This window comes from Trichosurus vulpecula, chromosome 8, assembly GCF_011100635.1.
Source record: "Trichosurus vulpecula isolate mTriVul1 chromosome 8, mTriVul1.pri, whole genome shotgun sequence".
Classification (NCBI taxonomy): Eukaryota; Metazoa; Chordata; class Mammalia; order Diprotodontia; family Phalangeridae; genus Trichosurus; species Trichosurus vulpecula.
In genome coordinates this window covers 25108620-25180708 of record NC_050580.1, presented here as the reverse complement: position 1 = coordinate 25180708, position 72089 = coordinate 25108620, and the positions used below count along the sequence as shown (strand labels likewise).

At 42.9% G+C, this 72089-nt stretch overlaps 1 protein-coding gene across 2 annotated transcripts; it reads right to left on the bottom strand.

Annotated features, from left to right (window-relative positions):
- Positions 1–17018: 17018 nt before the first annotated feature.
- On the bottom strand, positions 17019–51596 carry ZNF365 (zinc finger protein 365). Of its 2 annotated transcripts, XM_036735709.1 has the most exons (5): positions 51491–51596; positions 45895–46629; positions 28046–28226; positions 22974–23011; positions 17019–21155 (listed from the first exon to the last, which is right to left on the bottom strand). In XM_036735709.1, exons 2-5 carry the CDS (start codon positions 46614–46616, stop codon positions 20894–20896), a joined length of 1203 nt encoding a protein of 400 aa, XP_036591604.1. In that variant the 5' UTR covers positions 46617–46629; positions 51491–51596; the 3' UTR covers positions 17019–20893. The 2 variants fall into 2 exon arrangements, with proteins under 2 accessions (XP_036591604.1, XP_036591605.1); XM_036735710.1 differs by lacking the exon at positions 22974–23011 and having other exon boundaries at positions 20964–21155; positions 51491–51579.
- Positions 51597–72089: the final 20493 nt, after the last annotated feature.

Below are 72089 nucleotides of genomic sequence, written 5' to 3'. Positions count from 1 at the left end.
GTGTTCTTCCCCTTAATGTAGACCCCCGTGATGTACAGGTATCACACAACAGGGTGTTTAACCTATTAAACGTGCTTCTGCAAAACAGTATTCAGTTCAAAAAATTTTCAAATCATCAAGTCAACAAGCATTTATTCATTGCCTACTATGTGCCAGGCACTGTTCTGAGGGCTCATGATGTTCATTTTTCAGTCTTATCTGACTCTCCATGACCTTAATTGGGGTTTTCTTGGCAGAGATGTAGGAGTGGTTTGCCATTTCCTTATCCAGCTCATTTTACAGATGAGGAAACGGAGGTAAACAGGGTTAAGTGACTTGCCCAGGGTCACACAGCTAGTAAGTATCTGAGTCCATATTTGAACTCAGATCCTCCTGACTCTAGGCCCAAGGCTCTATCCACTGCACCACCCAGCTGCTAAGGGCTAGGGGTGCAAAAAAAGGCAAAAGATAGTCCCTTATCTCAAGGAGCTCACAGTGTAATGGTAGAGACAACATGCATGTTGTCTATGTACAAACTATGTAGATGGCATAAGTTGTAGATAATCTCAGAGGAAAGGTACCAACGTTAAGGATGACTGGGAAAGCAGTCCCACAGAAGGTGCCTGAAACTTGAGTATTGACTATGTCCACAGTAACTTTAGTTTCATACCGTGTACTTCACATATGCCCCCTTGCTGACATTCTGTAGGTTTTCTCTTATTTGTAACCCATGGCCCAGAACACCAAGTTAATGAGTTAGGTTCTCAAGGTTGGTTCAGCCTTGGGAGTGGCTCTAACATCATAACTTTGGGGCTTTTTTTATTCTTATCCACTGTTTCCTTTGAGAAATCTAAGAAAAGAGCTTAACTCTAATTTGTGTCTGGGTCACTATAGATGTGAGTAAAAAACATCATCAGCTCCCATGAAAGCACTCAAGGTAGCAAAACATATTAGGTACAGGACAGCCTATACTTCACTACCGAGAAAATGAAGAAAAACTATAAAAGTTTTCACAGTAACATAACACATGGACATGATTCTTCTTAGGTGAATCCCAAAACCCACCTCACCCCTATGGCTTTAGAGAGTCAGCTCTGGTCTCGTAGTGCCACCTTGTGGTTTGGGCTCTCCTTAGAAGGTAAGAACTTGAATTCATTAAAGAGGCAACTCTCCCAACATTCCAGTGAGTGCCACTTCCATCCTAGGGATGCATGTAAATCTCCAGCCCTACTGGTATCACCCTAATAGCTTAAACTTCCTCTAGAAAGTTCACAAGAAAGGCAATCCACTTTCCCACTGGACCTTCATTGTCCAAATAAACTTACAGTACTAGCAAAGGGCAACCTCTAAGTCTTTTTACTCTCCCATATTATGAGTCAGTCCCTTGCTGCTCTTTCACCTCCAAGGACAAGGATAGAATGCTCTTCCCCTCAAAGGCCGACACAGCCTAGGCATCCCTCCTTCTCTTTCTAGAAGTCTGAGTCCTTAAATGCTCCAGGAACTCAGCATTGTCCATGAAACTCCACCCCTCCTGTACACAGGAGTCTAGGTCCCCAACCTCCCACCCCTCAGAAACATGATTCCCCTTCCCTGGAACCACATGATTAAAAACTTAGACAACTGCAATGGGCCTCAGCTGTTGCCTTTTCCAAGGCTTGGAATCAGGAACTCAGGACAAGCCAGGATATGCTGCCACCTCTTGGACAAGAGTCCCTGCTACCATCCTCTCTGGGGCTGGGGAGATAGTGGTCAATTCATCCTTGGAGGGTTATGCCAATGCACTCTAGAGATCAAAGTTTGCTTTTGATCCTCTGGTCTCGGCTCCCACTGGACCTCTCTGAAAAGAAGGAAAGAACCAACTCTATAACTGATCCTCTTTTCTCATAGGCACAGCAAAAAAGTAGAGTTCACGTAGAACATAAGAAGCAAACGGTTTGTTCCCAGTTGAGCCAAAATAGTTGGAGCCAGTCAGATAATCCTGAGTCAATGAGACATTAGCTTCATCAGCCATGATGTGCTGCTGATGGCCATGCCCCAGTGGATGTCCCCAAGACTTCTCCAAGTGACTATCAGTGAGCTTGCCCGTGCCCTCCATTAAAGTCCAACCAAAGTCCAACCAAAGACTAACCAACCAAGACCTCCCCATAAACTCCCTTATTTATTCATTGATGAATAAATTTGCCTGAACTCTCTCTGGCAAAGGAACTGCCAACTTACTGTGTGACTGGGGCAAGTTCTTTTCCCTCTCTGGACCTCCACAAAACAGGAAGGGCCAAACTAGATGACCCTTCTGGCTCTCTAAGTCTACAATTCCATGGCAATAGAAATTCATCAGAGTGCTGTGAATTCACATTTCTATAAAGCTTGAAGGCCCACAAAGTGCTTCATGTACCTAAAACCAGTTGGAAATTCTGAGTGTCTGGTCTACAGAACTGACACCCATACTTACACTAATATAGCCCTCGACATATTGCAAAGTACTCTGTGTACATCTGCCAGTAGCTGATTCTCATAAGTACCTTGTCAGGTAGAGGGTAGTGAATATATTATCATCCCCGTTTTATAGATGATCCAACTGAGGCACGGAGGGGTTAAGTGACTTTCTCAAGGTCACACAGCCACTTGGCAGCAAAGCTGAGATTCAGACCCAGATCTGCTCACTCCAAGCTAAGAGCTTTTCCACAGTGACAAGACACGTGATGTGGATTATGTAACATACCTGATTCAGGTCAAATAAACAGTTCTAAGTAGTTTGGCCAACCTGACAAATGGATTTATTAAGAAAAGTCAATTTTGGTCTTTTTCTCTTCTGTACTTCAGAGGAGATGGCAGCTGGCAGGAACCTCAGAAGAACCGGACACGGCATTAGCGCCTAAATGGGAAAGGACATTTTGTTCATGAGTCTAATAGGATCTATTAATAAGAGCCTATTGTGTGTTTTCTCTCCCGGGATCATTTCTGGCAGGAAAAAAACAAGCAAACAAGGTCTTGCGGACAAAACACTAAAATGTGCTCGTCCAAGCCCTCCACACAGGATGTACGGTAATCATCAGCATTAGGCTGATGTAAGAGCCAAGAGCAGCCAGCATTGAGTGACGCAGACAAAGGGGCCTCGAACAGTAGGATTCAGCTCAAGTAGATTCAAGATGTTGACTGCCATTGTAGGCAACTTTCAGGAACAACAAAAGCGGTAATTTGGTAGGAATGGCAAAGGACACTTACCGAGGGCCCTGTCCTTGAATGGGAATGATTCTGATGAACTATTATCACCAATGACTCTCAGGATAAACAGAGAGCAAAATTGACCTATTAAAGAGCTCCGGTGGTCTGAAATTCCCTGGCTGATTGAGATGAAGAGAGGTCAGGCCTTCAGGGCTGCCTCCTTCATTTGCACAAGGCACATAATTACAGCACCTGACCCCATGAACTGTCTTCCACTGCCCACCTCCAACTCTCCAGTTTTATACTTTGACTTGAATGTAGAAAGTTGGGTGTCTCAAGCTCTCGGAATTTGCTGATTTAAAAAAAAATTAGGACATCTTTTGTTCCTCTGTCCCCTTCATTTCCCAATACGTATCCTGTCCTTCTCCTCTCCAAAGATCTATCCCTTATAACAAAGAATAAGAAAGGGGGAGAGGAGGCAGTTTGCTAAAACAAACCAACTTATCCACCAAGTCTGACAGTGTTCCACACCCATAGTCCCCCACCCCTGGAGCTGTGAGAGTCTATGGGTCTAGAACAGGATAGAGGCTGTACCTGTAATTTAATTCAAATACAGAATGCCCTCTTCCAAGTCAGGTCACAATCTTTTCTGCAAAGGACAGCATTAGAGAGCTGCCTGGGGAATTAGGAGGTTAAGTGAGTCACATAGTCAATATATATTAGAGACTGTGCTGAAGCCAAGGCTTTCTGGCTAAAAAGCCATCTCTGCCCACTATGCCATGGCTGCATCTCTGCATGTGGAAAACTGCTTTGTTTTGGACTTGGCTCACTGGGTGGGTTAATTTTACCAAGCTAATTGAACTCCCTCCCCCTGCCCCATTTCATTCCTCATATTCTGTTCGTGAAGAGGGATACATTGGGAAATACAGCTTGATCCCTGTTATTGCGAATATTGAATCCCCAGAAAGGAGTCATAGTATTTGAATTCATACTGCATATTTCCATTGGGCTGGAACCAATGACCATATTTTATATCATTTTAACTTCAAATAGTGCAAATTCAAACACGTGCGACCACTTGAAGGGATTCATTATTCGTACAAATTGGAGCCTGATGGTATAGGTGATGTAGGAAAAAAGGAGGAAAGAGAAAGGAGGTGAATTTTCTCCTCTCAAGAAGATATTTTTGAAACCTTTTATCCATCCGGATGGGAAGATCACTGGGTTTTGAATCCAGTGATTTGGGGGCCTCTCTATCATCCTCCTTATGACCTGTGCAAGCTATGGCAAGGGTAGAATTGTAGAAAGAGTCCCGACTCTGGAGTCAGAGAAATGGGTTCTAATTCCAAATCTGCTGTTTTCTGTCTGCGATCTTGAGCAAGTCTCCTAGCTCCTCTTGGCATCAGTTACCCCCTCTGTAAAACATGGGAGTTGAGTTAGATCATCTCTGAGAGACCTTCCAGATGCCAATCTAGGATCTTACCTTCCTTTCACCACCCCGGGCCTTGGTTTCCTCAGTTGTAATTTCAGGAGGCTCCAAAAGAATAATCTTTAAGTTATCAACCAGGTCCAAATCCAATGAGAGGCAACATGAATGGATAGAGTGCTAGACCTGGAGGCAAGAGGACCTGGGTTCAAATCCCACCAGTGACACTTACTAGCTGTGTCACCCTAGGAAAGTCATTTAAACTCTGTTTGCCTCTGTTTTCTCAACTGTAAAGATGTTGGTCATAACAGTACCCACCTTCCAGGGTTGTTATAAGGATGAAATTAGATAATAATTATAAAGTTCTTAGCATATTACTTGGCACAAAGTAGGCATTTAAATGCTCATTTCCTTCCTTCCTTCCTTCTTTCCTTTCTTGCTTCCTTCCTACCTTCCTTCCTTCCTTCTACAGTATTCCTTCCCAAGTCTATGAGGCTCAAATGAGATAATCTATACAGAATGTTTTCCAAACTTCAAAACACCATATTGATGGACTGACTAGATGAATGTCAGTTGGTATCTTTTCTGTGATCTTTTGCCCCTTCTCCTGTAATGGGGGCATGGACCTTTGCTGTGGTGACAGGAATGTTGGCAGAGGCCATCAGCTTTGCCCCTTTCTCCCTGTAATGTTTCTAGCATTATCTAGACATTCATCACAGTCCCAAGAAAATTTGAATGACCTGGTTATTCACTGAGGAAGGATGATGGGTGTTGGAATGATCACTGGAAAATGATATCAAATGAAATACCCTCCCCACCTTCTGACAGATAGCCAATGAATTCAAGAAGCCGAAGAGGACATAAAGCTCTGGATATGGACAATGTAAGAATGTTATGAGGTTTCTTTTTTATTTTCAAAAAAAAAAATTATTGGGGTAGGAAGGAGATAAATATTTAAGTGAAAAAATAAATAGAATTTAAAAATAGGAAAAAAAGATGAAATGTTTTATCCCCAGCCTTAAAAAAGATTCAACAGGAGGTAATTCTTTCAATTTGTCCATTAACAAATATTCATTAAGCACCTACTATGTGCAGAGGATCATGCTAAGCTCAGGAGTTACACAGAAAGACAAAAAGTGGTCCCTGAAAGAACTCACATTCTAATGGGGAAGACAATATGAAAATAATAAGGAATGTAGGGTATATACATATAGTAAATGGAAGCCAACCTTGGAGGAGAAGCAGGGGCGGGGGGGAAGGAGAATCAGGAAAAGTCTGCTACATAAGGTTCTATATGAGCTGGGTTTTGAAGGTAGCTAAGGAAAGTAAGAGGCAGAGCGGAAGAGGGAGAGAATTCCAGGTGTGGGGAAATATAGGATAGATGTTATAAAGGGAGAATTCATAAGAAATCATAAGATGGGATGTGTAGGATAAGCGCAAGTGAGAAATCAAGAATAAAACCCAGCTGGGCCTGGGGACCAGGGAGAATGTTGCTGCCCTTGGCAGTAAACTGGTCGTTTGGAAGAGGGGAAGATTTGGGTGGGGGTAGGGACAATGAGCTCTTCTTGGGAGGTACCTATGGGAGCATGTGATTCAAGATATCCAAAGGACAGTTGGAGATGGGTGATGCTCTGGAGGGAGCCTGGGGCCGGATTTCTAGATCAGGGAATCATCTGCATGGAGGTGATGATTGAACTCCCAAGAGCTGATAAAACCAAGTGAAAGCATGGAGTGAAAAGAGAAGATCATCCAAAACAGAGCCGTGAGGGCTCTCTATCTTAGTGGGCACAGCATGGGTGAAGAAGCAGCAAAGAAGGCTGAGAAGGTGGGGGCAGAACCATAGGAGAACCAAGAGAGAGTAGTGCTGTGAAAACTCAGAGAGGAAAGGTGAGCCAGGAAGGAAGGATGATCTACAGTGCCAAATGTTGCGGAGAGGTGAAGGATGAGATATGACAAACATTTACCAAGCACCTATGTGTGTCAGGCACTGAGCTAAGCGCCAGAATACAAATGAGAAAAAGCAAGGCAGCCTCTGCCCTCTTCTTCTTTACAATAAAATGGAGAAAGACTATACATAACAGGTGGCTAAAAGGGTGAGAGTGGGGGCAGATGATCGCGATAGTGGAGTGGAAACCAAGTGGAGGAGCCAGTGGCAAATAAAGGCCTGGCTGAGATTTTGAGCCCTCTGTAAAGGGAACTATGGGAGGAGGTGGGTTTTTTGCCTTGTTTTATTTTGTTTTGCTCCACCTTCCTGCCCTCCAGTTAGAAAGTCAGAAGCTCCAGGGAACTGATGAGGTATGAGTCCCAAAACTGAAGCAATCTCTATGATGATGAGTTTTCTAGTGACTAGATTATTGCAGGGGTTGGAGGGAGAGATGGAGGGGAGGGCATGATGGTGATGGAGATGAAACCTAGCAGAGCAGCCGGTGGCAAATTAACCTTGTACTGTCTGAACAGCAAGGAGGAGGTAAATGGAATTCAGTCATCCAAACTCATCCAGGAGTAAGGACTAGAGATATTCTTTTGAGAAGAAAAAGTCCAAAGTTCTTGTGCCAATTTGAAGGGCTAACATGGCTAGGAATGTGCTGACTAGTCCCAAGGTATGGTGTTCTAGGGAGGGGAGTCTCAATCTCAAAAAGTGGTGATACTACCCCGAAAAAGCAACAGCAGCACTGGTGATAGCAGCAAATCAGGAGGCAGATGGCAACTGTGGACGTGGACATAAGAGAAGGAGCAGCAATCCTCAATGATCATGGACTCAGCCTGTGGGGCAGGCCATCAAACAGTACAACAAAGGGTGGTGTGCTTTGGATAATTGAGGTTATTATCCAGAAGAGCATAACCAAGTAATTGTAAAAAGAATTTTTTTCAGTCTCTGCTACTTGACTAGTACAGCAAATACACAATAAAAGTACATTTGGCCTACTCTTGTATGCAACTATGGCCTGGTGCCATTAAATATTTATTTGCATGGTACCTCTGCTTGGTCTACCATATGCAACGCTGATATGTGATGCATTATGACACTATATGCGTTGTACTATGCTTCTGCATGTGGCTTGTGTATCTAGTCTACTGTTTGCGACTCTAATTTGAATGTTATGTATCGTGAACCTGCATACGGTCTATATATCTGGCATAATTGTCTAAGATTATATTATGCGCAAATCAAAGGATGGCCTGTGCTGGACATGGACACTCTGTATGACTTGTAGGACCTACGCTTTTTTTCTAACGGAGTCGAAGATGTAGTAGGAGTTAGGAGGATTTTAAGGACTCTAAGTTTTACAGATGAACCTGCATGAGTTTCCCAATAAAAAGTCACATTTTTGTTTTGTTGTTAAATCATTTTTCAGTTGTGTCTGACTCTACATGACCCCATTTTGAATTTTCTTGACACAGATACTAGAGTGGTTTGCCATTTTCTCCTCCAGCTTATTTTGCAGATGAGGAACTGAGGCAAACAGAGTTGAGTAACTTGCCCGGGGCACATGGCTAGTAAGTGTCTAAGGCCAGATTTGAACTCATAAAGTTGAGTCTCCCTAACTTCAGGCTTATTGCTCTATGCACTGTACCATCTAGCTGCTCAAACAAAGTCCCATAATTCAATTCAATAAACATTTATTAATCACTGTGCCAGGCATTGTGCTAACTGCTTAGGATACAAATAAGAAAAAGAAAGACAGTTCCTGCCCTCATGGAGTTTGCAATCTAATAGGAGAAGACAACACAAAAAAGGAAGCAGGGGATAAGATACCTGTTTCAGAGGCATGATGATGTTGGTGGTGGAGTCCAAGGAATGCAGCTGGTAGGAAAAGGTGGGCTGTGAGCCCTCCTTAAATGAAGGCTTTAGGAGGAGTTTTTGGCTGCATTCTCCAGCCCTGCAATCAGAGGGGCAGAAGCTACTGAAGGTACTTATGAAGTATGACTACCCAAACTGAGGGGATCTCTGGGATGATGAGTTTCCTGGTGATGAGCTCTTCTTAAGAGCATGAAGGTGGTAGAATTGAATCCAGAGAGTGCGGCTGGTAGAAGACATAGTAAGATTTAGTACCTGGGTGTCCAGGATTTGACACAAGGAGATGAAGATGCTGGAGGAGACATGGTTATCTTGGAGCAGAATTGGATGGAGAGATGTTGAGTCTGGGGAGTCCTGGAATAGCCTTGTGCTGCCAAGGTGAGAGAGCAGAACTGGTGAAGCCTGGCATCAAATGGCATGATGTGCTGCATGGGGGTGACTGCACTTCAGGTACATTTGTAGCATTCTAGGTCCAGAGACTGAACAGGAAGGGAACCTCGGAGTCTGGATCCTTGTGGAAGAAAATGTCAGTGCCCAGTGCCAGAGACAGGCCTGGATTTCACGAGTGCACCTTCCACACTTTGGGTCTAGGCATGAAGCAGGGACTTTGAATTGTTGACTCCTATCTCAGAAAACAAGTTTGCTAAGGACTGATTTACCCCTTCCTCCAGCTCTTTGCTCTGGGATGAGACTTCAGTTCCAAGAGTGGCAATCAGGGTTATTTCTTTACTAATTGTTTTAATCCCAATTCAATGTTCTATTTTTAAATGACATGTTCTTTGCCCCAGCATGCGAGTGAGCTGTTTTGACTGAGTTTATCTGATCTTAGAGCTTCCCAGAATATCTGGCCTGTGGGCTCAAAACAATCGAAGTACACTTAGAGGTAGCTAGGGGGGCGCAGTGGATAGAATGCAAAGCCTGGAGTTGATGGACATGAGTTCAAATCCAGCCTCAGACACTTACTGGCAAGTCATGAAGCCTCTGTTTGCTTCAGGTTCCTCAACTTTAAAATGGGGATAATGATAGCATCTACTTCCCAGAGTTGTTGTGAGGATCAAATAAAATAATACTTGTAAAGCATTTAGCACAGTGCCTAGCACACAGTAGGTGCTATATAAATGCAAGTCATTATTGTTACTATTATTAGCATCTTCCAAATACAACCTTTGTTGAATTAGTCAGTAATCCAGGAGAATGCTACAGTGAGTAGAAACTGGCTTGTACTCCATTAAAAAGAATAAAAGGAAATGAGTTTGAAACAGCAGACATTTCTACTTCTAATTTAGTGTTAAGAAACATTACAGTTTGGAAAATGAAATAATCTTTTCCGGAGAATGGATTAATCATTACCATTTCCACTTCTTTTCTTGGGGATATAAAATATCTTGAATAGAAATAGCAGCCCTTTTCTCAAACACATGTGTCTATCCTAGTGTTTTGCTTTTCAGTCTTAATAATGGCTCCTTTGGGTCAGCTTTATTTGAGATTCATTTATAGATCCACAGACTCCATGAAGGTTGAATTTTTGTGAAGCTTTGTTAACTAACATAGAAAGGATGTCAAAAACTCAAAGTGACTTGAGTGCTAATTAATGAGGGTCACATGCTTGCTCTGGCCAACACAGATGCCTGGAAAACTCTCAGGCTCAGAAGCCCAGAATTAATGAAAGGAAAAAAAACAACAGAAAAACTAAGGAGAGGAAAAATATTATCTCCACCTGCAAGCCTTATGGAGAAAGAGAGACAGAGAGTAGAAAGAAAGAAAGAAAGAAAGAAAGAAAGAAAGAAAGAAAGAAAGAAAGAAAGAAAGAAAGAAGAAAGAAAGAAAGAAAGAAAGAAGGAAAGAAAGAAGGAAGAGAAAGAAAGAAAGAAGGAAGGAAGGAAGGGAAGGTGGGGAGAAAGGAAGGAAGGAAGGAAGAAAGGAAGGAAAGAAGGAAGGAAGGAAGGAAGTGAGGGAAGGAAGGGAAGGAAGGGAAGGAAGAGAAGGAAGGAAGGAAGGAAGGAAGAAAGAAATAAAGAAGGAAAGAAGGAAGGAAGGAAAGAAAGAAAGAAAGAAGAAAGAAAGAAAGAAAGAAAGAAAGAAAGAAAGAAAGAAAGAAGGAAGGAAGGAAGGAAGGAGGAAGGAAGGGAAGGTGGGGAGAAAGGAAGGAAGGAAGAAAGGAAGGAAGGAAGGAAGGAAGAAAGAAAGAAAGGAAGGAAGGAAGGAAGAAAGAAAGAAAGAAAGAAAGAAAGAAAGAAAGAAAGAAAGAAGGAAGGAAGGAAGGAAGAAGGGAGGGAAGGTGGGGAGAAAGGAAGGAAGGAAGGAAGAAAGGAAGAAACAAAGAAACAAAGAAAGAAAGAAAGAAAGAAAGAAAGAAAGAAAGAAAGAAAGGCAGGAAGGAAGGAAAGGAGGAAGGAAGGAGGAAGGAAGGAAGGAGGAAGGGAGGGAAGGTGGGGAGAAAGGCAGCATGGAGGAAGGAAGAGAAAGGAGAAAAAAGAAGGGCAGTCTTTGAATTAACCAGGTTCCTATTATTCAATATTTTTGTAAAAAGCCATTGGGGAATCTAGTTCACCGCATCCACAGCAGTTTCTTTGAATTACATGCTTTTTGAATAGTTCAATTGAGTTTAATGAGGTTTCATGATCCAAACACAGCTTTAATGACTGAAAAGTAGGACAAAACACATAACAGCTTTAATGCAGAAGAAACTTTGTAATATTAAAAGTTATAAGGACCATAGACTACACAAAGGAGAATGTTCCAGCTCGAACAGTAAACACTGTGAAAGGTCCATGACATCACTGATGACGGTACTCTCCTCTGGCTCAGATCACTACCCTTCTGTATGTTGCCATTCTCTGGGACTTTTGTGGATTTCACCCATTATGGCACATAGGATCTGCCCAAGGTGCTGGAGACCTTCCTCTGGCTCTTTTCCTATATCAATGCACTATTCTGGGGGTCCCTCTCTTGTCTCTCATTCTCCCTTTATGAGAAGCTTGCCACTTTTCTCATGCTCGTTCTCAATCATTTGCCTTGAACTACTTCTCGCATTCCCGTTGTTGCTGGTAACATGCTAGACTTTGATTGCAAGGTGAAGGAGAATAGGGTAATTATTAGAAAGGGTCGGAGGATCATCAATTGATAGCTAGAAGATGCTTCAGAGGCCACCTAATTACTGGATCGTAGGGTTAGAGTTGGAGAGCTGGCAGCTGTCCAAGCCTCTGAGTTTAAAGAGAAAGAGCCTGAGCCTCAGGAGAGCTAATGGACCTGCGCAGAATCACTAAGTTCGTCAACATCAGAGACAAGATTTGGGTGCAGGTCCAGCTATTAACCCACATACTGTTCCTTGAGCTTGGCATTCTAGAACTGACTGTCCTCTGTGCCTAGAAAGCTGTCCTTCCTCACCTCAGCCTCCTAGCTTCCCTTCTTTACTTCATTAATCAACCCAAATACCACCCCTTCTGCAAGTTTTCTTTGGTTCCCCTAGCTGCTATTGCCTTCCTCATTCAGATTGCCTCCCATCCCCTCTGCATCTATCTTCTATCTACCTAGTTACTTACATGTTGTGTCTTTCCCTCACTAGAAAGTGAACTCATTGAGGGCAGGGTCTGTCTTTGTCTCTATTTGTATCCCTAGTGCCTAGCAGAGTGTCTGACACCTAGTAGGTACTTAATAAGTTCTTGTTGTCTGCCCAAATGACTCTGATTTCAGAGTCAGGGCTCTTTTAATTGTACTATACTGTCTCTGGAGTCAAAGAGTAAGCTTTGATTCTGTACAAAGTAAAATCTCACCAGGATAAAAATGGCCCAAGACTCTGAGAGTTCAAAGAAATAAACTTGTCTTTCATCCAACCTCCACTGACATCTGTTGTTGATCCCTCTGGGGCCCAGATGAGGGGTAGGATCTTTATTTCTGGTCTTCACAGAATTTCAGAGTTGGAAGGAGCCTCATAGGTCATCTGGTCCAACTGAACCTGAACAGGGATCCCTCTATAATATCTCTGACATAGGTTCATGCAGCCTTCTCTCAAAGATCACTTGTGATAGAGAATCCATTGTATCTCAAGGCAACCTGTCATCCTTTGGGACACTTCAATTGTTGGAAAGTTTGTCTTTTTATTAAGTCTAAATCTGTTTCTGTGACTTTTACTCACTGCTCCTCATTTCTCTCTCTGGAACTAAGCAAATTACATCAAACTAAACTCTTTACAGCGCTAGCAATCTTTAGAATCCTATTTAAAATGCATGCTGCTTGGATCATCACCATCATCACCATCTTCACCATCATCATCATCATCACCATCATCCCTGCTATCTCATTTTTATCTTTTTTTGAAAGAATTCAGACAAAAATGTTGCTAATCTCTATTTTAAAACATTTAATGTTCTGTTGACTATTGTACATGTGGAGAAAAGGACCAGATGACCTCTGAGATCCCTTCCAGCTCTGAAATTCTGTGAAGACCAGAAATAAAGATCACTATTTATAGAGGAGGTTTGTTGCAGTGGACATAGAGCTGGGCTCAATGCTAGGAAGCACTATGTTCGTGTCTTACGTTGGAGTCATACTGGTGGTATGCATGCCCCTGCACTAGTCACCTACCCACTTATGTATTCTAGTACAGGCTGGCCCTGTACTAGACTACTGGAGACATGAAATCCAAGCCTCTAAGCTGCAGTGATAGTGCTGACCTGCTTTGACCAAGGGAGTTTCCCTACCTGGGAGTTCTCTATATCAGAGAAATCAGGACCAGTCCAGCCCCTGCTTCGTTATCCTCTTTCTGTTCAGCAGATTTCAGATAGAAAGGGGCCCAGGACAACAGGATAGGCCACTGTCCTGTTATTGTCCTTTCGAAAGTAATGCCCAGTAAACTATCATGCAAGAAGATAAAATCCATTATTTCTATAATTTAATAAAGTCTGTGATCCTCTTTTCCTAGGTCCAGGTGTTCTCCCTACCTAGAGGCTGTGTAACTCACATGTCAGAACTGTTTCTGAAAAGGGAAGCCTATGAACGCTGATGAAGATAAGGCCGATAGCAACCTGATGTAAACCCAGCAACCAAAAAAGTGGTCTGCTATGTCTGCCCAACCTCAGGGACAACTGGAAAAAGCAGCAGACTTGGGAGTCAGGAGGACCTAGGCCCAAGTCCCAGCTCTGCCCCCCACTAGCTAGGTAAACTGAGGCAAATTGGTCTGCTTGTTCCATACACTTCTATCACTGAGCCTTACTTCTGGCTATGGCCCATGGACTCCTCATCTCTTCCTCTCAGAATCCCAGGTTTTATTCAAGACTTTCCCAAACACCACATTTTCATGAAGCCTTTCTCGACTCCCCACCACCCAGCCCCAAGCTGCTAAGGTACTCCCTTCCCCAACCATTTCCTATTCATTTTGTATAAATTCTTAATATACATATTTTCTGTCCCATTAGACTGTAGATTGATATAGATATAGACAAATAAATAAATAGATGACAGAGATAGATTGTGTGTGAGAGAGACAAAAAGAGGGAGAGGGAGAAAGAGAGAGAGGATAGGCAAACAGATGATAGATAAATAAATAATAGGTAGGCAGATAAAGATGGATAGATAGACAAAAGATAGAGATAGGTTAGAAATAAATAGCTGATAGATAGAAAGAAAGAAAGAAAGAAAGAAAGAAAGAAAGAAAGAAAGAAAGAAAGAAAGAAAGAAGATGCAGGCAAACAGATAATAAATTGATATAGTTAGAGAGGCAAACAGATGATAGATAGACACATAGGTACATATATACATACATACATAGATGCATGAATGGATGGATGGATACATATAGTTAGGCAAACAGATGATAGCTACAGGGAGACAAACAGACATACAGTTATAGAGAGATAGGCAGATAGATGGGTAGATAGATAGAGAACACTCATTAAGTGCTTAACATTTGCCAAGCACTGTGATAATGGAATATAAGCTCCTGTTTTACCATTGTCTTTGTATCTCAGGGCTTGGCACATAGTAGGCACTTTATAGATTCTTATTGATTGTTTCACTGAATTGTAAAATGAGGCTAGTAACGTGTACATCACCACCTAATGGGACTACAAGGAGTAAATCACTTCGTAACCCGTCAAGTGCCATAGAAATGTGAGTTGTTATTCGTCTAATGGCCATCTCTTTGTTAACTTGCTCAGTCTCAACTGTCCCTTGTTAGGACACACAGAATGAATATCTAATAGGATGAACACAGGGAAACTTTATAGCTTTTGTGAATGGCCCAAAACTGCCATCCTAGAATCAGTCTAACCAAAGTCAGAGGGGTTCAACACCCCTGGAATGGAAAATGTTGGAAAACTGGATTTTTTTTCTTTAGCAAGTGCAATTCATAAACGCTATCTAAGACTTGATGAGGGCTAAGTGTGCTCACATCAATTAAATCAGGGACCCCCAAGAAACTAAATCATATAAACGAAAATACTGGTAAGAAGTAACTGATGTCAGATTGAATGTAATAACTAACTTTAGTGTCAGAGGATAGATGATGAAGCACATTTCCCTCACATTGGTGGAAAAGTGGGAGACTATGGCTACAGAATGGTGCTTACGCTGTTAGATATGGTCGCTGTGCAGGTTGATTTTGCTTAGCGGTTTGTTTGTTAATGAGGAAAGAGTCTATGGGAACAGAATCCATTAGGAAGTGATTATGGTGTACAAAGTAAAGGGAATGAATGACACCAAGTGGAGAAGGAAAACATCTCTGAAGGAGGTTTTTACTGAGGACTTTTCGATGCGGACAAGTGATAACTTCACTTGTGCAAATGGCGACCCACCCTCTGCAAGTCTTCTCCATGTCAACTAACGATCCTATTTATCATGTCACCTTCTCTGTGACTTCCTAGATCAAAACTCCCTTCCCTGGCCACCATTCCAGATGTGTGCTGTTAGAATATGATGGATAAGAGTAACAATAACTAATTATTCTAAGAACAACAACAGCAGCATTTATGTAGCACTTCAAGGTTTACAAAGTGCTTTATAAATATCATCTTGTTTTATCCTCATAACTATGCTGGGAGGTAGGTGTTATTTTATGCCCATTTAGCAGCTGGGAAGCTGGGGCTGAGGGGAGGGGGGTTAAGTGGACTTCCCAGGGTTAAAAAGAAAGTCTGAGGTCAGATCTGAAATCATCTTCCTCACTCCAGACCCAGGGCTCTAACCACTGCACCACCTAGTTGCCCAATGTAAGTTCTGTGATGGCAGGGACGGTCTCTCTTGTTATATTTTTGTCCTCAGTCATCAACATAGTGCCAGCCCTTGATGGTTTTTAATTCATTCTTCATCCATAGTTGCACTATAAATTACCCACCCCAAACACTGGAAGTCTTCCACTGGGTCTTTGGTGAGGAGTTCAGAGAATAATGGTCAGCCATGAAAAGATGGTTGAAAGAGACTGGGGCTGCTTATCCTAGAGAAGACAGGACTGAAGATTGAACATGAGAGCTGCCTGCAAGAATGAAGGGCAGTCAATGGAAGAGGGAGTTCTTACTCTGCCTGGATCTAGATGCCAGAACCAGGACCGATGAGACCAATTTAGGCTTGATGTCGGTTTAGACTAGATGACGTCTTCCAGCTCTGAAATTCTGGTTCTGTGGCTTGCTTAGTACAGTCAAAAATCTGGCTGGATTTGACATCCACATTCTTAGTTTAAATCCTACTGGGCCACTTATACCCTAAATCCCCTTGGGTAAGTCACTGTAAGAGGCAAGGGGCTGAAGTAGATGGAATACCATAAGAGAAGTGGAAACCTGTGTTCCAGTCTCAATCAAGATATTAACTAGCTCTGTCACCCTAGGCAAGTCACTTCATTCCTCTGAGACTCAGGTTCTCCATTTGTTTAAAAAAAAGTGGCTCTGAGGTCTAAGGCTATGATCCCATGAACTGATACACAAGGGAATACTAGAAAATAATCAGCACGTCTCCAATAGGGTAGATGAAAACATCTCTAAGAGGTAATTGACCTCAGATTAAATGTAATAACCAATTGTCGTCTCAGAGGACAAATGATCGAGCACACTTCCCTCACATTGTCTGAAAAGTGAGGCTATGGGTACATACATTGTCACATTATGGTCAGTATACCACTTGGTTTTTCTTAGTTGTTTTTTGTTTTAATGAATTGGAGTCTATTAGAAAGTGATCACTGTCTACAAAATGAAAGGCATTTTGAAATAATTCCATAAGTGACAAGATTAGAGCTGAAAAGGACATTAAGTACAAACTTCTCATTTTATGGATGAGGAAACTGAGGCAGAGCCTAAATGACTTGTCCAGGGTCACACAGTAAGAGTCTGAGGTTGGATTAGAAGCTAGGTCTTCTTGACTCCAGGTCTACCATGTTAACTGCCCCTCCGCACTTTCTGGGTCCCACTGCCATTCTTGGGCTAACCATCCTTTATCTCTCACTCTTTGGCAGGACCATGGGAATTTCACATGAGAAGACAATGACCACCAAAAAACACCACCTAAGTTTCAGGACTGTCTCAAGTTTACGGGCATGAGAAATCATAGCTGTTGTGTACTCAACAAATCTCTTATTCATAAAGAGACAATTCTTCGGTGTTACGAGACCCAAGATGATGGTGAACCGTCAACAGTTCAAATTTCAAATACTTCATCCATACACCACCACAGTTACTCAGAAATATAGCTTTATTATTAGAATTTCTCATAGTCTAAAAACATTTTCTTTTAAAACTCTGGTAACAGTATATTCCAACTTCTCTACAACGGACTGGCCCTGCAGTAGGTTGCAAAACAGTATCTTTAAGTAACCTGAACTTAATTAAGACTTTTGTTAAGCATTAAGACTTTGTAATCCAGTTTAAAAAGAAAAAAAAAAGTTCAAGTCTGAACAAATAATAAAAAATAGGTTGATTTGTTCAATACCGAACGTTTTCCACCATGTACCTTTGGTGCCAACTATAAAAAGTACCGACTTTAGCCGCGAATGTCTCCCTTAATATGTACAAACTGGGGCTGGTTACTCAGGGCACAGCCCATAGAGTGACCCCACAGGAGCAAGCCAGGTTTCACATGTCAGGTTTTCTTCCTTGGCTAAATAAAGCAAGAATAGATACATGGCACCCCACATACCTGACATCTGTCCTTTTAGTGGGCTTTGAATTTAGCTGTAATTTGTTATTCTTTTTTATAATGAATGTATAGAAGACACATCAATTATACGTATGTAATATACAAAGTTCAGTTTTGTTTCCCCTGTCTAGTAAGTGTAGAGAGATGAGCACTTTCAGGCTGACCAGAATGAGTTAACCTTTTGATTTGTCGCTGACTCATCCATATAATAATGCCAGGCAGGAATGTAGAGCAAAGGCCAACATGGATTCCTGTCGACTTCACTTGGTCCCTCTGTCCTTGCTCTTAATTTTATTTACCTACCGATTAGTAGTAATTATGAGAGCCGAAGTGTTGGGTAGAGTTCATGAAATGGGTTTTAAGCACAAAGACTCACAATCAAGGGTTAAGGGAATTTTCTAAGTTTCTAATTCCATGTCAGACAGTTGGCTGGGCCCAAGGCCTTTGAGTCAGTACCAAGAGAGAAACAATCAAAAGCACAGACTTAATCTTAGCTTGTAGCCATCTATTGGTTTTTGCTGACTGCCCATCTAGGATTTAGGGGATAGTACACTTTTTCATGGCAAGAATAACCTAAAGATCCTTTAATGCTTAGCATAGGGTGATGAGTATGCCACCTATCCAGACGATAAGCAGAAGCCCATAAGCTAAAATTAAATCTATTCTTTTGACTGCATTTCTTCTGGTACTAATTCCAGTTCCCTGGTCCCACCTTAAGACCCGACTTAGGTTTGAAAAATTCCTTTAACTCCCCTTAAGGCCCTGGTTGTTGGCATAAATCCCTCCAAACCCATTTTTGGGATCCTAGTCTACAAAGCCCCACAGGATATGTATTGGGGCTGGGACAATAATCCCTTCCTCTACTCCAATAATGCTCCCTGACTGTGATGCAAATAAACCTAGAGACAGGAACAAAAAGGATAGGTAAGGCCCACATCCCTGCCTTTAATAAGCATTACTGCCAGCCACAAAAGCACTGCTTGTTTATTGATCTGGCATGCACAGAGTTGCTCACTTCTCTCTACACATGTATGATACTGATATGACATTGTGGTACTTTGGGAGATCACTGTTTATCACCTGGAATGAGGGTTGTTACGTCCTCCAGGCATGTTGAAAGAAAACTGAAGATGTTGGTTGCCATAACTCAAAGGGACACAGAGATAAGTGTTTCTGGCCGCTCAACCTGCAGCAAAGCATTCGTTATGCTTTCATCACGTCATACACACATTACCTGACAGAAAGGAGGGCATGCAATATACTTGAGAGAACTCATTGGATCAGTACAGAAATTCTAAAGTGCAATTAGGTTATGAACAGTAAGAATAAATAGTGTCTGGGGCACAACAGGGCCCCAAATAAATATCTATGTTACTTTACCTTTTTTTTTTTTTACAACATGACTTTCAACCTAAACAGTGACACTCATGGGCACTTTATCCACGGGACTCCTTCACAGACACAACATGAACACCCCACTTCCATAACTTCAGAGGTCAAGGGATGGCAACTTTTCACTATGACAGGTTTGAATACTGCAATGTGTAATGTGCACGAACTAGTTACACCTCTCATTGGACTGCTTTTCCCACTCATTAAATCCTCATTGCCCATTCTCAACTCATGACTAGTCTGGTGCTTATGGCAGTAATCACCAGAGCAAAAGACTCCAACTAATGTTCATTTAGTTAATCATTGTAATTATATAGGTCACTTAAAAATCCCCCCCACACACACACACACATACACACAAAGACACATATCTTCCCCTTCATCCCCCCCTCCCCATGAGTATTTAAAAATAAATTATTCATGGACTTGAGTCATATATACATGGACCGTTGTCTTGTGGACAAGATTGACCTTGATCATAACTCCAGAAGGACATCAGCACTTGTGAGATCTTTGTGAGGTCTGATACTCTTATGAAAAACCATGATGTAAAAACCTTTCTGGAAGCAAGGGATGATCCCGAGGAAGCTTCCAAATGGACACACCCTAGGAGAAATAAAAAGTTACTCTCCAAGGGGCCCCCTAGTGGACTGGAAGGGGCTGGCCTACCCTCATTTAACTTCATTTAACCTCATTACTTCAACAGACAGGCTAATATATTAAGCATATCAAATATTAGGTTCAAGGCAAGATTAGTGGGCATACTAATCATAAGAGTGGGGAGAAGCTCTAAGGAATGAAGAACAAGGCAGCCTGGGAAGAAAGGATATCAGAGAAATTCACATCCATTTACTACGACTGAGGAGCAAGCACTGTCAGCGGAGTATGTGCCACAGGGGGAAAGCCGTGCTGATATTTCTAGCATCTGCAGACCCAGGATACGGCAATACTAAGGATGCCACTGGTCAGTGCAGTCAGGCAGACCCAGGGGCCGAGGATTCCAAGTGTTGATTCAATAGACAATACAACTACAGGTGACTAAGGATGCTAGTAGGAACATGCCGGCAGCAAGAGGCTGTCTGGGAGCAGAATGTACAGCCGTAGTGAAGGACAGAGATGAACCCAAAGTAGGCTCTATATAGGATCATAGGAGCTGGAAGGGATCTAAGCCCAAACCCCAGGGAGAAATGACTTGTCCAAAGTCACACATCTCATAAGAAGCAAGGATGAGATGTGAACCCAGGTTCTAGACCCCAAATCCCTTGCTTGTATCAACAAATCATGCTGCCTTCTAGCAGAATAAAAAATATAACCCTATAACCACATTTTCACTTGAAGAAACTCAACAACAGCAAAACCTCAATGAACCAGAAGGCTCAGGTAAATAGGGGTTCTGGTAAATTGATTTATTCAAATTTATTTTTAAACTGTGAGTCAAGTAGAAATTATAAGACTGTAAGATAATAGATCAAGAGTTGGAAGGAGACTCAAAGGCCATTTAGTCCAACCCTCTTATTTTTACAGATGGAGAAACTGAGGCCCAGGGAAGTTAAGTGACCTGTGTGAAGTCACAAGGTAGTATCCCTTTTTTTGTCCCAATCTTTGTTGTTAGGGAAAAAAAAACTTTATAAAACTCACTTTTATCTTAGTAAGTCAGGGAGTATTGCTGAATAGTCCTCTGATGGCTAAGGCCACTACAGATTATCACTGTATACTTAGAAGAAGGAAAGAATTAGGCAGAATTGTTAAGAGTCATCAAGCATAAATAGAGAGTAGGGGTTGGGGCATTAATATGAGTTTGTTTATTTTAGTGATTTGTCTCTGAAGTGACCTGGTCCTCAGAGGCGGTTAACTTAATGCTCTAGTTAATTGAGGGCTAGTTAACTGAGGTTTTCCTGTTCACACAAAATTAATGCATTAATCATCACAATGTACTATGGGACTGGCCAAGTGGTTCCTTGATCAAGTTCCTTTCCCTTCCCCAAAGCTCAGGACTAGCAGCTCAGAGACCTCTGCCCTCTTCAGATGATGTTCACGATGGCTAGTGGCTTCTTTTTGACCATTTTTGCCTTGACGTTGACTTTCCTGGCTGGGCCCAGAGGCTCTCCTTTCTTCAGAGGTCTCCAGAATTCTCTCGAGGAGTCAGCAAGGTCATGGGCAAACCTAGCTGATTGCGCGCTCCCTCGTTCATCCTTGGCTTTCTTCAGGGAATTCCTTCCCTTTGGGTGGAAGTGGGCCTTGAGGTCGGGGTTGTAGCATGCAAGGTGTGGGCCCCCTCGGCACCTGCAGATCGGAGACAGACACAGTGAGGATCCTGCCTCAGAAAACTTGTAGGGGCTTGCGTTTGGTTTTTCAGAGCCCCTGAATTTAAGCTGCAAAAAGGCAAGGACCATAAGCAGTGAGATAGGCGGTCTAAGTAGAATCAAGGCTATGAAGAATTCAGAGAAACTTGGCAAGACTCACATGAACTGATGGAGAACCACGTAAGCAAGACCAGGACAACAATTTACACAGTGACCACGATAACATAAAGGAAAACAAACACTGAGTAAGTTCAAAAGTCTGATCAGTGCCAGGACCCAGGGCACTGGTGAAGATCTAGCTTCTAGCGGAAAGGGGGAAGGCTGCACAGGCAAGAGAAATGAAGCATACATTGTCAGCGGTGGCTGGCATGCGGATTCGTTTTGTCTGACCAATTAACTTTGCCCAATTTGTTTGTAATTGTTAAACAAAATTGTTTAATTTCTTTATTATAAGGTGTCTTTGTATCTGATCACTGGGAAGTGATAACAATGTAAAACTAAAAGTATCAGTAAAATCCCTAAATAAATAGACAGCTCCCAGAACTTAGTCAAGAACAGGGCACATGCAAAGTCCCTCGAAATTCTCCATAAATAACCTAAGAACTAAGTGGTGCATGTGTATTAGACTACGATGGAGGAGGAAGAGGAGGGTGAGAGTTAACATTTATACAGCATCTTTAGATTTGCAAACTACCTTAAATATTTTGCCTACTGAGACTCGGAAAAGATAAGCCAGTTGTCCACAATCTTACAGCTGATGTGTTAACAGTTAGGACCCAAAGTCCAGTCAGAGTGCTTTTCTCCCTAACCCACACTGCATTTCACAGTAAGAAGGATAATAAGGAGGACACTAAAAGTGTCTGAAGCGGAGAAGTATTTGGACTTGATATCGGAGGATCTGAGTTTGAATCTTGATTCTGCGACTTCCTAGCTGCGTGACCTTGGTCAAGTCCTTTACTTTCTCTGGGCTTCAGTTTCCTCGTCTGCTAGCACCTTCCCTCTGATAATTATTTCCTATTTGTCCTGTATATATCTCGCTTTGTATATGTTTGTCCGCATGTTCTCTCCCCCTAAGATTATAAGCTCCTTGAGGGCACTGTCTTTTGTCTTTTTGTATCTCAAGTACTTAGCACAGTGCCTGACACAGTGCCTGGCGCTTAACGAAAGTTTATTCAGTGAGGAGGTTAGACTATTTGGCCTTTAAGTTTCCCTTGCTTGAGAAGAAATATGTCTAAAGTTCACTTGCCTGACTAATGTACCATCTGCTATTTCTGCTTATCACTTTTCCCGTTTTGGGCCTATATTTAATCATCATAGTAATTAAATGTCCCCAGTGAAGTTTTAAGAAACAAGAAACATGGTGGTAAATTTCTTCTTGACTTCTACAGTACATACACTATGTGATTGTGTCAATTTGGTATTTGTGTATGTCTAATTGCACAGAGTTATAACTAGCTGTTTTGGTGTTTGAAGGCCTTCGAGGCCACTTTTGAGAAAGACATAACAGAAGAGGATGGGAAGCTACAGAATTCACCTGGGTTATGACCACAGGGACAACTTCCTGTTTTAATTCATTAGAACTAGTGCTGATCTCAGCTGTTTCTATGTTGCAAAAGGAATATATGTGCTATAGGAACCCTCTAAATTTCAGCACTCAGGGGCAGAGGTCTGATCATCCCATCCTAGTTATGGCTCTGTGTAGACATATCATTCATGTACTATAAAAAGGATGCAACATGAAACCATGCTGTATTAAAACCTAAATTAAACAATCAAAAACATAAATATAAGTACATACAGGCATTTGGGTTTCCTATTTGAGGCGATGTCTGTAAACTGAAGAAAAACAAATAAGAGAAAAGCATTACTACACAGCTGGGTTGAACAGTTCTTCATTCCTGCCCCCCAAAGGACTCTGTACACATTGCAAGGACTCATTGAGATGGCCACGTGGCTTTCTATGTGGGGGACTGGCCAAAGAATTTCATGGCTGATGCTGTTCTCACCCATGAGTCCAGCCCAATCTCTCCCTCTATGCCATGCATCTTTGCTATGAGACTTATTTCAGAAGGTTATATCATCCCAACTTGTTGGGTAGGTCCCCAACACGGAGAATTCATGGAAGGACATGGACCACAGTTGCACAGGATGAGAGGGCAAAGATGGGTTGCAATCTCCAGTGGTGAAGAAAGTACTCATATTGGTGAAGTCATATATCCATGAAAGAAAACATCAAAATATAGAGGCCCCAAGGATAATTCCTACAAGATGAAAGGCAAATAGAATTTAAAGCAGAGAAAATGCTCTGTTATGTTTCCATGGCTCTGGGCTATCTCTACAGACAATTCACTACCTTTGACACATTCTAAAAGAAACCAGATCACAAGGTTGAGTGTCAGAATTATGGCATTACTGAAAAGAAAGTGTACAAAGACAAAGGGTATGCTTGGGACTTCGGCCATCTCTCATTTAGGTTGTTTTCTGTTCACTTAAATTACACAATAAAACCTCTGCATTTCTGGAGGCAAGGCTCAGAATATCTTTATTTGCAGATGAGACCCATCCTTGGCAGCTCCTGATCCAGCTCACACCAGCCAATGGATGGACACGAGAACACCGGCTTTCAGTCCCCAGCACCCAAGGGTGCTCATTCTCATGAGTATGATCAAGGCGACAAGCACAGGTCTGTCTGTGTCATTCCTCTACTCAGTAAACTCAAGGGGCTCCTTCCTGCACCTAGGATCAAATCACAAATCTTCTGTTGATTAAAGGCCTGCACAACCTGGTCCCTTCGACCTTTCCAGAGTAGATGAACATTAGTACCCCGCTCCACGTACAGTCCTGCCAGATTGGACTCCTGGCAATTCCACACACACAACACTCAGCCTCCTGTCCTGAGGCCTTCGAACAAACCAGACCAAATGACACCCAACAGGGTATTGGTTCTATCACCCCCATGCTTGGCATGTTCTCCTTCCTCTCCTCAACCTTTCAGAATCTTTTGCTTCTTCAAGACTCAGCTCAAACACCACTTTCTGAAGGAGGTCTTTCTTCACAGCTGTTGATGCCGTCCCCTTCAAGGTTACCTTGTACCTACTTAGGACACGTATTTGGTTATGCAGATTTGTGTGTATGTGTGTGTATACACGCATGAACATATATGCAAACGTACATATATGCATGTATATACATGCATGTGTATGAATGTGTGTAGACATATATTGTGTCTATGTGCGTGTATTACTTCAAGGTTACTTTGTATCTATTTAGCATGTCTTTGTGTAGGTTTGTGTGTGTATCCACACATACAAACATATACAAATACACATACATGTGTCTGTGTACATACATACATGTATGTATACGTGTGTAGGCATATATTGTGTTTATATGCATTTATAGACATATACATCACCTATATCTTGTATCATAGGTCTATATTACATGCAGTATACACATGTTTTGCACACATATGCATTATACATGCACATAAACCTACACCTATGTATGCCAAATCCTTATCTGTCTATGTTGTATGTGCATGTCTCCGCACACGTGTTCACATATAAACATACACATGTGTGTACACATGTGCATGTCTGTTTATGTTGTGCATGTGTGTATATACATGCCTGTGCATATGGACACCATAAACACATTACAAAGGAAAAAAGAAACAGTGCATTCCCTCTGGGAGCTTGCAGTCTAACAGGAGAGACAACCTGCACCTTGTTTTCTTTGTATCCCCAGCACCTAAAACATAGTAGGTGCTTAATAAATGCCTGTTGGTGATGGACTGACATTTGTGGTTGTGATCTCAAACCACCCATCTCAGTTACTTCTCTCCACTCAGTATCTTGCACACACCAATCTGTGCAGATCTTGTCTCTCTTATTTGAGCGGAAGTTCCTTGAGGGCAGAGGCCATGTGGGCTCTTCTCTTCCTCCAGCACTTTAGTCACTGCTAATAGATGCTTGTTAATTACTGATTGAAGATGATTATGGGAACCTGGAGCAAAGACCAGGGGCCTGAGGTTCATAGGAGCCGACTCTGAACCTCAGAGAAATAGCCTTGTGATCCTGTTGTGCTCAGATGCTGAGGCCCTCCTTTAGTGAGGTGGGCTGGTCATGGGTAGAGAGTGAAGGATCTCTTAGACAGCTGTGTGAGTTACTGCTATATTCCCACAGTTGAGAGAAATGGAGGCCCGTTCCCAGCATGGGCTCCCTAGGGTAGGCCAAGTCACACAGAATGGGATATGGATGGGTAAGTCATAAACTGCCTCACCAGAGGGGACTCTCCCATCATGAACTCACATGGGAACCTGCCTTTGGCTCCATATGCTCACTTGGCTGACCACTCTTGACACTGCAGGCCAGAATTTCGTTTTGGAAATATACCAGAAGAAGAAAGTTGTATTAATATGGTGGAACATGAATTAGGCAGAATTACTAGAAAGGCAGCTTTCTGACACCCTAGCCATGACTTCATCAGTGTGGACGTTCCTTCCCTAACCAGGGAACTCACTACCTCTCAAAGCAGACCATTCCACTTTTGGCCAGCCATAATTGTTCAGAAGTTTTTCCTGACATCCACCTAAAATCGTCTTTTTCTGTAAGTCCCCGGACCCCACCCTTGCTCTTTGCTCTGCCTTCTGCAGAGTGAGTCTCAACATCCTTCCACATGTCAGTCATTCTACCACTTAGAGCCAGCTATCCTGTCTCTTTAATCTTCTCTTCTCCAGGCTCCATTTCCACCTTCAAACAGATCAATGAATCAATCAACAAGCATTTATTAAGCTCCTACTATGTGCCAGGTACTGAGGATACAGAGATAAAATCACCAGGACCTGTCCTTAAGGAGCTTATATAGGAGGACAACGTGCAAAAACATAAAAGTGTACACAAATACATAGAAAACACAAGGTAATATGAGGGACAGAGGCATTACCAGTTTTGTTTTGTTTTGGTGGGAGGGTATAGATAAAGAAAGACTTCATAACTTCAACTGGTCCTCATATAGCATGAGCTCAGGTCCTTTATCATCTCAGTTGCTCTTATGAGGCTGTTCTGAATGGAAGGTACAGAGTAGGCATTTGATAAATTCTTGAATGGATAAATTAATCAATGAATGAGAATCAGGCCATTGAAAACCCAGATAATCTGATGGCATGTCTCAGACACTAGAGATTTCAGAAGAAATGGTTTCTCTTTTGAAATAGCTTAGAAATGAATAAAAATCCTCATTTCAAACAAAATCAGCCCAGCCATTCCAAAACATTCCATGTGAGCAGATGGGCTATTAGGTCACTCTGCTTTTATAACTCCGCAGCATTTTCAGAGGCAAGGAGAAAATGCCCAAGTAAACATATTACATTTTTAGAACAGCCAGGTGAAAAGAACAAGGGGGCTCAGAGGAGATGCCAGAAAGAAGAGAGAGATGGAAAGACAGAAATGCTCGTTTGCAGAGACTGCAAAACCCTGGAGGACGGATACCAAACCCAGAGGTTTCACTTAAGAGGACTGATGAAAACAACCAAAGGCAGGGTAAGAGTTTTGGCAGCTCGGAGGGAAAAAGACAACATAGATTCTAGAAGGACTTCATGTTGCTCCCAATCTGGATTTTCAACACAGGTCAGGGGAGAGGTTAGATTGGAGAGAAATTAATTTAAAACTCCCAGATACTGGTGTCACTCTGCATGATCTATTGCCAGCCAGCACATGTGGAGAGAAAAGAAAGACATCTTCTGAATGGTTCTGAGTAACGAGGCTCTGATACCTTAGGCCACCATAGGTCATGTTAAGGCAAAATGTGTCTATTTCAAAGGGAGACCGAAGGGGATAAACGTCCAAAGGGGTGATTGGCCAAAGCTGAGTCTACAAAAAAAGTGCTGGGGTAGCCATTCCAAGAAAGAATGCCTCCTGCTTTGCGTGGCTCAGGAAATTTACCTCTTCAGCTGCATGATCATTCACATCCAGCCAGGCTCCAGGACTCCTCAGTGGCCATGGGACACACTCGGCTCATTCCTGCCAACCTCTCTGACCCCTCCCTGTTCCCTGGATTCATCTCAGGTTAGTGTCTGCGGGTTCATCTTGGCTCTTCTGTTAGCTGATAAGCTCCTTGAGAGCAGGGGCCATTTCTTAAACTCTGTGTCTCTTTATTCTCCCCATTCTCAACATCTTATGACCCTGACATGGGCACAGAGCAGGATATCAATGATCACATGCTAATCTCCACTCCAGATGCCCCCTCCTAACCCTGATTTCTCAAGAGTTCTCCTTTTCCAGCCCCACCTCTTGGATCCTCCAACTTCCTCCCAAGGCTTAGTTCAGGTACCATCTCCTCCAAGAAGCTATCTCTGATTTTTCTATTGTTTGTTCTCCTCCCCATCCCCATTACTTGGTATTTATTTTGTCTAGATTTGTATTTATCTAGTTTGCGTACTTATCTGTGTATTCATAGTACACATATTGTTCCTCTAGCTTCTTAAGGGCAAAGATTGCTTTTCATTTTTGTCTTTGTATTGCCCGCACTTAGCATAGTGCCTGGCACACAGTATGTACTTGATAAATGTCATCTTGAATTCTATAAGAATCATCACCAAAGGATAAATCCACTTTTATGTGAAATTGTGGGCCTCTGGGAGAAGCAGGAGTGGAGGATAGAATGGAGGGAAGAACACAAAGAGCTTTACCTCCCCCAAGCACTCTGGGCTAGTAGAGAGGAGTTGAGTGGGTTCTAATAATATGGTCAGAATTGTCCCCATGACACACTGCCGTTCAGTCCAAGAATTCTCATCTGTTTCTTGTCTCCAGTCAAAGGACAGCAGTGAGCTGGGTGAGGGAAGGCAATGAGGATGACCATGAAACTCACCAAGTGCTCGCTGGCCCCCTTGCCATGGCCTGAGACCTGCTGGCTTTGATAATACTCTAACTGCTTCTCAGCTAAATCGACCCGTTGTAAGAGGTTCTCAATGAAATTCTGTAGTCTGGCTTTTCCCTGGACTTCCTTCTCCGCAGCCGCTTCAAGGAAATGGTTGAATGTGACAACTTCTCTAGAAGGCAAAAATGGCAGAACAAAGAATGGAAAAATTTGATAAAATACATACTGCAACGTATACCCCTTGGCCTAGTATTTAAAGTCCATCATAAGTGACTCAAACCTACTTTTCTGCTCTTATTTCTAGTTACTCTTTCTATATACACACATTCACACACACACACACACACACACACACACACACACACACACACACACCCCTTCCAGCCATACTGGACTATTAGCCTGTATGTGACATTTCATTCCTACCTCCACGTCTTTGCACAGGCTGCCTTCTGTACTTAGAATGCAACCCCACCTCAAGGACATAATACAAACTCCTCCACTTGACATTTAAAGGCCTTCACAGTCTGCTTGTAACCTCCCTTCCCAGCCTTATTAGACACCACTCCCCTTGATGCCTTTTTCAGTGCAGCCAAATGGCCCTGTTGCTTTTTCTCACATTCTACCTCTGTTGTTCAGTCATTTTTCAGTGGTGTCCGACTCTTCGTGACCCCATTTGGGGTTTTCTTGGCAAAGATACTGGAGTGGTTTGCTGTTTCTTTTGCCATTTTCCTCTGCCTTCCTCAGTTTACTCACATGTAAAATGTGAGCGTTGGACTAGACTCTGTAATAAGGATCTCCTTCATAAATGAATTAGACTAGATGGCTGTTGACATTCCTTCCAACTTATAAATTCCATGATTCTACAGCCTCTGAGTTCCCATCCAGCTTGTCTGGAATTCCACGATTCTCTTGGACAAGTCGAGTCAAATGAATAAGTCCATTCCCTGACTTGTACTTACGAGGCCAATAATCTCCAAACCCTCATAAATGTCCTCAAAAGGACCCAGTTGTTCTCTCGCCTTCCCTAGTTTTGCTACATGATTTGGAACATAAGGAGATGTCACTACATGACAACTTAATCAAGGTCCATTTTATTACTGGAGATATATCTTTTAATCCTATAATTTTTGTTGCTGCCGAGGTCACCTAAAATAAGAAAATCTGGAACTCAAAATTATGTAGAACCGTGTGTGGTAAACTAAAAATAAAAAAATATTAAAAAAAAAGAAAAGAAAAAAAATAATCAACATAAATCCTCAGAGGCCAAAAAAAAAAAAAATAACACTTAAATATTCACAAAAATACACCTCCCAATTGTAAAGTGTTGTGCCATCCAGCAGAAGGAGTTCCTCACGGTCTCACTCAGGCAATTATCTTTCATCATTATCTTCCTTGAACAGGAAGAAGGATTATCCTTTGAATTTCAACCAACTTTGCAAGGTAGCAAATCCTATACCTGTCTGATCTCCTCAGGCACAATGGCTCAAATCATATACCCGTTGCCTGAGCAGGACTTTTGACAAAAGGAGTAATGAAATATGGGTTGGTTGGAGGGATGAATTATTCCTGGTCCAGCTATTCCGGAGAACAACTATGTCTACAAAAGTCACTGAATTGGGCATACTCTTTGACTCATTGATACCACCACAAGGCCCATACACCAAAGAGATCAAAGAAAAAGGAAAAGGTCATCTTGGACCAAAATATTTAACGCGCCTTTCTTTGTACTGGCAGAGAACTGGAAACTAAGAGGGTGTCCATCAATTGAAAAATGGACGAATAAATTAGGGTATGTGAATGTAATAGAAAATTATTGTACCATAAGAAATTATGAAAAGATAAGTTCAGAGAAACCTGAGGTTTGTATGAACTGATAAAGAATGAAGTAAGCAGAACCAGGAGAACAGTTTATGTGATAACAACGTTGTAAAGACAAACAACTTTGAAAGACTTAAGAACTATGATCAATGCATTATCCATGATTTTAGAAGACCCATGATTAAAAATTCTATCCAATGCCTGACCAAGAGAGAACACACTCAGGCTACAGAAGGAGAAGACATTTTTGGACATGAGTAATGTAGGAATTTGTTTTGTCTGGCTATGAGTATTGGCTATTTTCAGGTTTGTTTTTGTTTTGTTGTTGCTTTTCTTTCCATCTTCCATCTCTATGCCTTGTACCAGCTGGCCCCCATGTCTGGAACGCTCCCCCAACCCCCATCACCCCCATCTATTCAAAATCCTTGGCTTCTTTCATGACTCAGCTCAAATGCTACTTCCTAAGGGGGTTCTTCCCATCCCTTCTGCCACCTCCCACCCCCACCAAAGCCTTCCCCTTTAAAGTTACCATCTCCTATGTGTCTTGCATAAACCTACTGATACACAGTACGTATGATACATATGTTCTTGTTGTTTGTTGTTGAGTTGTTTCAATCATTTCCAACTCTTTGTGACCCCATTTGGGGTTTTCTTGGCAAGGATACTGGAGTGGTTTGCCATTTCCTTCTGAATGCTTATTTTACAGATGAGGAAACAGAGGCAAACAGGGTGAAGTGACTTGCCCAGGATCACACAGCTAGTAAGTGTCTAAGGCAAGATTCGAACTCAAGAAGATGAGTCTTCCTAATTCCAAACCCAGTACTCTATCCACTGTGCCACCTCACTGACCCAAATTTTTTCCTACCTATCCTTCAAAGGCCAACTCAAAGTGCCACACCTCTTCTAGAAAGCCTTGCCTGATTCCTACTTACCTCAGAGACAATTTTCTTCTCTAGATCTCCCACAGCATTTTGATTGGCATGTCTTTATCATGTTAAACCAGGCATTATAGTTTTCATTGGGCAGCTGGGTGGCCCAGTGGATAGAACGCCAGGCCTAGAATCAGGAAGATTCATCTTCCTGAGCTCAAATCTAGCCTCAGACACTAGCTTGTGTGACCCTGGGCAAGTCACTTCACCCTGTTTGCCTCAGTTTCCTCATCTGTAAAATGAGTTGGAGAAGGAAATGGCCAACTACTCCTGTATCTCTGCCAAAAAAACCCCAAATGGGGTCATGAAGGGTCAGACACAAGTGAACAAGGACATGCTATATAAATGCTGGCTATTGTGTTGTTATTATTATGCTGTTTCTCTGCCCCCCCCCAGCACTTAGCACATTGCTCAGCACACAGTAAGTGCTTAATAAATGCTTTTTGGTTGATTGATGGCTCCTGTCATCTTTGATTCCCCAGGGCATGGCTTTCTTTTCAAAGACCCATGCCACATATTTCTCAGCAGTCTGTATCCTTTTGTTTTTCACCTGTAGGCAAACTCTCAGACATACTTAACAATCCACCTTGGGGGTGCTGGCTTGTTCCCTCATCTGTCCCACATAGATCTTCTTTGCTGGCTGCCTCTATGGAGATGCTGAGGGGATAGACCCAACTTTTTCTAGTCATTTCATCTTCTTTCCCTGGTCAACCTTCCTCATTTTCAGGGCTTCCTTATTTATACTGGCTTTCCTTCTTTCACTTGTCTCATTCCACTTCATCCTAGGCCCTGCTTTGAAATATATGGTACCTGGAGGGAGGATGACCTGGGTTCCATCCTACAGAACCTCAATTAGGCAGGAAATGCTTATTCAGGGACCAGTAAGAAACAGTAATGCTGTTCTTGGACACCTGGGAGGGTTTACTCTTTCATTCATTGGTTCAGCTAATTATTCAATCAGTCAGGCACCTGCTGAGCACACAGCTCTGTGCTAGGCACCAGAAGAGGAAGAAGGATGGGTTTAAAGGAGAAAGGATCACACAAACCACCTAGTCCAACCCCATTGTTTGGCAAATGAAGGAAACTGAAGCTTCAGGAGGCTAAATTTCCTGCTCAGGGTCACAAAAGGAGTGATCAGCAGAGCCAGTATACAACCTTGGCTCTGGCAACTCCCTGCTCCTCACCACACTGCCAGGGAAAAAAGGAGGATGTCTGCCTTTGTGCAGATTCAAGTCTAACTGAGGCAGTGGGGGTGGCGCTGGGGGGAGATGAATCACTAGGCAGAATGAGCACTGGACCTAGAGCCCTGGAGCCAAGAGAGACCCAGCTACCAGTCTTGTCTTAGAAGCTTTGTGACGATGGGCCAGTAAGTCAATGTTCACTCTAAACCTCAGTTTCTTCATGAGGATAAAATCCTCGAGAACCTGCCATGCAGGGTTGTTGTATGATTCAAATGAAAGACCATCTGTAAAGTGCTTTTCAAACCTTGAAGCACCATGTAATATCAGTGATATTCAGCCCCACAATCCCACTGGCAAGACCATGCCCTGAAAACATTACAGAGAAGAACCCCAAAGTACTATCTCTTCAAAATCTCCAGAACAATATTGTAAGTAATTATAAAAACAAAAAAAAACTGGAAACAACCAACAACAGGTATATAAATTGTGATACATTAATGGAATAGAAAAGAATGATAAAAGTTGGCCCTCCTAGGTCCTTACTGAGCAGTCCTAGGCAAGTAATTTCATTTTTCTCAACCTCAGTTTCCAACTCTGTAAAATGGGGACAGAGACAATGGTCAGAAGAAAAATAGACTTTTGTGGGACAGCATAAAAAAAGAGAGTGAGAATGATAAACAGGGGAAAATAGTACAGAGGCAAATGTACAATTAGTAATTATAACTGTGAATGTGAATGGGATGAATTCACCCATAAAATAGAAACAGAGAGCAGACTCCAACAATTTGTTGCTTACAAGAAATGTACTTGAAACAGAAAGATACAGACTGAGTTAAAATAAGAGACTGGAGCAAAAGTCCCCAAATTCATCAAAAGGGATGTCTATTCCAAGCATATGAAGTAAAAAAGGCAGGGGTAGAAATCAGACAAAGCAAAAAGTAAAAATAGAACTAATTAAAAGAGATAAGAAGGGAAACTACATCCTGAGAAAAAGTACCATAAACAATGAAGTGATATCAATACTAAACGTAAATGTACCAAATGGCACAGCATCCAAATTCTTAAAGGAAAAGTTAAATGAGTTACAGGTAGAAATAGACAGCAAAACTATACAAATGGAGGGCCTCAACAGAGCTACATAAATCTAGCCATAAAATAAATAATAAAGAAGCTAAGGAGATGAATGGAATTTTAGGGAAGTTAGATATGATAGACCTCTGAAGAAAACTGAGTGAGAACAGAAAGAAGTAGACTTTTTTTCTCAATAGAATGACACCTTTACAAAAACAGAGCATGTGTGAGAGCATAGAAACTTCACAAATTCATAAAAGCAGAAATATTAAATGTATCCTCTTCAGAACATAATTTACTAAAAATTATATTCAATAAAGGACCAGGGAAACAAATTAAAAATTAATTGGAAAATAAATAATCTAATCCTAAAGAATGAATGGAACAGAGAACAAATCATAAAAATAATCAATAATTTAATTAACGAGAATGACAACAATGAGATAACAAACCAAAATTTGTGAGATGTAGCCAAAGCAGTACTTGGAGGAAATTGTATATCAATAAAAGAGAGAAAAATGAGAGACAAATGACTTGTACATGTAACTAAAATAGTTAAAAATAGTTTAAAAATAATAAAAATAGTAAAAAAAAAAACCCTTAAAATAGTTTAAAATAGTTAAAAACAGCTATAATAGTTAAAAATAGTAAAAAAGTTTTAAAATAGTAAAAAATAATTTAAAAAGAACAAATTAAAAATGTCCATTAAACATCAAAATGGAAATCCTGAAAATCAAAGGAGAGATTAATAAAATTGAAAGTTAAAAAAAAACCATTGAATTAATAAATAAAACTAGGTACGAGTTTTATGAAAAAAAACTACAAAATAAATAAACCATTGATTTTTTTAAAAGGAAGAAAACCAAATTACCGGTATTGAAGAGTAAGTGTTAAAGGTTAGATTTGAACCAGGTCCTGTGATTCCAAAGTCAGATTCCACTTCACCTTTAGAACTGAAATGTCTTTGGGCTTCCCTAAAGTTGAAAATGATGTCCCCTTAGCATTCAAAACTCAGTTCCTATGCAGATGGGCATTAGGCACAGAAAACCATTTCCTGACCTCTTAACATATTCATTTGGTTAAAAACCAGAGTCAGGATGACCTGGGTTCAAATTTTATCTTTGACATTTATTGTTGTATTAGTTGAGTGACCATGGACAGGCCACATAATCTTCCTAAGCCTCAGTTTCTCCATCTGTAAAAGGGGAATCATAATCCCTGTGGCTCCTACCTGTAGAAGCACAAATGAGATAAGGTGCAGGCCTTGCTGGATTCTGCTGGTGGTGTTTGGCCCACTGTAAACAGAATGGCCTTTGTTTTCTTTGAGTGACTCAGTTTATCTCATTGAGCCTTGCTGGGTGCTGGGCCGCAGGCCCAGAGCCCTGTTAGGTGTGGAACCTTGGTGGGGTAGAGCTAACTCCAGGGAGGGCCTAGTTTACATGTCTGGGATAGCAGAGACTTTTTTTTTCCCCTGAACTAAATGAATGATCTGAAGTTCGGGGTGCTGGTTTTTTCCCCTGAACCACCTGAATGCTGTCTGTATGCTCCCCTGAACTAACTGAATGCTGTCTGTATGTTGGATTAAAGTGGGCTCGTCAACCCCTTCACCTTGCTTCCCTTGATTGGGCAGATTGAAAGAACCTGTGCTTTCCCACCTTGCTGGCAGAAGCTGTGGGTGGATCTTACACCCCCACAGAGGCTGCTAGCCGGATTGTTAAAAACAGCTTCCGTTGGAGCCAGAGACAGCTACAGCTGAAGCTGAAGCAGGAGCTGCCGGCAGCAGAGCTGACCCACGTGTGGACCGAGGAGTGCTGAGCAAGGACTTGAGGCCAGTGGGTAATCTTTTTACCGTAGAGGGGAAGCATGTATATGATTTTGCTTTATACCATCATGCTTCTCTGTGGCCTCCTGGTTACTCTTGTGAGGCGAACTTATTGGGCCTGGAAGCTTTTGATCAAAATATCAAAACGGGGATGCTGGTTCATGGGTCTGTTACTTTGGAGCTTAAATATATGCTTTAATTCTTCTGCCTCCTACCTAGAGAATTCCTTATATCCTGCGGTTCTGAACCTTCCAGACATATATATGATTCTCTTTGAAATCATAAATTCTGCCTTCATAATATACCCACTCTCCCCAAAATGACCTTGCATTGACTTATCTGGGCACATCTTGTGTTCTCCTCAATCCCCACAGAATGCAAGCATTTATTGGCACCACTGTGGCCAGACACTGTGCTAAGCTCTGGGGATACAAAGAAAAACACCAAAAAAACAAAACAATAAACAAAAAACCCCATTCCTGCTCTCAAAGTTGTTTTCTCTTAAAGGGCAAAGCATTTAAAAAATACTCTGTAACAAACAAAAAGGATGTGTAGAATGAGGCCTAAATAGAGTAATTGTGTTACTCCCTTGTCCCATCGAGCACATCCTTTAAAAAAGCATCCCTCAGTCTTAGACAGGCCTCTTTCTTGTTCTTTACATAGTAAAATGCCTGTGTTGGCTGAAGATCGCTGAATTCCCAATAAAAGTTTTTAAAAGGATGAAAGCCTATGGCTGGTGCAGCCCCCATCACTTTTTACCTTGTCTCTCCAGTGCCCAGTACAGCATTAAACAGGAGGCCCTGGACCGAGCCTTGCTGACCTAAACTGAATGCAGACCACCACCCTCCCTGCCCACCCACCGTGTGTAATTTCTGCCCACTGTCCCCTCTTCTAGAATCCTTCCTGGTTTCTCTTGCTATCTGGAAGAGATCTGTGGATCACATGAGCTGCTGACAATTTATTCTCCCTCTCACTGCCTTTGGTTGATCATTGAGTCAATATCAAGAGGCAGTGTGACACAGCGGTTAGAGAACCAGCCTGGGAATCAGGAAGCCCTGGGTTCAAGTCTGTTCTGATACTGGCAGTGTGACCCTGGGCAAGTCACCTAACTGTTCAGGGCCCCTGGCAACTCTCTATGATTGCAAGTTACAAAGCAGGTGTCAGTCTGTATCAGCTGTTCACTGGGGTCCCTTATCCCAATGAAATCATAGGTTCAGACCAAAATTAAAAGAATGAAGCATTCAGCAAACAGCTCCCCCCCCAAAATCCCTCTTTTCTTTTTATACTAAACTTTGTTAGCTTGCTCCTCACCTCCCTTTAACTAATACACACACACACACACACACACACATACACATACACACACACACAGATGCTCACATACATGCATACACACATACATCAAATAACCACCAAAGTATGCCCATCGTCTTCCGATCCACAGGTTCAAAAACTAGAAACTTGAAAAAACAATAGGAGAAATCCTGGAGGTCAAAATGAATTTGGTTACTGATCACATAAGTCCTTAGACAGTGGTGAGTTCGGTCATACAGGAAATATCTACACAGAAGTCAACTCCTCCCTGGACAGTAGGAAGTTGCCACCAAGTATGTGGCCTCCTCAAGATTGATAAAAAGAACTAGGGCTCTTGGCCGACAACACCTCCTAGGGTATAAGTGAATTGTGCACACCCTCTTGGTTGATCAGGATACAGAAAAGTTTTCTGGACCAGAAAAATTTAGAAACAAGTTCTGCCCCTTTACGCAGGCAAATCTGACACTTCAGATCTACCACACTTGGTTGAAGCCATGCCAAGATGGCTCAGATGCAAGATGGAGATGACAACCTACAATGCTGCCCCATTTGCATAAATACCAGTTAGGAAGAAATAAATACCAGCCCTACCCAACCAGAATGGAAGCCAATTAAAAGTGAGATAATTTTTATCAACCTGCTGCCTAGATTTACCAGCCCAGGGCAGGCAGGCGGTAGTTGCTTGTGTAGCTGATAGGGTGTGAGTCCAAGCTAATTAAATGGAGAGGGGCTGAGCCGGTGAAACAAGCAAGTACTGTGTCCAACATCCACCATCTGCTCTGCTCGAGACAGACATGGGCCTGCATGATTGGATGACAATGGAGGGTTTAGTGCTGGCTGCTGGCAGCCTGGCCAGCACTGGAGACAGAGGACCTGACTGAGGTGGGGGTAGACAGTTTTTGACTCTCTGTGACCCCACTTAGGGTTTTCTAGGCAAAGATACTGGAGAGGTTTAGTAGAGGTAGATGACATCTGGTTCATCATCATAAGACTCTGGGCGTCGACACCCCTGAGGAGGGCAATTTAAAGTGTTGTCAGAAAAGGAGGATAATAATAGGTCTGGGCCTTCTTTTAAAGTTTCACCTGATGGCCCCACCATTTCTCAACACCTCTGGTATCTCCTAGTATCTCCTTCCACCTTCATCTCTTTGAAAGTGTTGGTGAAGGCCATTCTGAAATGAAGTAGGCTCAGTATCACACTCAAGTCTGAGGAGAACAGATCCAAGGGCCAGCCAAAGGCATGTCCCTGATCTTCTTCACCCATGACATTCCACCTCCTGAATCTAGGCCATCCTCAGGCCTGGAACATTCTCCCTCCAGCATCCTTAAAACCCTTGGTTTCTTTCAAAGCTCAGCTTGAAGGCACCGCCTACATGAAGCCTTTCCTGATTCCCACCTGCCAGCACTCAGAACCCTCCCTCCTAATATTACCTTGCATTTGTGTATGTGTGAAAATAGCTATACACAACATACATGTACATACACACAATCTATATGTACACAGTGTATATTTGTACGTTGTCTCTTTTAATAGAATGGGAACTCCTTGAAGGCAAGGAATGGTTCATTTTTGCTTTTATATTCCCAATGCTTGGCACATAGATGTTTAATAAATGGTTACTGATTGATTGGTAGACTCAGGCTACCATGCCAAAAGTGAAAGCCAAGGTTGAATAGGGAATAAGTACCACAATGGGGCTTCCAACCCATGTGCTCTGACTCCAAACCCAGTGTCTTTAGGACAACTGGTTTGAGGGATAGCAGGACAGGGAGAAAAGTCCTAGACTACAAATCCGGGGAGTTGGAGTCCAGGCAGAGCCATAGTCAGGGCAGGGCAGGTGGGACCTGCCCCAGGATGGAAAGCACAGAGTGTTGTCAGCACCTTTCTGAAAGGGGCTTCTTCCCATGGCTTCCCTCAACCCTGATGACCTCAGCCACCAGCCACCATGTTCCCTCCCTACTTCTGTCTCAGGAAAGGCCCCTGCCATGCCTCTCTTCACTCTCAGAGGCCTCAACTCATCCTCTAGATTTTTCCTCCTCCTCCACAGTGACCTGGCTCCCCGCCTACTTCCAGCTCCCCTCATGTTTCATTTTTCCCCATCAGAACGTAACTGCAGGAGAGCAAGAGCTCTTTTGTCTGTATGTGTATATCCAGTGCTTAGCCCAGTTCCTGGCACATGGTAAACACTTAATAAATGATCCCTCTATCATCTATCTATATTTTATCTATATCTCTATGCACCATCTATCTGTATCTCTCCGTCTATGAGCTATATCTCTATGTATAGGACGTATATATGTATGTGTGGATGGATGGATGGATGAATGTAAGTATGGATGTATCTATGTATCTATCTTCTATCTATCTATCTATCTATCTATCTATCTATCTATCTATCTATCTATCTCTGCCTGTGGTGGTCTGCCTCTTCCCCTCAGCAGCCATACTTTCAGTTAGATAGAAACTTGGGGTGTCCCAGGTAAAAAATCCACAGGATGCATTTCCTCCTCCAGTGACCAAGCCCCCAGACCCTACTCGGGGCTCCTGTCCCTCACTAGCTGGGTGACTTCTACCACATGCCCAACCCCCACTCTTCCAGCAATAGAAACTCATCCCCTGAGGCAAGTCAACAGCCTCACTGGCCTTCAGTTTCCTTATCTGTTTATAGATATTGGATGATCTCTCAGGTCCTGTCTGCCTCCAACATTCAGTGCCATTTTACATCATCTTGTTGCCCAGACTGCTTCGATTTGGTTGGGGGTGGGAGGGTAAGGGTTAGCAGTAGACAGTGGTGGGGATGAGGAATCTGCGATTTTATAAGAGTGTAGAAATTCTAGTGTAGAAACTCAATCTCCAGATACTAACCCCAAAACCTGTCTGTAACTTAAAATATTAAGAGAGTCACCAGGACACTGAAACATTAACTGACTTGTCCTCAGACACACGTTAGTGTGTATCAGAGGCAGCATTTTAACCTGAGTCCTCCTGATTCCAAGGCCGGACCGCTTATTTGCTCCTCCTGTTCCCACCATGCCCTTCTCTCTCTCCCCCCACCCCATTAAAATCCTACCCACCCTTCAAGACCAAGTTGACATTTGGGGGAGGGTAAAGGAATCATTTACTGAAAGTTGAAACTGAGAAATCCTTTAGTCCATGCCCATCATCTTACAGAGGGAGAAGCAGCGATCAGATCAGTTGAGGTGACTTGCCCAAAGTCCCATTGCCAGTTAGGGGCAGAGGTAAGATTTGATTGCAGAGATAAGTCCTGAGACTCTGAGTCCAGGGCTCCTTGCAGCACACCATATGCCTTGGGATCTTCCAGTCTATTCCTCGCCAAGGTAACCAGCGCCTTCTCTGGATTTCTCTACCACCAGAATCTGTGGCTCATAACTCAACACAGGGTTCATCAAAGTATCAGAGTTAGATAGCTAGATTGATCTTCTGAAGTCATCCAGTCTAACCCCTCATTTGTCAAATGAGTAAACCAAGACCTAGGGCAGGAAAGTGAGTACTTGCCTAAGATTCAAAACCAGGTCTTCTAACTTCAAATCCAAGACTGTTTCTGCTATACTCTATTATAGACTTTGAGGATCTTCAGATGATCTTGGTGAGGGGAGCGGGTCACGTCTAAGTCTTCCACACATCTTACTTCTCACGCCCACCTAACAAGTCAGCCTGATTCCGCCTCAGCCACATCACTTGTGTCTGTCCTCTTCTCTCTGTTCCTGCCACTGCCAGTTTAACCCAGTCTCTCACTATCATCTACCTGCACAATTTCCTCTTAAGATTTTTGATGCTTGCTGATTGGTTGCTTACCGGTGTCCCTGCTTCCAAATCTCTACCTCCTTCAAACCTTTCTTTACACTGCTGTCGCATCAGTCTTCCTTCATCACAGATCTAATCATGTCTCAAAATTCTATTTCCTCAAAGCAAAGCTGAAACTCCTTTGTCTGGCACTATGCTACAGCCACACTCACCATCCCAGTACCTACCCCACACTTGCCAATGTCTGAGCTTTATCCTTGCTGCTCCTTATTCCCATAAGGTTCTCTTGCCCTCTCTTTGTGTACTGAATTCTCATTCAGTCTTTAAAGCCCTCCTCCCACAGGATTCAAATATCTCAGAGCTGGAGGGGGCCCCAGGAGCTGTCTAGTTGAATTCATAATTGAGTAAGAATCCTCTCTGTATCAAAGCCAACAAGGAGTAATTCAATCTTTGCTTCGAACGCTCTGATGGGGACTCCCAAGGCAGCCCGTTCCCCCTCTGGTCAACTCAAATGGTAATTCCTCCGACTGGATCTGGGACCACATGGAACAAGTATAATTCCTCTTCCATATAAGACCACTTCAAATACTTGAAGATAGCTATCATGTAACCCCCTCACAAGTGTACTCTTTTGAGAATGAATATCATTCACTCATTCAGCAACTAAGTTGTGCCAGGCTTCATACTACACAAAAAGAATACAAAGGCAATAAATGGAAGTCTCCCCGATCAAGGAGATTAGATTCTATTCTCATTCTCCACAGTAAACACTGTCAGTTCCTTTAATTGATCTTCACTTGGCTTGAACTCAAGGTCCTTCAATAACCTGCTTCTCCTCTTCTGAACAGTGTCAAGCTCACCAGATTTCAAAGTATGCCACAAGGCAGGAATCACCAAAATGATTTGGTATGGGGGAAGAAATAGAAAGGTTGACCAGCAGAACAGACTAGGTATACAACATTCAGAAGCAAAGATACTTAGTAGCCTGGTGTGTTATAAACTCAAAGATCATACCTACTTGGCCAAGGACTGGTTATTTAACAAAAACAGCCAGGAAAACAGTATGGCAGAAATCAGGTTTAGACCAGCACCTCATACAATATACTAGGATTGGGTTCAAAGGGATATATGACTTTGGTATCAAGGGCACAGAATTTGTTACCAAGCATGGCATCACAAAAGATCAAAGGACTATTATTATTACAAAAAAAACTGAACTTTTTTCACAAACAAAAATGACAAAGTTGAAATCAGAGGGGAAAGTCACACTAGCAGGAAAAAAAAAACAAAACTTTGCAGCAAGTTTAGCTGGGAAAGATGTCATTTCCAAAACAGATAAAGAATTAATTCAAATTTATAAGAATAAGAGCCATTCCCCAGTTGATAAATGGTCAAAGGATAAGAACAGATAGTTTTTAAAGGAAGAAACTGAAGCTATTAATCAACAGTCATGTAAAAAAAGCTCCAAAATAACTACTAATTAGAAAAATACAAATTAAAGCAATTCTGATGTTCCACTTCATACTCCTTTAATTGGCAAAGCTGACTAAAAAAATGAAAATGATGATTGTTGAAGGAAAATGGTCCCATTAACATGCTGTTGAGAGAAGCTAGATAGCTCGATGGGTAGAGCATGGAGCCTGAAGTCAGAAAGACCTGAGTTCAAATCATGCCTCAAATACTTACTAACTGTATGACCTTGGCCAAGTCACTTCACCCTGTTTACCTCAGTCTTCTCATATGTAAAATGAGCTGAAGAAAGAAGTGGCAAACCACTCCAGTGTCTCTGCTAAGAAAACCCTAAATGAGGCCATGAAGAGTCAGACACGACTGAAAAACTACTGAACAACAAAACTGAACTGAGTTGAATTTAGTTGTCAGATTTTGAAAGAAGAAAAATATGAAAGTGACAAATTAACAGAAAAGAAATAGAATTAATTTCTACTCTCCCTTAGTTCAGCAGTGAAAGCTACTATCTCAAATTATTCAATTATTAAACTTAATATTTGAAAACTCAGTTCTTGAAGACGTGTTCTTAGTTCAAACCCAACCATTTTCAGGAGACATTTCTCCAAACCCCTCCCTCCACAGTTTTAAGTATGTTCCCTGATGATATTAACTTCAACCTCCTAGAATATAGCCTGTATATACCTACTTATTTATATGTCATCTCCTCCTTTTGAATGTAAGTTCCTTGAGGGCAAGGAATATTTCTTGCCTTTCTCTTCATCTCCAGAGTTTGGCACAGTGCCTGTCACATATTAAGCACTTAATAAATTCCTATTGGCTTGACCCAACTCGTCTGTACCTAACGGGAGTATTAGCTGTGAATTTATAATTAAACTTGAAATTCTTTGTTGTACAAATACACAACAACAAACCCTGTGCCTTTCACAGAGCTATAACTAAAATGGTGCAATCGGGACTTTGTCACAGGGCAACACAGTTTCTAGGGGGCTGTCAACTTCAGCAACAGCAACAAAAAAAATTCTGCTTCTTTTGATTCACCTCAACACCCACCACTCATCCTCTGAAGGTGTCCCATGGTGCCCTGAGGCCTCTTTTCCACACCAACTTTGAAGAGGATTTGCTTTTCAACAGTTCATTTGAGAAAAAGTTTGCACTGCTTGCCCCAGGTTCATCTTTACACTCCTTGGCCCAATCTTCACAACTACTGGTTATGATTCTGGTCTTTCAAGTTTGAGTTGAAGGATGTTTCCTTTCCAGGAAACAATTTAAAAAAAAACACAAAGTGTGTTCCTTTGCTATTGCACTTTAAAGAAGACAATGCCTTAGGTCACCCTTCCATTACAAAACTGAGAGAAACTATCCCCACAGAAAGCATTTGCAGCCTTCCCCAATCTGACTCCAGTATTCTCTTCTAGGATTAACTCACATTACTCTCCTTCATCTACCCCATCTCCTGGACAAATTGGCCTTTTTATGATTCTCCAAACCTGCTGCTTCATCTCCAGCCTCTGTGCTTTTTCAGTCAGCCCCCCAATCCCTAGAATATACTCCTTGAGCTCTCAATACTATAGTTCTACCAGGCTATGATTCTCACCTCTACCTCTCAGAATCCCTAAATTCATTCAAGGCTCAGCTCATGTGCCACCCATGGGTGGCTTTTCCTGATATGTCCCCCACTCCCATATGCTAGCACTCTCTCCTTCTTCCTCAAATTATTGTATATATTTTGAGGCATCTAGCAATACAGTGGCTAGAGCATTGGACCTGGAAGCAGAAGACCTGAATTTGAATCCTGCTTTCAGATACTTACTATCTGTATGACATGGGACAAGTCACTTCACCTGTAAAATGAGGCCGATGATAGCACCTACCTCAGAGTTGTTGTGGAGAGCACAAGATGTAATGTATATGTAAAGGAACATTGCAAACCTTAAAGCATTCTATAAATGCTAGCTATTAGCTCTTCTAGATTGACAGGCTGCATCTCTCCCCGATACAGTGAAAACTCTGAGAGCAGGGGCTGTTTGTTTTTATTTTTGCATTCCTAGAGTCTAAGACATTGCCTTTTATTTATTTCCATATTCAGCAAACAAGTATTAAGTGCTTAGGGGTGTCTAGGGTGTTCAGCTGGTGTGGGGACTTGCCAAGCTCTTTTTGGGGCTGCTCACCCACCTATGGTATCTAACTTTTACCCAACTCTTACCTGTGGATCCAAGAAGCTGTAGCATGAGTGGCTGCCACATCCCCATAAACCACCTTGGCAGATGGGCTAAACCAGGTTCAGAGTAACTGACAGACCTCAAACCCATTGGTAATAGGGGGGTGTCGAGCCCAAGCATGTGAAGACTTCCTCCAGTGGAATGGGCAGACAAGAAAAATTTATTCCAACAGCCATTAAGGCAGCTGAAGCAGGCTCTGTGGAGCACTCAGAGCTTGGTCAGGCATCAAAGATACCAAGGTCATCCCCTGAATCCTGAACCATCAGTGGTTGGCTTGACCTTCGTCCTGCCACTGGACTTTGATGACTCAGGAAGACAGAGTGAGGCCAACAACTTTGTGTAACTCTGCCTCACTGAAATCCAATTCACACAGGAGCCAAGGCATCACCCCAGGATGTCATTGGGCCTCTTTGAAAATGAAGAAGAAACAACAAACAAATTAAATATCTAATAAGGGTCAAGCACAGCGCTGGCACCAAGAACACATACACAAAAATAAGGCAGCACCTATCCTCAAGAAGTTTACATTTTACTCTTCACCCAGGGATGGGGAACCTGCAGCCTTAAGGCCACATGTGTGGCCTTCTAAGTGTGGCCTTTTGACCCCAACTTCCTCCTTCACCCACTTTCCAGAGAAACCTAATTAACCTAAAGGTCAATCTCATCAATTTAAAAGGCTGTACTTGCATGCCTTCAGACTGATTCCATCACCTACAGGCTAATTTCATTGCCTGATGACCATTCCCATCACCTGTGGACTGATCACATCTCTCAATGATGTAATAGGAAGGAGCTGAAAGGACAATTACGCCACCTCCTCATTGAACCATCCAGTAATCCGAAGATAAACCTATGTTGCCTGAGATCTTGCACTGTCATCTTGTCAATCACTATGAGAGATCCTATCATCCTTAACTCCTTAATTTCCTAACATCCTCTTTGGTTACTGACAGACCATTGATGTCATTTATTGACAATTGCTAGCCTCACTAATAAATGGATCAGACTGGGCACTTTGTCTCTCAGAATTTCTCTTTCCACAACCAGTCAGAGCTGCTCCAATGAAACAGCCATTGGGTCACCTCTACCCCCACAATGAAATGTCAGAGAATTTCCATAGAGGGAGGATCTCTCGAAGACCACCCAGGAAGTCACAGAGAAGTTACAGGGTCATAGATTAAGAGCTGAGGCCAGGTTGCTCCCTGTGTGGATAAAGAACCTGAGGCCCACACACAGAGGAAGTAGTAGAAACAGAATTTTAATCCAAGGTCCCTGACTCTAAATCCAGCATTCTTTCCTTCAGACCAAACTGGCTATGATATATGTCAGTAGAAAGGGGACCCCAGGGGGCAGCTAGGTGGCGCAGTGAGTAGCGCACCGAGTCAGAAGGACGTAAGTTCAAATCTAGCCTCAGACACTTGACACACTTACTAGCTGTGTGACCTTGGGCAAGTCACTTAACCCCAATTGCCCTGCCTTCCCCCCCTCAAAAAAAAGAAAGAGGACTCCAAAAGACAAGTCCTGGAAGTATTAATTATTCCCACTAAGAGAGAGCACAGGAACCTAGATCTAATCCAATCCTTTCATTTTAAAGATGAGGAAAATGATTGATGGAAATAGAAAAGCAAATGGAGAGCAGAACAGTAACTAGGGCAGGGCAAGCAGGGCTGTGTTCAAGGCCCTCAGTAGTACTTCTCCTCCTCCTCCCCTGTCCATTTTCCTACCTGAAGCAGCAGTAAAGTTGGCCTCATTTCCTCTAGAAAATTCATGATAACCTATGGGTGTTTTTGTTGTTCAATCATTCCAGCTGTGTCCATGGCAAAGATACTGAAGGGGTTTACCACTTCCTTCTTCTGCTCATTGTATAGATAGACATGGAGGCAAATGGGGTTAAGTGACTTGCCCAACGTCACACAGCTAGTTAAGTATCTAAGGCCGAATTTCAACTCAGGTCTTCCTTGATTCTAGGCCAGCATTCTATCTACTGTGCCACCTAGCTACCAACCTATCCCTGCCCACTTCCCCATACCTCCAACACCCTGGGTGAATTTACCCATTCCAACTCATGCCAGGTTTAGAAACTGCTAGATTGAATAGCACCAAAGAACTCATCCCTAGATCTCTCATTAGCTAAACAAGGACTTAAAAATAAAGTTTGCTGTCTATACACCCTCGAGTCATTGAGAATGAAAACTGGTCACCCAATTTTAGAAGCCGGACCCTCCCCTTCCCGCCCTTGTCACTCACTCTTCTTTCCGGAGAAGCTCCTCTTCAGACTCAGTAAGCCGTTGCCGCAGCACAGCAATCATCTCCACCGCCACATCCACCTGCTGATTCAAGGCCCTCTCTCGCCTCTGAACTTCCTGTTTTTTCTGAGTCAGCTGCACAAAAGCTGCCCTGACTTCCAACAGTTCTGCGGTCTTTTGTGCGAGCTCTTTGGTCAGCTTGTCAATCCTCTTCTCGATGGTCTTGTCCACTGCCTCGACCATCCGATTGAACTTTTCCCTCACGTGGGCCTCAAAGGAAGCTTTGGCATCCGCAGTGGGCAGCCCAGGGCTGGACCTTGGGCCACCCAAGGAGTCTATAGAAGTGTAGATGGGGAGGAAAGACACGGGTCTCTCCGCCACCACCTGGAGGGACTTCCTATCCTTCAGGTTTTCCCGGGACAGGTTACACAAGTTCACATAGCTTGATTTCTGCTTGACCGCTTGGCCACCGCTCCCCAATTTCAGGGGCTCTGATGAAGTGATCAGGTCTGGGTCTTTGAGGGGAGAAAAGAGGCTGCATTTTGTCATGAGGCTCCTCTCTTCATAACTGTGGTTGAACTCCAGATGGGCCCTCAAGGAAGACAAGCTTCTAAAGCGGGTATGGTCTCCACACCGTGGGCAGCGGAATGGTAGGCACACAGCAACATTTTCAAATGACTCTTGCCAGGGGTATCTATTTTCCTCAAAAGCCTTCTGTTGCATTACTCTAAAAATCCTGGAAGAGGGGTGGGGAGAAAGACCAAAGAGTTTCGATGTATATTCAAATGCCACAGATATGCAGGATGTTAGAACTGGAATAGACCTTAGAGATTATTGAGGCCAGGGGTTCTTAATCTGGAACTGGATTTAAAAAAAAAATGTTTTGATGACAATATTTCAATAGAATTGGTTTCCTTTGAAATCCTATGTATTTCACTGAATGAATTTTAAAGAATTCTGAGAAGGGGGCCCCAAGCATCACTAGATTACCAAAGGTATCCAAGACACAAGAACCCCTGATCAGGTCATAGATCAGAGACCTCAAGTTTGGAGGGACCTCAGAGGACACCTAGTCTAACCCCTTCCATTTGCCAAATAAGGAAAAGGCTTAAAGGGGGCAAAGTGCAGCTAGTTAGGGGCACAGCTGGGGGTTCAGGAGGCTTTGACTTCAGCAGCTGCAGAAAATTGATGAATGTCAGTAACTGGAACCCAGCTTCAAAAACATCTCTCTCCAAACTGATTCATGATATTATCTATATAGTCCATCCTCTCTTCAGTTATTTGAATGCTAATGCTCTGGCTCAGCCAGACAATTCCTTCAATGGTGCAAGGAGGACTTTATAATTCTGGACAGCAGAAATCCCCCAGGACAAAGGGGCCATCTATGCTGGAATTATAACATTACCGCTCAAAATGCATCTGTGTGTGGGAGACATCTGGGGCACACTGGAATGAATATGAGACAGACTCAGCACTCAAGGTCAAATCCTGATCCCACCTACTCCTGACTGACTGTATTGGGTCCATTTACTAGCCAGTCAGACGATAAACACTTATTAAGTACCTGCTGTGTTTCAGGCACTGTGCTAAGCTATGGGGACACAAAAAGAGGGAAAAAACAGTACCTGCTCTCAAGGGACTCATAACCTAATAGGAGACACAATATGCAAACAAAACAAAATGGAAATAGTCAACAGAGGGAAGACGCTAGAATGAAAGACTGAGAAAGGCTTCTTGGAGGAGGTGAGATTTGTGGCTGGCACTTGGAGGGAGCCAGGGAAACCAGGAGGTGGCAATGAGGAGGGAGACCTCTGTGAGCATCTAGTTCCTCATCTGTAAAATGCAGATTAAATAAATGCCTAGAAAGGCAATATGGGATCATGGATAGAGCATAGGCCTTGGAGTCTGACAGACTGGGGTCCACGTCCTGAGTCTGATACATTCTGACTATATCCTGTATGTGTCCCCAGCCAACTTTCTAAGACAAGAAGTTATGTTAGGGTGGCAAGATCTTACACTCAGGGAATTCCCTACGTGGATTAAATCACAGGTGCAGACTTTTCGAAGCTTACCAGCAACACTTATATTACAGAGCTATTTTGAGCAGGGACAGGGAAATAGGGAACTCCCAGGGAAGGAAACTCCTTCTCCCAAAGTAGGTCAGAACCTCTTAGTTCTTCGAGTGTCACCCAGACGACAGAGAAGTGATCGCATCAGCCCAGGGTAACAGAACCAGCATGTACCAGAGGGAGCACCTGAACCCTGGTCTTCTTGGCTTTGAGACTGGTCCCTATCCACTGCTTCTCCTGCCCTGATATTCTAAGTATCAAATCAAATGAGATAAATGAAGTAAAATAAACACATTGACTCGTATTATTGCATTGTGAGGTTTTGTTGGTCCCATGATCTCATTTTCAAGACAAAGACGATGCCATCCATCCACCTTACAGATGTGAACTCAGAGGCACCGACCAACAGTGACGATTGCTCACATTTCTATGGCACGTCTAGGTTTACAAAGCTCTTTACTGATTAAATATATAAGAGGAAGCTTCTGGTTAGGGTACGTATTTTGTTCAATTCAACAAATGTCATCTCAATATCAATGAATCATTGCAACTGGAGGCAGCCTGCCCAGGATTCCTGCAGGAAAACGAATGTAAAAAGGAGGCCCTTGCTTGGGGCACACACTTCGTTCAGTTCAGGGCTGGGAGCCCCAGGTTGCTGCCTTTCAGGCCCAGGCATCTTCTAAGACACCCCCTTGGCAGGGCTGGGATCGGAATCCTAAGTCGCTCACTTCCCAGGTTCCTTCCCAGTAGACAGAAGGCCCCGGCTCACTTTGCTCATCCAGGCTGCTAGTCACGCATACAAAGCAAGGAAACATTGGAGTAATGAAGCACACAAAGTGGGGACAGTTGTCTACTGAAAACACATTTGTTTTCAAAATAGGTCTTGAGGAAAGCAAGCTCAGCTGTCTTTTCCCAACTGTAAGCAGTGTCTTAAATAATAATAATGAGTAATGAGACAACTAACCAATGGTAATTCCTGAACCTGCAAATTTCACTTCAGGCAGAGCCCTGCTTATGACAATATGAAGAAAAGCCTTTGTGCCTTGGACTTTGAAGACCATCCAAAGTGTATAAACAGTCCTGAAAGTCTGGAGTCCTCTAGAGATGAATGCTCTCAACAAAGGAGGCCTTTGGTTGGGGTGCATATTTTGTTCAATTCAACAAATGTCAATTTAATATTGCTGAATTATTGTAACCGCAAGCAACCTCATCTGGGGTCAGGAAGACCTGAGTTCAAATTTGACCAAAGATACTTACTAGCTGTGTGACCCTAGGCAAGTCACTTCACCCTGTTTGCCTCAGTTCCTTCATCTGTCAAATGAGCTGGAGAAGAAAATGGCAAATCACACTAGTATCTTTGCCAAGAAAACCCCAAACGGGGGCCTAAAGAGTCAGATACAACTAAATAACAAAAAAACAAAAACAAAGAAACCATGCCATCTGCCCAGGATCCAGACAGGAGAATGAATGTAAGCTTCTGGAGGGCAGGGACTAGAGTCTTTGTATCCTTGGTCCTTAACTCAGTTCTTGCACCATGGAATGGGCTGAACAAATGCTCATTGAATACTAAGGGAGTATTCTGGGAGAAGAGTGCTGTATGTGGAAAGAGGGGAACCTGGGTTCAAATCTTGGCTTGGCCCATATGACCTTAGGCAAGTCATTTAATCTTCTGGCGTCTCAGTTTCCTCATTCATAAAATAGGAAGGACAAATTTGCAAACCCTCAGGCTCTCTGGATGAGGTCCTTAAACTCTTATAGCTACAAACCACTTCTCACCACTTGCGCAGTTTGGTGACATCTATGGTGCCTTCTCAGAGTAAATGTGTATTGGTGACTGTTAAATGCCAATGCCTTCCCTTGGTTGATTACCTCCAGTTCATCCAGCATAGCTCTTCTTTCTGCAGTTATTTGCATTTGTCTCTCCCAGTACACTGTGACCTCCTTGAGGGCAGGGACTGTCTTTTTCCTTTTTTTGTATCCCCTGTACTTGGCAGAGTGCCTGTTACAAAGTAGTCACTTAATAAATGCTAGTTGACTGATTGACAAAGGAAACCAAAGGTTGGTAAAAATAACAAAGATGTCCCCTTTTAACCATCTAGTTTGAGGGAGCTCCCTGAAAGCTGTCCACTGACCCTCGAGTTAGGGAGCCAGGCTCTATAGAAATGGGAACTATATGGGAATTAGAAATGAGACAGTTGAAGCAGATGACCTCTGGGATCCTTTCCAGCTTTAAATATAGAATCCTAATATGACTCTCCCCAGGGGTACACTTTGTTAAAGGCAGTTCTTCAACAGGACTCTTAATAACAAGCAGCTCATGTTTTCTTACAGGAATTAATGCTATTCGCCTTGGCAGCAGATAACTGATGGCAACCCCAGACTGTGCCCAGACCTCATTTCAGCAGGTAAATGATTTCTATCCCTAATTTAACATGCATGAGGAGTCTTGGCTAGGAGATGTCATGTCAGAAAAGCATGGATGTTGGGGAGCACAGCCTCAGCAAGAGTTCCAGAAACACTTGGGGCTGCAAGGCATCCTCAAACAGCTGGCATGCCACACTCTCCAGACCAATTGACTTCTGCGAATCCAGAGGGAAAGCCCGTAACAAACTCATCTATTGGCTAGCTTCGCTGTGAGAAGATGCAAAGGCTCACTGGGACTGGAAGAGGGGAAGATGGGGGGGGGCGGTGATAAGGAGAGTGCCTTCGGGTTCAGGAGTACTCGGGGAGAAGGTTACGTGATGGGGCTTAGGGGCTGCTGGATGGAGAAGTAGGATTTTAGGAGCAGATGCGTAGGGAGACTACCAGGCTTCTGACCTGGCCAGCTCTCGGGGCGGTGGGGGAATGGGGTGGGGGCGGTGTTGCTGGTGGAGAAGATATCAGGCTTAAAGATATGTGCCAAAAGGGAAGGCATTCGCTGCAAAAAGAAAAAAAAAAAGCAGGGAACGTCACATGTTCTGATCCATGCCGGAGGGCTAACAGGGATCCAGGGGCAGGAGGCAACATCAGTCCAGCGGTTTTATGGCGACTTTCCCCCTGGATTGCTAGAGAAGGGGGAGGAGGAGGAGGGAATGGTGCTGCTGGGAAGGAAGGATGATGAGAAGGCAGCGGTGACTCCGGTGTTGGCTGCCCAATCCCCACCTCCTTCCCCCGCGCTGCTGAGTGTGGGCTCAGGTTCTTGGGGGCTGGGCGCCCAGGGGACCCGAATAACCTAAATAGCTCGTTACCAACGCTTCTGCAGCTACTGGTGCACCCTGCCCCCAGTGCTGTCACTCCCTCACCCCGGCCCCATCAGGGCCCCCAGCTATCCATGCCACCCCACCCACCCCCTCGGAAAGGGCCGGGCCAGGCCATGCAGGGTGGGCTGTGCAAGGCGGGCTGCGCAGGGCCACCCGGGAGGAGCCACTCCGTACAGGGTGGGCCGTGCGGGACCGGCTGTGCAAGGCGGGCTGTGCAGGGCCACCCCGGCAGGACGCGCAGCTGCTGCAGCCCCTGCAGCCTCTGCAGCCTCTGCACCCGCGGACTTACCAGACTTGTTGCTGCGGCGGCGGCCGGGGCTGAGGCTGCGGCTCGGAGGAAGCGGTTTTCAGCAGAGCCGTAAATCAGGCAGAGCCCGGTACCCCGCTGCACTGACGCCCTCCCTCCCCGCACCCCCCCGCGGCGGGGCCCGAGCGGCGCCCAGGGCGGAGCGTGCGGCGGTGGCTACGGCGGCGGCAGGGGCTGGCAGGCGGGGATCGAGGCGAGCTGGAGGCGGCCAGGGTTAGGGGGGAGGAGCAGACCGGGGGAGCTGGGGGCGGGGGGAGCTGAGCGGGCGGACGAAGCTGGGGGAGGGCTCAGCAAGCTGGTGGCCCGGGGGACACGGTGCTCGGCCGCGGTCAGCGCGCTGCGGGGCAGGGCCGGGCTGGACCGGAGCCGAGCCGACCCCAGTGGCGTCTGCTCTCCCGCCCGCCCCTTCCCCAGCGGGGTCCGGCTTCAGGCCTTGAAGTGTGAGGGACCGGGATTCACCGGACGGACCGAGGTGCGGAGGCACTGACTGCCGTGCTCAATGCTTGCAGCACTCGGGTGGGCCCCGGGCACTGCCCAGAGGGCGCTCAGGATGGCACTGCCGAGTGGGGGACCCTGCTAGACCCATCAAGAACGGCCTGGGGATCCTGGGCTGTCATGCTCATCATCGGTCCTAGGGGAGAAAGGGAAAGGGGTGCCGCCCCCCAAACCCAACCCTGGGTAGAATGCAGGAGTTGGACGGGCGGAGGTGTGGACAGCTAAGGGCTAGGTTAAACTAACGGACCAGGATTCGACTGGTGCTCAAAGGTCACTCAGCCGGAGCATCGCGTGACTTTTCCCTCCAAAAAGCCCATCAGGGGCGTCAGAGGCCTCTGCCCCTTTCTGAATGCTGTCCTCCTCTTCCGAGAAGTCTTCCCAGTTGATCTATTCTGTTCCTTGGGACTTCTTCCCCAGCTGACCTCTCCCAGAACTTAGGCCTGTACAGAGCGCCTTGGATGAAGAGATGGAAGGGTCCTTAGAAGCCATCTAGCCCTACTCCTATATTTTACACATGAGGAAACTGAGGTTCAGAGAGAGGTGATGTCATGTCGCACGGCTGATGAGCAGCAGACCTGGGATTTATACACATTGTACCTCCCTAGAGGAATGTAAGCTTCCTGCAAGCTGGGCCTTTCTCAGCTTTGTACGCCCAGCCCTGAGTGGAGCAGATGGTATCTTAGAGTGCTGGTGGAGAGTCAAGGAAGTGCCTAGGATCACAGGACCTCAGAGGCCCGCTAGTGAAACCCTGTTGTTTTACAGATGAGGACATTGAGACCCAAGGTTAAGTGACTTGCATGTGGGCACTGGTAAAAACTGGCAGAACTCAAAGTTCAGTTCTTCTCTCCACCCCACAGCCCTGCAACAACTTTTCTCCCATTTGCTCTTCTTAATAGTCTTCCACCAATAAACTCCAGCAGCCTCCTATTACCTCTGGTTTTCAAATATCAATTCCTGAGCTTGTCATTTGAAACCCAGCACAACTTCTACCCAACTTATCTTTCCTGCTTTGTTGCTCCTCCTCAGGAACACTATGGTCCAGCCAAACTGGTGTTCTTACTGTTCTTCCCACTAGAACACTCCATCTCCCATCACCATGCCTTTGCATGGTTTCCCGTGCCTGGGAATACCCCTCCTAACTTCTGCCTCAGAATCCCTAGATCCCTTCAAAGCTATTCAGGCTTCACTTTCTGCATGAAACTTTTCTTGCCACCTCCCCCACCCAGTGCCTTTCCCCCAATACTATATCTAATTTCGCATGTACCTATATACATCACATATCCATTTCCCCAATAGAATGCAAGCTCCCTGAAGACGAAGCCCATTTTCCCTTTTGTGTTTTTGTATCCCTAGCATTTGACAGGTAGGAGCTCTTTGAGGGCAGGGACTGTCTTTGGTCTCTTTTTATATTTACAATGCTTAGCACATAGTAGGTCCTCTTGGAGAACAAAGGATGAAGAAGAACAACAGTAGGAACTCACAATAAATGTTTATTGTTTGAATGAAGTGTTTAATAAATGCTTGTTGATTGGTTGATACTCATAATATCCCTAAGCTTCAGGAAACTTCCTAAGACTTATCTAAGGATAATAGCTAGCCTTATATAAGTTTTCCAGAAGACTTACATATTTTATCTTCTTCAAGTCCTCATAAAAGCCCTGTGGAGTAGGGTACTATGTATTTTTATCCCCTTCTTACTGATGAGGAAACTGAGGCAGAGAGGTTAAAGCACCTGCCTAGGGCCACACAGTTAGGAATTATATGAAGCAGGATTTTCATTCAGATCTTCCTGACTCCCGGTAGAAGACTCTATCTACTGCCTGCCTAAACTGCTTAGCCAGTCATTGGTTAGTGCTGTTGGCTGAGACCTCCCACTTCACTGAAGGTTGCCTGGCACAACCCCACTGCCTTGCACACAATAGACACTCAATCCATCTGGTGTAATAAAGTCCTAGGCTAATGTTCCCCACTGGGGCAAGACATTTTAATTAAAATTCCTGTTTAAATTATTTTATTTGAGGCAAAGGTCAATCTACATGTTGACTCATTTTTACAAAATCATAGTTCATTTTTAATGGATGTCAAAGAGTGTGCTTCTCTTCAGAGACTTAATTACAACTCATTTCCAACTCGTTTTAAAACTTTCTTTCTTCCTCCTCCAGGGAGCCTTCCTTGAAATCCAGCTTCGTAATGACTGTTACTCAGTACTCACATAGCTCACAAAGCTTTGAAACTCTTCAGGATGTTGGTTATTCATTATAAATGCACATCCTATTCTACATTGTAACTAGGTGTATTTGTGTCTTATCTTCTACTGCTACAAGGAGAAGAATACCAAATCTGGAGTAAAAGGACCTGGGTTCAAATCATTCCTCCAATGTTATTTTGTGTGACGTTGGGCACGTCACTTCATTTCCCTGGACCTTGGTTATAGCATCTGTGAAAACAAACAAACAAACAAACAAATTGAGGGCTAGATGACTTCAGCAGGCATTCTTAATCAGAGGTCTGTGAATTTGTTCTTTCTTTCACTTATGTATTATGCCGTTTCAATATAATTGATTTCTATTGTAATCCCATGTATTTAATTTATGCTTCTAGTAATGTTATCCTGAGAAAGGCTCTGTGGGCTTCACCAGATTGTCAGATGGGTCCAAGACACATCCAAAAGGATAAGGCCCTCTGCCTTAGAAGTCTCTTGTAGCTGCAGAACTATAATTTTCTGATCCTAGATTGTAAACGCCTTGAGGACAGGAAGCTTGTCTTAGCCAAACTTTGTATTTTCCTCTGCACTTAATGCAATGATCTGCACACAGTAGGCAGTTTGCTGTGCTTTGTGTTTGTTTTAGATTGTTTGTATAGTTAGTGACAACAGCCTCCAAAGAGGTAAAAATGAGTATCACTCACAGGGTTACAAAAAAAGCATATGGTGAGGTGAGCAGCTTCCATCATACAATCAATGAGAGCTTCAAAGAAAAACAGGAATAAAAGATACCATCAAGAATGGTATGATGGGAAAAGATGCCAGGCCTCCACTACTTCAGCTGGACCCCCACCCCTTCAAACTGATGGGAGGATGTGGAAGACAGTTGCTCCCAATGGGCAGGCATGACTGGAATCGGCATCCTTGGAGGAAAACTTCCAAACTGATAAGAAAACAGATCCACCTGACAGAGTAGGACTGAGCTCTGGACTTGGAGTCAGGAAGACCAGAGTTCAAACCTTGTCTTAGAGATTAGGAGTTGACTGACTCTATACCAGTCATTTAACTCCCCCAAACCTCCCTTTCTTCATCTGTAAAATAAGGATAATGGTAGCCTCTGCCTCACAGGGTTGGCTTGATTGATGTGCCTTGCAGGCTTTTAAACACTACATAAATGTCAGCGATTACAATTGTTAACAAGGTCATCGGCCTACAAGGAACTAATTAAATATTCAAGGGCAATACCCAATATAGAAATGGTCCAAGGAATCATGGTGGACAAGAAGTAGATTTGGAGTCAGGAAGACTAATTCAGATGCTGTTTTCTGTGACTATGTGAGCCCTTGCTAGACAAATGTCTTAACTTGTCTGTGCCTCAGTTTCCACATCTGCAAACTGAAAAAAGAAAAGGATGATACAAAGACTTGTAAGCTCCCTTTCAGCTCCAAATCTATGTCTTTATGATATTGTAATTTGAAGACAGTATACTTGAAACAAGGTTCAGCCTACCTAACAGTCAAAGAAATGTAGGTTTTCAGCAACGCTCAAATTGTGCTAGTTCGGCAAAAATTAACAAAAATTACAAATTATATGCTGGACAGATTGTAAAGAAACAGGGGCATTTAAACATACTGGGCAGACTTGCAAGTTGATGTAATATTTTTGAAGAGCCACCTGACAAAATATTATAGTAGTAATATGTTTAATAATTACATTGTACATTTTCCAAAAGAAGGAAAAACTATTTAAAGATATTTACTTTTTTTTTTTGGCAGGGGGGAAGGCAGGGCAATTGGGGTTAAGTTCCTTGGCCAAGGTCACACAGCTAGGAAGTGTGTCAAGTGTTTGAGGCTGGATTTGAACTCAGGTCCTCCTGACTCCAGGGTTGGTCTCTACTCACTGCACCACCTAGCTGCCCCTGTTTAAAACATTTAGAGCAGTAATAGTTATAATTGTGAAAATCTGGAACATTGTAGATGTCCAGCAATGGAAAACAAAGTAAAAAACTAGAAAATCAATACACTGGAATATTATGATTCATCGAGCATTTATTATGTGATCACACGCTAGAGCTCTCTCATCAATGTGGGTCGTCCCTCCTGGGCTTCCCACCACACCTTATCCTGTTCAACTCTTGTTGACATCCTTCCATAGCCTGTTTGCCTAGGGGCCCCTCTGCCGGGCTGCAAATTTTCCTCTCCCTATCTCTTGTCTATGCCTGATTTTACCAGTAGAGTGCACAAAATGACCCCCTGTGAAGCTTCGCTCCTGGTAAGTATCTCGGCCACCTTTTCTACTCATGCTTTTTTTGATAATATGTTTTTATAACCATTTTGGGTGGATTTATTAAAATTAAAATTTCTGTTTCATTATGAACTTAACCATGAACAAACATTTCGATATACAATGAACAAGGAGGCCTGAGAAACTTGTTACATATAGTTTTTTTATGAGAAATACCTATCTGTGTATACGTATATATGTGTGTGTATGCTCGGTTTAACAAAGCTATAACAAAACTGCTACTTGCTTCCCTTGCACATTTTTTTGTTTCTTCTGCTCATTTTTAAAAATCTTCAGACAATTATCTTTTTATTTTGGCGAATCTCCCATGACCACCTCCACTGACTTCCAAAGTAGAGGCTCTCCTTTGTAACTAGTATATAGGGTCCCACAAAGCACATGAACGTATTAGCCATGCTGGAAAGTGCAAAGCTCATTCTGCGTCTTTAGCTTATTACCTTCCTGTCAAGAAGTGGGAGGTTTATTTGTCTTTATTTCCTGCTTTCATCAGAGTTCTGAGAAATCTCAAGGTCATTTTCCTTTATACTGTTGTGATGGTTTTCCTAGTTCTGTTCTGTTCAGATCAATGTTCAGTTCAAAGCAAAGTTTGGATGCAGATCCATCTGCATCAGTTCAGAGAAGGCTTTCTGTGTTTCTCTGAATCCATCATCTTTTTTTAACAGCACAATAATTTAAGGTTGTTCAACTTTTGTCGTAGTTGTTGTAGTTGTCGCAGTTGTCGCAGTTGTAGTATCCAACATTTCTTCAACTGATGGACACTCAATTTTGTTCCCAGTTCTTTGCTATTACCAAAAGTACTACTCTCATTACTCTCGTATATATTGGTCCTTTTCCTCTGGTCTTGACTTCATTGGGATAGATGCTTAATGTTGGGTGAAAGGGTATGTGTGGCGCTATAATTTAGTGACTTTGGGGGTCTGGTTCCAAGTTTTCCAGGATGGCAGCCACCCATCCCTTCCCCCCCCGCCCCCCGCCACACACACATACACACACGTTTTATTACATAATTCCTCCTTGGCAATACAGTGCAATCTATTAAGATCTATTGTATATGTTCTCCGTGATCCTTTGTGGGGAACATTCATGGTTAATTCTATAAGCCTGTAGTATCTCAAGATTCAGGATCATACAGAATCATCAAGCACATATCATTTTTATAGAGATGGTCCTCTATTTCCGAGAGAAGCCTTAGGATCATTCAAAGCCATGCACAAATTCCTAAAGGAAATCCATCCTTCTGCCTTCCTTCTACTTAAATCTGAACCCAGAGCATTGTCCATCTGGATCTTTCCAAACGTAATTTTTAAAATTATAAAAACTTTAAAAATTTATAAATAAATATGGAAAGGCAATTACAAAAATGAAAAGTGAAGAAACGCACAGAGCCAGAGGATCAATAGATGAATAAGCATCATTAGCCAATTAATAAATAATCGAAAGATAGAAACAGACAGTTATCAAGGGAAGACATTCAAGCTAACAGTAGCCAAATAAAATTACTTCATTAATAATTAGAAAAATTCCAATTAAAGCAATTCTGAAGTTCCTCCGCATATCCATCAGTTTGGAAAAATTGAATAAAAAAGGAAAATGACAAATGTTGGAGAAGTTACAGGACAACAGGCATGCCAGTGCATTGTTGGTGGAACTGAATTAATCTAGCCATTCACGCCCCCAAAATCACTAAAACTGCACTTATCCTTGAACATAGGACTACCATTGCTAGGCCTATACCCCTAAAAGATCAAAGAAAGAAGAAAAAGTTCTATATGTACAAAATATTGACAGCAGCTCTTTTTGTAGTAGCAAAGAACTAGAAATAATGGAGGTGCCTATCGGTTGGATAATGGCTGAGCAAATCATGAAACACGAATGGAATGGAATACTATTGCACTTTTAAGAAATTACAGAAGTGACAATTTCAGAGAAAACTGGGAAGACTTGTATGAATCAGCGCAGAGTGAAATGAAAAGAACCAGGAGGACGATTTATATGATGACAGCATCGTATCTTCTATGAGAAGACTTTCCTAACCCCTGTAAATTCTGGCGCCTTCCCCCATTAGTTATTTCCTATTTGCTCTGTACATAGCTTGTTTACACATACTTACTTGCTTGTTGTCTCCCTTATTAGATTGCGAACCCCTTGAGGACAGGAACTGTCTTTGGCTCCTTTTTGTATCTCCAGTGCTTGGCATAGCACCTGGCACATTTGTTGTTGTTGTTGAGTCATTTCAATCATGTCCAACTGTCCAAGACCCCATTTGGGGTTTTCCTGACAAAGATACTAGAGCAGCCTGCCGTTCCTTCTCCAGTTCATTTTGCAGATGAGGAAACTGAGGCAAACAGGGTTAAGCGACTTGCTCAGGGTCACACAGCTAGTAAGTGTCTGAAGCTGGATTTGAACTCAGGTCCTCCTGACTGCAGGGCTCGTTCTCTATCCACTGTGCCACCTAGCTGCCCCACCCTGGCCCATAGTTGTTAATTAATAAATTTTTATTGATTGGCTGACTGACATGGTAAAGGCAAACATCTTTAAAGATTTTAAAAACTCTGATCAGCACGGTGATCATCCATGATCCAGAGGCTACCCGCCTCCTGGCAGAGAGGAGATGGACGTAGCAGGGAGAGTCAGACATACATTTTTGGACATGACCAATATGCGAATTTGTCTTGCTTAACTACAATTATTGGTTATAAAGTTTTTTTTTTTGGTATTTTTTCTTCCAGTGGGGGAGGTGAGAGGGAGAAAAAAATAAAATGCCTGACAATTCAAAAGAATAATTTAATTTAAAAAATAAGCATGGTTCAAGTCTAGGGTAGCTTCAGTGTAGATTAACAGAGCACCTTCTAGCTAAGTGCACAAAGCACAAGTCAGTACAGTAGTAAATATCAGCATAGGACAGCTATTTATTTCCACCACCACAAAAGAAATGCTTAAAACCCAGAAAGTTAATAAGCACACATTAGCACATACTTAAAACACCAACTATACCTATGGCCTAAATTTATTATACTCTCCTGCTGCCAAGTGACTGTAGCTGCCGTAGCTGCTGTTGGGCAGGGAGAGGGGAGAGAAAACCGGTATCACCTTTCTAGAATTCAGAGTGAAAGCTGACATTGGCTGGTTTCCAACAAAGACACAGCCTCTCAGGATACCAGAAACTGTTACTCTTTGATCTTACTATCTATATAGCAGGCAGTCTTCATGGCTCAGGAGCCAATCCTATTGTGGGAGGGGAGTGTCTCCCCCTCTCCCCACCCCAACCCTCGAACCCCGTACCCTTGGAACCAAAGGACCAACTGGAGACCAGGAGGAGCTCTGGTCACGTGTATCCTTTAGCAAGGGGCCAGAGCACACTTGGCCAGCTGTACAGGGCCAGGATAGAAGCCCATCCCCATGCCCCCCGCTACACAGATACCCTAACCCTAAATGTCTCTGACTCTGACTCCAACTCTAACCCTAAATCTACACCATAAACAAGGCAGATACAACAACTGGGGAGGTCCTGGGATCTGTAGGGATCCAGAGCTAGACGGGGCCTGAACATTTCACAGTTGAGGAAATTAAGGTCAGAAGAAGTGAGTAAACCAGATCAGAGTAAAGAATCATGAGGTGTGAGATCTCTGACTCTAACTGCAGCCCTCTCTCCATGACACCCAACTTCCTTAGATCCTTCTAGGATGGACAGCTCAAAGAGGTCTTTGAGTTGATTTCATTAAACTCATTCATTTTTACAGATGGGGATACTGAGGCTCCAGAGGGAAATGACTTATCCAAGGTCACTCAGGGGATCTGACAGCAGAGTCAGGGTCTGTGACTTTAGATCTGAAACGTCATGGCCTCTGACTCAGGACCCTTGATGTTCAACCACCATTGCTTTGGGGCTGCGATCTCCCTGGGAGATAAACTCTCCCGACATAATCTTTCTTCAAAGGCTCATGGTTGAAGTTTTAAGGGAGGATTTATAAAGCACCATCACTGTGGTAAAATAATAAAAATCCTAACTTCAGCCAGTTGGCATGGCAACTCCCAGTCCACTCACCAGGACCACGATGGAGACAGCAGGCCTTGGTTAAGGTGAGAATTTGACAGGTGCCAGGTGGAATCTAAAAATAAGGAATTTATGGGATCATAGATTTCAAGTAGAAAAGAACAGTGGAGGCCATTTGTCCAACCTCCTCATGTCACAGGTGAGAGGGCGGAGGCCCAGGCTCACTAAGTGGTTTGCCCAAGGTCACAAACCCAGGAAGGAGCTAAGCCAAGACTTCAGCTGAGGCTGAATTCCTCTGACTTGAGAACTTTACACTGTGCTCTAGCAAAGGAGGGTCTCCTTCAGTCCCATCACCAAAGAGAAGCACAGAATTAGAGATTTTGCACCAGAAAGAGTCTTGTAGGCCTCCTGGTCCAATCCCTTCAGTTTACAGCTGAGAAAATGGAGAAAGCCTACGTAAGGTCGGTGACTGGACCAAGGTCACCCAGCCAACAAGTTAAAGAGCAGGGGTTTGAACCTGGGTCCTCAGACTCCAAATCAGGTATACTTCTCACTGCACCACAATTAATTAACCCTATGTTAATTGTATCAATCAACAAGTGTTTATTAAGCACCTACTATGTGCCAGGAACTGAGGATATAGCTGTTGTTGTTCAGTCGGGTCCAACTCTTTGTGACCTCATTTGGGGTTTTCTCGGCAAAGATACTGGAGTGGTTTGCCATTTCCTTCTCCAGCTCATTTTACAGATGAGGAAACTGAGGCAAACAGGGTGAAGTTTAGGGTCACGCAGCTAGTAAGCGTCTGAGGCCGGATTTGAACTCATGAAGTTGAGTCTTCCTGATTTTAAGCCCAGTACTCTATGCACCATGGCGCCCCCTAGCTGCCCTGAGGATATAGCTACAGATGAAACAATCCCTACTTAGAAAACTTAGAATCAAATGTGGGAAACCAGGAGAGACTTGTGTCACAAAAACCCAGAAAGGAGAGAGTATATGGAGAGCATGATCAAGAGTGTAAAATGTAGCAGAGAGTGAGAAGGATCAGGACTGATAACACACCATCTGATTTTGCCTAACTTTGGAGAGTGCCCTTGTAGTCCAGCAACCAGACTGGGAGCCTGGCTGCTGGGTCCCTTCAGGTAAGACAATGGAGCCAGAAGCAGTTATTTCACCACACGGCTCCAGGGGCAGTACCACCCCCTGTCTTTAACCCAGAAACCAACGATCCAGGTTATGGATCATCCAGCCCCAGGGCAATGTGGCTTAAGGAAACTAGCTCAGGCTTGGGAAGAATGTCCCAGCATGGCTACTAACTAGCTGTATGATAACCACAATTAGCATTTAATGTGTGCTAGGCTCTGCAATTTCATCCTATATTATCCTCACAACAACCCTGGCAGGTGACTGCTGTTATCATCCCCATTTTACAGAAGAGGAAGATTGAAGCAGACAGAAGGGTGATTTGCCTAGGGTCACACAGCTAATAAAGATCTGAAGCTGGATTTGAACTCGGGTCTCCCTGACTTCAGACCCATGCGCTATCCGCTGTACCACCTCGCCATACACTCTTAACCTCTTTGGACCTCAGCTCCTTCATCTGTAAATTCAGCTCAGCACGTTCTTCTCTCCTCAAACTCCCAATGCCACCATCCACCCCCATCTCTCAGATGTCCTCGCCTCCTATCTTACTAAGAAAATTGATACCATCTGTCTTGAGCTCCCTCATTTTTCCTAATCCATAATTCAAACCCCCTTTGCTTTATTTCCCATTTTCTCTTCTTTTGTTCCTGTATGTGAAAAAAATGGTGGCGTGTCTCCAGGCCGAGGCCAACCCCTTTACTTGTACCCTAGATCCTGGCCTCCCCAGGAGGTTGCCCTATTGATGCTGTGCGGGGAATCTCCCTTTCCCACTCCCCCTTTCTCTCTGTCTGTCTGTCTCTGTCCTCTGTGTGTGTCTCTCTTCCTTTCTCTGCCTGTACATGTGTCTTTTTCTTTCGCAGTCTTTCCTCTCTACTGGTTCCTTCTCTACTGCCTCTTCATGTGTCTAATTCTCCCCCATCCTCAGAAAGCCTTCACTTGACCTTACCTTCCCCCCGGGCTATTCTCCCTTTTATTATTCAACTCCTAAAGAAAATGGTCTGCAATCCATCCTTCCCCTCCACCACCCAACTAAACTCATCCTCTAATACCTCATCATGGTGTGAAAGGAAGCCTGGGTTCTTGAAACAGTGCTAACAGGGAGTGTGAGGGTCTGCCGCGCCGAAAAAGTTCTAGTATAGACCCAGAGACCTGTGCTTTGTGTCTGTATCAAAGCCAAGGTCTGCCTCAGAGACTCGTGGCTTCCGGGTAACAACTTATTTTGACCACAGCAATTCTCAAAGACCATCTGCCTACCAAATGAAAGAAGGATTGAGATTATCCACATGGACACAATCATAAGTCAAGTCAATAAGCACAAATTAAGGGTCTGCTATGTGCCAGGCACTGTGCCAAGCACTGAAGATACAAAGAAAGGCAAAAGACAGTCCCTGCCTTCGGGAAGCTCACAGTCTAAGTTGGGAGAGACAACATGCAAACAACTATGTACACACAAGATATAGATAGGATAAAGTGGAGATAATGGGAAGGCACCAACATTAACAGGGATTGGGGAAGGCCTCCTATAGAAGGTGACATTTTAGCTTGCACTTAAAGATCATTTATCTATTTTGGGAATAGATCTTAGAATTCATCTAGTGCAACACTCTCAATTGGCTTGGACCCAGAGAATTAAAATGATATTTCTAAGGTCAAATAGGTAGTAAGCATCCAAGTCTAGATTTGAACCCAGGCCCTCTGACTCCAGAGCCATTGCCTTACCATTATGCCACATGGCCTCCTCAGACTGCTGAAGTAATATGGAAGACTCTGGGCTAGGTTCTGGGTGTGCAAACAGATAGGATATGGACCCTGCCCTCAAGGAGTTTACAGTCTAATGCTGGGAAAATCAAGAATATAAACAGCTGTGATATGAGAGAGAGAAAAAGAAGTGTACAAAGGAGAAATACCTGGAAATATGCTATATTAGAAATCTGAGGAGAAATAGGACATTTTTACCGTGGGTAGAGGCAGAGGAGAGAAAGAAGAAAGGCATTCTACATAAGATTCTTGAAGGACCTGGCCCCTGAGTTGGCCCTTGAAGGAAATGGGGGGACTTACGCTCCTAGATTTAAAGCTGAAAGGGTCCTTAGAAGTCATCTAGTTGAACCTCTCATTTTACAGATAAGGAAACTGAGGCAGAAAGAGAAAGTGACATGTCTAAGGTCAGAGTCACAAAGTTAACTCAGCTCTTCTGACTCCAAATTTGTTGTTCTGTCAGGTTCTGTTACCTGCAAGAATGCAGAAACTTAGCAGGTCACCCTCCAAGATTCCTCCCAGGTCTAAGATTTTGTGAATCCCCTTCCTCTTTTCACTTAGAGAATTTTCACCGTTTCCTGCTTGTTTGTCAGAAAGGCTGGGGCATCAGAAGAAAATGAAATTATAACCAAACCCCATACCTACTGGCCCACAACTCTGGTAAAAGGTTCAGTGGCATAGAGAATTGCTAAAAGACAAAATTTAGTCAATTTCACAGAATTTTCCAGCAAGAAAGGCCTTTGTGACCACTTCTCGCAAAGGGTCCATCCATTTCCTTTGTTAGTTATCTGTAATGAGAAGAGAAGTCTTTGACACTTCTTCCCTGAGATAAATGATAGTGGGAAGTATAAGATGTGCGTTGCTAGGGAATAAAACGTACAAAAAAAGATACCGTTGAAATGCATGAATTATGAGGTATGAAATATTTAATTGTATGCAGAATGAATTATTGCGCATGGAGTTCTGTCAAAATAGGACAAGAATTTAAACAGCTAGTACATAGAGGCAGGTTTATTTCACTCTTTAAAGAGGGTATTTTTAGAGAGAGAAAAAAAGCTTTTGGTTACAGTAAAAGGCTGAGAAAGAACATATTCCAGAACACTGAGAATTAGAAAAAAGAAATGTACTCTCCCTTTTATTTTGTACATGATGGGAGTACGTGGGACAAGCTGGAATGTTTCCCATTAACAGTGATGGAGGAGAAGGAATCATTTAAAAATATTTTACCCTGTAGGCATTTGGATCTTTAGATAGGGATGTTTTAATTTCTATACTCTTTAACTGAAAATTTTCTTCTGCTTATGATAGGAAAAGGATCTCTTCTGGCATTAGAATAGTTGTCTTGATTTTACCGATTTCTTTAACTGATGACCAAGCTTGGCCCAAGAAGAGCTCAGAAGTGTTCATCCCTACTTTCTTTAAAGAGGTGGATTGCAGGTGCGGAATATTGTATACGCTCTCAGACTAAGTGGCTGTCCCATTGGTTGGTTTGCTGAACCACTTTTCTTTCTCTTTCTTTTGTATTTTTTCATCACAAGGGATACCTCACTGGATGGAAAAGAAAATAAACTTGAAAACGAAGAGGATGTAAAAATAAAGATATGAATATTTTGAAAAAATTGTTTTACTAGGAAGAAATTTGGTTCTAATGACAACAAATGACCTATGTAGGGCTTGAAAGTTTTCAAAACACTCTTGACATACACAATCTCATTTTAACCTGACAAATCTGTGACATGGGTGTTATTATAATCCTTTCTTTATGGATAAGGAGACTGAGGCACAGAAAGCTTCAGTGACTCACCCCTGAGCACACAGCCAATGTATTTATAACTGTTTCCTATAACTTAGAGTTTTAGAGACTTTCCTGAAGTTCAGAGTAAGTGTGACCCTTCTGGCTGTGTGACTGTGGGCCAGTCCCTTAACCTCCCTGAGTCTCTGGCCACTCTCTAAAACTGTACCTTACAGATAGGTTGTGATCTGAGATGGTGGAAAGAATTCACATGCTGGCTTCACAGCTAGTTAAGTGTCAGAAGCACTAATTTCGCCTATAACAAGACTGTCTAGTCTGTAAGTTATGGTCTTAGGCGGTTACCTGGGACTCAGAAATGGAAAATGCCCAGCGTGTGGACATAGAGCAATGAGGGTCAGAGATAGAATTGAACCCAGGTCTTCCAGTACCTAATGCAGTGCCCTGGCACATAAAAAGCTTTTGATAAATACTTGTCAATTGACTGCTTGATTCCTGCCTCCAAGTGTCTGTATCTACTGCACCATGTTGATTTGCCAGGCAAAGATAGCTGGATCACGGGCATTATTATTGAGAAATGAGATTAACCAGCACTATTCAGCCTCTTTCAAGCCAAATCTTCTCAGTAAGATTCTTTGGTCTTTTCATTATTTGATTGATTGGGGAGTGGGAGGAGAGGAGAAGAGGTGTAACTGTTTTTCACTATGGCAACTCAACTGGCTTTACTGTTCTTTTAGGGTGTTTCTGAGAGGTGAGACACTGAGTTTTTGTATATCAAGGCAGGAAGACTCAATTCAAATCTTAATCCAATCCCTTCTAGCTGTGTGACAATGGGACAATCTCTTAAACTCACTGAGCCTCAGACCAGTCTCTAAAACTACACCTTATTGATGGGTTTTGACCTGAAGTAGTGGAAAGAATTCACACACTGATGGAAAGACAAGTCCTTGATCAATTAATCTTATACAACACTAAGAGATTATAGGATCAGTCAGTGCAAAAAAAGTTTGTAAAGTGGCCACCATGCGTCAGGTATTGTGTGACATTCTTCCCTTCTAGCTGTGTGACCATAGGCCAATCCCTTAAACTCCCTGAGCCTCAGGCCAGTCTCTAAACTACACTTTATAGATGGGTTGTGACCCAAAGTAGTGGAAAGAATTCACCCACTGATGGAAAGACAAGTCCTTGGTCAATTAATCTTATACAACACTAAGAGATTATAGGATCAGTCAGTGCAAAAAAAGTTTGTAAAGTGGCCACCATGTGTCAGGTATTGTGTGACATTCTTCCCTTCTAGCTGTGTGACCATAGGCCAATCCCTTAAACTCCCTGAGCCTCAGGCCAGTCTCTAAACTACACTTTATAGATGGGTTGTGACCCAAAGTAGTGGAAAGAATTCACCCGTTGATGGAAAGACAAGTCCTTGGTCAATTAATCTTATACAACACTAAGAGATTATAGGATCAGTCAGTGCAAAACCATTTGTCAAGTGGTCACCATGCGTCAGGCATTGTGCTAAGTCGGGGATACAAAGAAAGGCAAAAAACAATCCTTGCTCCCAAGGAGCCCACCGTCTAATGGGGGAAACAACATACAAATGACCGTGTAGAAACAGGATAATGGCAGGATAAATTGGTGATAATCAACAGAGGAAAAGCACTAGAATCGAGGGGGATCAGGAAAGGCTTCTTGTAGAAGCTGGAATTTTAGCCGGGTCTTAAAGGAAGCCAGTGAAGAAAGGAAGTAGAGATAAGGAGGGGAAGCATTCCAGGCATGAGGAAAAGCCAATGAACATCTCCAGCATAGTATGATGAATTGCCATTTTTGAGGAATACCAAGACGCCCAGTGTCACAGGATTGCAGAGTATATGGGAGGAGAGAAGGTGTAAGGTAGAAGAAAATTGAAAAGATAAGGAGCCAGGTTATGAAGGGTTTTGAAGCCCAAATAGAGGATTTTATATTTGACTTTATAAGCGATAGGAGCCACTGGCGTTTGTTGTGTAGGGGTAGCAACATGGTCAGAACTGTTCTTCAGGAAGATCACTTTGACAGCTTTGTGGGGGACTAGTGCGTAGTGAGACTTGGGAAGGGTGGACCAACCAACAGACTATTGCCATAATCTCAGTGGGAGGAGATGAGAGTGTGCACCAGGGTGGTGGTGGTGTCAGAGGAGAGAAAGGAACATATGTAAGAGATGTCATAAGGGAGGATGAGACACAGTAAGGAATCAAGAATGACGCTTAGGTTGTTAGCCCAAGGGGACCCGGGAGGATGGCGGTAATAGAGAAGAGACAGTCACATATTTGGAGCCTAAAGGGACCTTAAAGCCATCAAATTCAACTCCTAAATTTTACAGATGAAGAAACAGAGGAAGCAGAGGTGATGTGAAGATCAAGATTATGTAGCTATTAAGTGTCAGAAATAAGATTTGAACTCAAGCCTTTCTGATTATACTTCCAACATATATCTACTAAATCATTCTTGGAATGAATTCAATACTTTGTCAAATAATAACCAATAAGTCTTAATTGTTGAGAATTTCATTCATTCATTCAACGGGCACCACTACAGTGCTTTGCAAATTATTTAGGACACCCAGGAATTTTGCTGTGGTTTCATTTTGTGACTGAGGAGTCAGCAGTTCCAATAGATAGTCAGAAGGAACTCTAGCTCACAGCTAGCATATGCATTGATGAAATATTTAAATATGTCTCTGTATTTTTTGTCACATTGTTAATAAATTATATAGGCAGTAACTTCGATGTTCAGATAAGCCCATGAAACTAGAGGGTTTGAAAGAGAGAGGGAAAAGAAAAGCTTATGGGAAAAGAGATTTCTCTGGTTTATTTTATAAACTTGTATGGAAGCTCAGAGGTAGCTGATTAATTAATTATAAAGAATGTATATTCTTATTAATTTGTAAGGAAATAGAGGAGCTCATTGAGAGGTATCATGGTAAGTGAATAGTGTGAGATGTAGTCAGGAAGACCTATGTTTAAATCCTGCTTCTGACACTTAACTAACTGTGAAGCCCTGAGGCAAGTAATTTGATTTCTCTGAGCTTGTTTGGTGTTATTATTGTTCAGTCATTCAGTCCAGTCCAACCCTTCTTAATCCCTGTGAACCATACCAGCTGTGGGGTTTTCTTGGCAAAGATACTGGAGGGGTTTGTCATTTCCTTCTCCAGTAGATTAAGGCAAACAGAAGTTAAGTGACTTGTCCAAGGTCACACGACTAGTGTCTGAGGCCAGATTTAAACACAGGTCTTCCTGACTCCAAGCCCACAACTCTATCCACTGATCCATCTGGCTGCCTCTATTTAAGCCTCAGTTTACTCATTTATAAAATAAGGGGGTTAGACTGAATGGCCTCCAAGGTCCCTTCTTGCTCTAAATCTATGGCTCTATCGCTGCCCTAGAACTCAAGAGGAGAATTAATAAGGCAAGAAATAAAGAACTAGGTTGAGGGGTGGGGGTGGCAATGATGTGGTTGGCAGTGAGTATGCTCCATAGTTCCACTTACTTCATGACACCTAAGCTGCACATGAATTCATCATATCCTAAACCCTGTCCATTTTTTAGGACATATTTTCATGTTCCTGGTCCCACTGTGCATTACCTTCCCCTAACATCATTTTTCACAAAACCTCAATCTGGAGCGAGATGAGAACTCTCATTTCCCACCCCCACCCCCAACTGTCCAGGAAACAGCAAATTGACTTGTTAGTCTCTACAAAGCCTTGTCATGTCCCTCCCCTTTTACTATCAAATAATGAAATCAACCACCATTTCTAGGCCTCTTCACTCCAGCTTCTCCTCCTACTTTACAAACACTAATTAGCTTTCCACTCCCTCCTCCTTGCTGAGTAAGAACATGACGGAGATTACTCATTCTCTTGACAGCTAGAACTATGGAGGCAGATGGAGACAACAGCACAACAGGAAGTGACTAAGACTTTTTATCACATCCATCTGCAACTAGAAATTCATGAAGCAAAAGAAATTGACCATAGAGTCTGGTTTATAGAGTTACAGGATCTCCCAATTAAAAAAGATCTTGGGGCTTATCTAGTTTAACCACACCTGGGCAAAATTTCCCCTTTCTTTTTTTAAACGTTCCCAAGAAATCAGTGAAAGTGAACCCCTATATTTGGATGGACTATCCCACTTTGTGATGGAATAATAATGGCTAACTCTCATTATTAGAAACTTTTCGCCTCTCTTAGGCCTAAGTCTTTTTCTCTGTAATTTCTACCCATTGTTTCTTGTTCAGCCTCTGGAGCCAAGTAAAACAAAGCTAATCCCTCTTCCATAGGATGACCCCTCAAATGCTAACATACTAACCCTCCCTAAGTCTTCTTCTCATACTGCTCTCCTAGTCCTGGCTGCCCTCCTCCAGATTAGCTCCAGCTTTTCAGTCTTCTTTCCAAAATATGAAGCCCAACAGCTCAGCCGGTTGGGCTAACATAAAGTCTTTATCTAGTGGGTGGTTATTCTTACACACGTACTGTCAATAAAATCATTTTATTTCTTCCTATTTTGTCCTGATGTGTTCCTTCAATGAAAAGAACTACAACAACCAAAAGAGAGGGAGGGAGGAAAAGATAGAGGGAGGGAGGGAAGAATAGAGGGAGAGAAGAAGAAAAGGAGGGAGAGAGGAAGGGAAGAAGGGAAGGAAGTAGAAAGAGAGGAAGGGAGGGAGGGAGAAAAGGGAGAAAGAAAAAGAGGGAGAGAGGGAGGGAGAAAAAGAAGAGAAAAGAAAAGAAACTAAATGTTACATGACTGTAATCCTCAAGCTTAGCCCTGAAGAAGATATGAGAAAATTCACATCCCTTCATCCTCCCTCTGCAGAGATGGTGTACAATGGATGTGAAGCATTTTATATCCTGTCAGATTCAGCTGAGAGTTCGTTAGTTTTACTCAACAGTTTCTTTTTTTCTTCCTTTTTAAATCTTTGTAACAAGTAATGGCTTTCTGGAAAGAGGGCTGGGAGAGCAATATATTTGGAAATGAAGGTGTTGTGAAAGCAAAAATTATCAATAAAAACTTTTAAAAAGATTTTCTGGCTCAAATTTAAATTTTATCAATACAGATTTTAAGATGACGTTTTTATCTTTATTTTTTATGAATGCATTTCAGTAATCCATACCTTGCTTTTTCTGTATCAACAAAAAATTAAATCACTAAATCTTTTATGAAAGATTAGCAGAGCACAGAACCTCAGGATGTTGGAGATGGAAGAGACCTTAGAGATCATGTAATGTAACTGCTCTTGTTTTACAAATGAAGAAACTGAGGCCCAGAAGGAGAATGTGGTCAAAGTCATACAAGGAAGAGGAGGCAGAGCCTAGCCTAGAACCCAGGTTTCCTGACTCTATGTCCTAAGTTCTTACCTCGCTTATTTAATCAGTGAACAAATATTTATTATGCCCCTACAATATGTAAAACACTGTATCAGATGAAGGAATATACAAAGACAAATAAGAGGAGGGAGATAATTGTTCTCAAATGGTTTACACTGAGACTGACAAAATTAGAAAGCAGAAGAAGTCCCCTTGCCTAGACCCTAACATCCCATACCTAATAGAGTCCCATGAGATGTATCTCCTTTATATTGTGTATTAGGCATGTCCCAAGAAAAACATGTAATTAAAAGATGTAAATTAAATCATTTCTCCATTATACTTTTCAATAACATTTATTAATCACTGTGTGTAATACACTATGCTTGGTGCTAGGAGGAGATAATGCCCTCACTGAGCTTAGAGTTTAGTAGAAAACCATTACCCCATTTAAAGAAAGGATCCTGAGGGTCCAAGAGGTTAAAATATATAATATCATAGCTCCTAAGTGACAGCACCAGAATCCTGACAATGAAGAGCTGCTCAGTTGTTAATTTTGTCTCCACTTTCTCTGCGAAGCTGAATGAATTTATCCAAACTAAGTAAGGAGATAGTAAGGGAGCACCCACCTGACCTGGATGAAGTCAAGTGACTTGACCCATATGAACTCCATCCTTGGTTCCAAAAGCAATGGAAGAAATCATCACTGAGTCATTGTCTGGGATGTGTGGATCATGGAAAATGAGAGTGGTATAAAAGGGAAGGGAGCGGAGTCAACAGACTCTAGGCCATGGCACTTGACTTTGATTTCTGGAAAAATTCTAAGCACTAAAAAGATGTTGGCCAACATCTAGAAAGGAAAGTGGGGGTTACGAAGAGTGAGCTTGGTTCCGTCAAGACCAGGCCATGCCATATTCTTCTTGTTTCTTTGGCTGATGAGACTACTAGACTAATGGATAGGGGTAATGCTATAGATGGAATTGACCTAGATTTTTAACAAAGCTTTTGATAAAGTATTTATATTGTTCTTGAGGAGAGGATGGAGACAATAGAGGATTAGACAATAATTGGATTCAGAACTAGTTGGATAGCTGGGCTCTAAGAGCAGTGGTTAGTGGCCCAGTGTAATACCTCAGGGATCTGTGCTTGACCTTGTGATGTTTAATATATTTATCAATGACTTATATAGAGGCATACATGGTATTCTCATCAAATTTAAGGGTTACACAAATGGGGCCAGAGAGTTTACACACTGGATAATAGAGTCAGGATCCAAAATGATCTTGATAGAGGAGAGCATTGGGCTGAATCTAATAAGATGAAATTCGGCAGGAATAAATATCAAGCTTTTCACTTTGATGTAAAAAATCGCCTTCGCAAGCACAAGTTGGAGGAGATATGTTCTGAAAAAGCAGTTGTTCTGAAAAAGATCTGGGGATTTTAGTGGACTGCAAGCTCATTATGCAATTAAAAATAGGATGTGGCAGCCCCCTTACAAAGCCCCCAGAATTAATGAGATCCACAAACTAATGGGATGCAATAAGAAAGGCAAAGCTTCCATGAAGAGGGAGGGTATAGTCCCATGGTCCTCTGCCATTA

Coding starts and splice junctions, on each gene's coding strand:
- ZNF365 (XM_036735709.1), bottom strand. CDS start 46,616: ATGCAACAGAAGGCTTTTGAGGAAAATAGATACCCCTGGCAAGAGTCA. Junction 28,227..45,894: donor GAGCTTCTCCGGAAAGAAGA/GTGAGTGACAAG, acceptor TTTGCCTTCTAG/AGAAGTTGTCACATTCAACC. Junction 23,012..28,045: donor AGGGGGCCAGCGAGCACTTG/GTGAGTTTCATG, acceptor GTTTTTCTTCAG/TTTACAGACATCGCCTCAAA.